The sequence below is a fragment of the Spea bombifrons genome, chromosome 2 (genome assembly GCF_027358695.1).
Source record: "Spea bombifrons isolate aSpeBom1 chromosome 2, aSpeBom1.2.pri, whole genome shotgun sequence".
NCBI lineage: Eukaryota > Metazoa > Chordata > Amphibia > Anura > Pelobatidae > Spea > Spea bombifrons.
Window position 1 is genome coordinate 44,114,914 of NC_071088.1, and position 72,089 is coordinate 44,187,002.

Below are 72,089 nucleotides of genomic sequence, written 5' to 3' on the forward strand. Positions count from 1 at the left end.
AACCTACCCAAAGACACGTGTTCACATACTAACATACCCAGACACCCATTCTAACATACTCAGGCAGACACACATGTATACACAAACAAACCAAAACAGAAACTAACATAGATATCCAGACACACATACCCAGACACGCATACATAGCCAGGCACACATTAACATGCATACCTAGTCAGGCACTCATTAATGTGCTTACCCAGACAGACACTAACATGCATACCCAGGCGGACACATATTAACATGCATACCCAGGCAGACACACTAACATGCATACCAGGCATTCACACACTAACATCCATACCTAGGCAGACACTATAGCTATAAATGAATAATGTACCTTTCAAATATAAGTTGATCTTACTACGGATGTTTATTGAGTAAGAGCTGCACTTTCCTGTGCACCCTTTATATTTTTATACTTTGGAAGTGGAAGTTATATTAGGCTGAAGAGCGTCTCATTAAACTTTGTGTATTTTTGCAGTGCAGTAGTGTGTTTTTATTATTATGACATTAGCGAACGTATTCCATAAACAGACACGGACAATTTATTTATAATGTGTATCACAATGTGTATGTATTTCGACTTCCTGACTTAACTGGGCATGAAGGGCTAACCCCAGCAAGCCTCTTCTACACAAAGAGACAATCTAGGGGTTTACTTTTTATAATGCATTGTAAAGTAATGTAATATATGATCAAGTTGCCTATAAATGCAGAGTTTTGTGAAAATATTTCTTAATTTCCCCCTTTAGACAGTGGGTAATTTGACCTCAACATTTTGGGCGATCAGGCTCCCTGTAGCACCACTGTTCATTGATCCGGTAAAAAGGCAGATCACTGATCTCCCCAATTGGCCTTTTAACACTACAGAGGGCATGTAAAGTCATATCTGGCACTCGGTAGTAAGGACCTCACAATTGTAAGCGCTTCTGTGGCTCAGACCTAGGGCAACCCAGAAGGTAAAGACTTTGTTGCATTTAGCTGTTATAGTCTCTCCGTCTCCAGTCTGTCTGTTTACCCACTCTTCAGACCACATCATATCAAATGAATGTATTTTTCAACACAGGTCACGGTTCATCTTTAATTATGAACTAAAAGCTTTTCCAATGACATGTTTTTCTCTTTAGATGCCCTAATATTGGACAAGTCTCAAGGCTTCTTCAAAGGAAGAAAACAAGGTTTCAGTGTCATAAATTAATTATTCGACCCCTTTTGACATGTTAAGAGCTGCAATTTAGTTCATAATGTTATTGTTGTTTTTGTTAGTTTGGTTGTAAAATCTTTAAATTAGAGCTAGCACTATTCACTTTATGTTTCTTTACTAAATTACTAAAATACTGTCAGCCTTATCTCTGTCTCATCCTATTTCTAGACCAGTGCCTGGCTACTAATGGTGTGTATGTTTGAAATGCTGTTATTTGTAGACCCACCCAGAGCACTTACAATTGTTTCAGCTGACCAGGTGTCACCATATTTTATACTACAAAAGAAGGCATAAATATATCTATAGGATAGCCAGACAACTCTTGTCTTATCATCATCTTCAATGTGGCCAGGTAATAAATATATCTTAGAACAAGAAACAACACAAAATGAATAATAGTGTTTTTATGATGTTACAGGCAATACTTTTGTCACAAATATACATGGTATTAGAGCAAATGAATGTGTGTGTGTATATATATATATACATACATATACATGGTATTAGAGCAAACGAATGTATATATGCTTTAACATACATTCTGTAACTACAAATAACATACCTCCTGTAACTACAAGTAACCAGAGGGCGACTTTTCTTTTAGGTGTGTGGTTAGAGGTGATGCTAGGGGGCAACATTTTATCAAGAAATTACCTATTGATTACTGTTTATATATGACCATGTTTTCTACATATACATCCTATAAAACATGTAGATAACATAGTATATAAAAATAGTACCCTTTATGGTTTTTGCACCGCAGGGACATATCCCCACCGGTACATAGGAGATCAGGGTGTCATTCGACAGCCTGGGGTTTCCCTGGTCAGCAGGAGCCAGCATTGCTTAACTTCCTGCCATCGATCTGGTGTAACAGCACTTGGATTCTTAAGGGCTGGTGCTGGATATCAAATGCGGAGGAGAATAGCAGTTCTAAACTAGTCAGAACCAAGTGACAATGCAAGAGGCAAGGACCAAAGTAAAGAGAACAAATATATAAATAACCATGGGGTACACTTAGGATCTATGTAAATAAATGTTAACAAGAACCAGAAAAAGGGGGGGAGGTCTGAACATGACACAAGTTCCATTGCCAGTTGCCACAGAGAATGTTAGGTGTCCATTCTCCTGGTTAACTGGATTGACAATGTCAGCTAGTAAAAAGAGCCTTTTTGGGTGTATTTTATAGCAATGTGAAGGGGCATGCCAGTTGGCTGGAACCCTTTGCAACAAACGCTTGTGAGCAGCGAGACTAAACGCTCTTTTTTTTTAACTCAGATTCACTTGTCCATTAGCTCAGGCTCATTTACTAAAGACAGAGATTGGAGGAGAAAGGCAGTTTCAACTTCAATGAGTATATATTATAACTTGCCAAACCTTGCAACCTTGCTAGCTCTGCATAATACACAGTAAACGAGGTGACTTTCAACAACTCTCACTGACAGGAACAAACTCAAGGTTGAAATTACCCGTTCGGCTGCCTGCTGGAAGCAAACCGTCGCACTCTACACATGTTGCAAAGGGTATCCGGCAGGCAGCAGCACAACAAAGCACAGCATTGATCACATGAGGTGCAGTAATTATGTACATAGGGAGGTGCCGTCAAGAATGTGCCCAATGGCTACTGTTTTAACTATGATTATATTGGGTCATCCATGTTCCTCTACAAGACAAACTCATTGGAGTTGGCCCTTTGTATTGATAAAGTACTACCAGAAGGACACACTGTACAACTACAGCTTTACTGAATAACCCTTCATATGGTATGAGGGAGCTGAAATGGCCAGTTAACCATCAAATGTTTAGTGTATTGATAAGAAATTAAACAGTGTTTCTCGTTAGAATGGACCTTTTATATAAATGGAACTGGAACAGTAGGGCAGTAATAATGTGTCTGTATTCATTGAAAGACTGAGATTACTTCCACTTTAAAGGTACATCATAAAAACAACTACTGTTTCCCATGTGTTATGCAGTGACACTTTCATTGACGAAACAGGCTGTAATAAATGTTCTGACTAATGCCACACCTTGTGGCATTCTTACAGCATTCCTTAGACAAAATGGTTTACATTGCAATCTAAACAAAAGGTGCCATTGTGACTATTTTTTTTCTTTGTAGTCCAGTTTTACATCATGTATTTATATTATTCAAGTGATTTTATTCCCTTATTTAATAATAACAATATTAGTGCACACACACACACGTAACTGGTTCCTTTCCTTGGACATAAGTGCTAGGCTCAATGTAAGGCCGGACTGGGGATTAAAAGAGTATTTGCCCCTTCCAGATTCTATTCTTCTATTTTTGCATATTTGTCGCACTTAAATGTTTCAGATCATTAAACTAACATCTACAAATGGAGAAAACCTGGATTAAACTAGTGGCTGGTCTACCAAAATTCCTCCAAGAATGAAACGATGACTCATCCAGGAGAACCCAGACTAGCATGTAAAAACTACAGGCCTCACTTGCCTTGCAGTGTTAACGATTCCACAATAAGAACGAGACTGTGAAAAAATGGCATCCATGGAAGAGTTGCAAGGCGAAAACCACTTCTGACCAAAAAGAACATAAAAGCTTGTCTCACATTTGCCAAAAAACATATTGATGATCTAAGATGCTTGGGATCATATTCTGTGAATTGATGAGTCAAAAGTGGAAGTTTTTGGAGGACATGGCTCCCGTTACATCTGGCGTAAAGCTAACACAGCATTTGAGCTTAGGACAAGTTATAACACTAAAATCCAACAGAAAAAGCAGATAAGTGAAATGAATTTAAATGTATTACAACAATTATTCTAGTTTTTATTTATATGCTTATAAAATTCACTGCAAAAGCCGAGTCCAGACCTTTGTCCTATGATACATTCTTAGTAAATGCTATTTTGTACAGGAAGTAATGACATTGTAAAATACCTGACACAAGTGACTTCACTCTGTGAACAATGTCATTGACTTCCTTAAAATGCCTTTGTTAAGGAAACGTTTCTCAATCTTTGGTATGTGCACTTTTTTGTAATCATAGCGATAGTTTATAGTAGACTTGGGCGCCGGCCAACTCTTCGTGTTCGTCTTCGTGGGGGAAAAAATCTTCGTATTCCACGAATATTCGCCCGTCCCTGTCTTCGGTTCAGGTGAAGATTCGTGTGCATTCCTCGTGTTCGTTTTTTTCTGTTTTTTGTAGAAGGGGTTAATATGGGGTTAACGCGGTACGGAGTATGCAGCAGCTTTGGCACCAGGAGTTTTAATGTCCTAATGAGCAACTCTACTGGTCGCCTGCAGGGGCCTCCTCTGCCAGCAGACGAGGCCACTGCTGGCGACCAATAGAGTCACTCGTACAGACTTTTAAAATCCTGGCCCAGCAATTTGACCGGCAGAGACCACTGGTCTCCCTGCTACAACAGTTAAAGGTCTGTACAAGCGACTTTATTGGTTGTTCGTATGGACTTTTCACTGTTGGAGCAGGGAGTCCAGTGGTCTCTGCCGGCCAAGTTAACCCCTGACGGGAACCTACGGATTTCTGCTCCCGTTATCTCCGCAGCATCGCAGGGGTTAACGGAGCAGAAATCCATAGGTTCGCCATCATGAGTTAAAAAGGTTGTGCGAGTGAGCCTATTGGAACCTACGGATTTCCGCTTCCATCAACCCCTGCGATGCTGCGGAGATAAGGTAGGCTAGATGGGGAAGGGACCAGGGAGATCAGTAGACGAAGATGAACACTAAGATAGGGGTATAAGGCATTTCTTGAAAGGTAGAGTGGCATATAGGGGGTTAAAAGGCATAACATGGGGCAGAGTGGCATATAGGAGGGTATAAGGCATGCCTGGGGGCAGATGTGCATAACTGGGGGCAGATGAGCATAACTGGGGCAGATGTGTATAACTGGAGGCAGATGAGCATAACTGGGGGCAGGTTTGTAAATAAAAGGAAATTAAAAAACAAAAAAATAGTTTACATGAATTAATATTTACTGGTTAAACTTTTTTCCTATAGGGTTGTCTTATATTCAGGCTTTTTCTTTTTTTCCTAAATTAATATTCAGATTTTGGGGGGTCGTCTTTTAATCAGGGTCGTCATCGAGCAAATACGGTATTTGTTTTGATGTTCTCCTTTTGCCTTTTCCTCACCAAGCCTTCATTTAATAACTACTCTAACAGTGGGGCAGAGATAAGATAGCAAGATGAATAATCATGCAGATCCTAAATAAACAAAATGCGGGTATTCAGTACAGGCTGATGATCACTGGCTGGAACACGATACCAGTACATATTTTGAATGGCCACCTAGAATTGCACACCTTTTGAGAGGCCCTTAAAGTCCAACCTAACTGTAGGCAGTTAAATGATGGGGCCCCATAACATTTAGTTTTGTAACTCATAATGCAGGAATAGAAGTCTTAATTACCGTATTTGCTCGATTATAAGACGACCCCCCAAATCGGATTATTAATTTAAGAAAAAAAGAAAAAGCCTGAATATAAGATGACCCTATAGGAAAAAAAGTTTTACCAGTAAATGTTAATTCATGTAAACTATGTTTTTTTAATAAAAGCTATGATTGAGAAAAATATATTGGTTTTATTTCCTTCTATTTTCCAACCTGCCCCTCAGTTATGCACATTTTCCCCAGAAATGCCTTATACCCCCTATATGCCACTGTGCCCTCTGATATGCCTTTTGACCCCCTATGTGCCACTCTTTGGTCCATTGCTTTGGTCCATTTGACCCCCCTATGTGCCATTTGTTTTTGGTCCATTGCTTTTTTCGGGTGAAATTCAGAGAGTAAAATTTGTTGTCACCCACTCTCGTTCATCCTCTGCCACTCTCTCACAGTAGCCAGTGCGGGCCCCTGAACAGCTGGATTAAATCAATCCACGGGCATTCCATTTATGGAAACTAACTAATCTTTTAAGATTAAGCCTGTTGCAGGCAAGTACTACAATCGTAGGAGACGGAGTTGCTATACTTGATTATACACTTGATTATATTTATTCTCATTACACAGTCTACAATACGCAACTGAGGGGAAGGTACTAGGGTAGTAAAACCTAAACGTAGACAAGACAGTTAGTCATTCCTAATCCACATATAAATGGAACCAAAAGGATGAAGATGCAAAATATTACAATTTAACTCCTACAAGTCAAGATAAAATTGCAGTCCCTATAATCTTCCTAAAATGAGGGTCCAGCGTCAGTTACACCCATTTTGTTGTAATATCTCCTTTCCCAACCCCAACTTTTTCAGAAGAAGCTAGAAATCACCTTCCACCAATTAAGGACATATTGAGGTGAAGGATGTGCTAATCGTCTAAATAATTTTGAACAATATTTCATGGTGACATCTTCCGGCTGTGTACCCACTGGTGAAAGGAGGAGGATTATTTATTATGCCACTTAAAGATTTCTGGTCAGATGTCGCCTAAAGCATTGTGTACCTTTCTGAAGAACAGAGGGCTGACAAAATGATTTGCAGTAAAAAGACATATCTCGATATGTAAAATGTGGAGAAGAAACAGGAGAATGTGAACCACTAAAATACATAAAGGGATTGAACAGAGAGGGAAATGGATTTCAAAGTAGGAGGTACAAGAGGTAATAATCTAAAACTAGAGGGTTAGATGATTAGGTGCAATACACTTAATTGAGAGGGTGGTATATAATCAGAACAGAAGTGGAAGAGATTAATAAAATCAGGAAATTTAAACATGTACAGTATGATGTAGGAATAAGGAATAATAGTCGTGAGGGTTATTGACATAGGGAAAAATTGGCAGACTGGATGGGTTAAGTGGTTCTTAATTGCCAGATTTTATGTTTGTTGTTTTATCTGTAGACGGCAATGGATTTTTTTGTACTGGACAGCAAAAAGGTTTGTGGGTCATCTCCGCAGTCTAGAAATCTTTAGTACATGTTCATTTGCTGCTTATCTGACCAATCATGCACAGAACTTCAACTCTCGTCTCTTCCTACTTCAACTATCTTTATCTTGCTGATTGTTGTCCTTCCCGCTCATGTCTTCCAGGGTCCTTCTACATGTGGTATGTTAACTTTCCCTTGTCCTAAGGCTGACCTGCCTCCTGAAGAAGACTTTGGTGTCTCTAGCTATGCAATTTGCTGAGTCTTCCCAGTCCTTTATACAGCAGAAACAAGGGTTAGCTCTTCATAATGGATTGTGAAGCTGGTTGGTTAAAATGTGCCACCACAACTCTCACTAGTAATCACCTTGCAAATTCCTGGATTAGTGAATTCTCAATCTTTGCCTGTCCCTCTGCTGCAGCTCCATAAGCCTGTTACAAGAGAGATCTGTGATCCTCCCAACTGGTCCATTTATGCCATGATTTGTGTTTGTCACCAGAATCAGGAATCTGCACACACTCCCCACAGGAACTCAGGCGCTTAGCTGTGCCAGGAAGGGCCAGCTCCCCAGTAAATCAAAATAGAAAAAGGCTCCAGGCACTCAAGGGTTCCATCAGGCAGATTTATTGAAAGAGACGAACAACAACGTTTCGACCTCACGATGAGGTCTTTATCAAGTTATCAACTTGATAAAGACCTCATCGTGAGGTCGAAACGTTGTTGTTTGTCTCTTTCAATAAATCTGCCTGATGGAACCCTTGAGTGCCTGGAGCCTTTTTCTATTATGATTTGTGTTTGTGTGAAACTGACACAACCTCCAAAGCACTTTACCAGGCTCTGTGCAATGTCATATACCACGACTTATCAATGAGGATGTCGATGATTGTACAGAGGACAGCTGGGGCATACTGAATATGCCACTGTGTGTATCTTTCTGTTTCTCTGAACACATTTTTTGGTATCGTTTTTACTTACAGGTGTGAAAGCTATACTTTTTCCTGGAGTGTTCATTCATTTTCAAAGTTCTTACATAATAATGATATGTGATGTCATCAAAATGATGTTAAATCTTCATTCAGTAAAATAGCTAATAGACAGCTTTAATATTTAAGGTTGTCTATAACGATATTGATATGTATTACTATTTTTAAAATTTAACATAAAAATTCCCTTTTAAGTTTAAATCTTAAAAACAATTTACAATAATCAACATAGTATTAAAATGTTCACATGTTAAGCTATGTTGTTATGAAAATGCGGGATCCATTACCCTGTTGTATTAAAATGATTCAACTTTAATATACCAAAATACCTTAAATTATAAAGCAAGTCATATTTTTTTTCTTAATCTAATGTTAGCCTGTTTTGTAGGCTACTAGGTGCTTGCCACTTTAAAAAAATGTATTATTCAGCCCTCAGTTATCTGTTGCCACAATTGCTTAAGCAGGAAGTTTGACACTCCTTGTTCCAAACTAACCAGGGCTTGGTTTCTGCGTCATACAAATGAGATCTCCGTCACAAGATTACCAGCATAGTAAGTCAGTGTGGTTTCATTGGGTAAACATTTATATGAGACCTGCCTCTACATAAAATACATAAAATAAATATATGCTTTATCAGAGAATAGTAGCATCAAAGCATATGTGTGGCTAATACATTGATAACTCACTAAAATAGCGCTATGTGGAATGATCCCACTTATCCTATAGTGAGGGACTCTAACAATCAAGACATGAATCATATAGCCTTACAGTTTATTTGTTATATACATTAAACCTCTTATCAGAAAAAAAGCTCTCTTGAAAAATGTAATGACTGTTACTAAAACAATGTAATAGTACCCATGGAACACATTATGCAAGGAGAATTTGTAGCACACAACTAACCCCTCCTTGATACTGAGAACCAAAAGAATCACAGAAAGTTTAATTGACCCTGATACTTAAAGGCAAAGGGCAGCATCCACCATGTGAATACCCGAGGTATTGCTGATTAAGGCACATAAACTACTTTTTAATTGATGGAAGTTATACTTATTGTAAATGAGAGTTATGAACATCCTGTATACTCCTATGTGCTGTTAGAAATGCTAAACAGGATATTATGTAATAATCTTACAAATGTTAACATTGTGCATTTGGATTTTTTTAAAGAGCCGCATTAACCCGAGATGAGGTTCAGAAAGTCAAATCAAGAGTATGGTTAGGGACCTAGTGGTGAGGACAACAGAATGGAGAATTACATTGGTGGCATCAGCATTTGTGAGACACGGTACAGCCATTTTTGGTTGCTGGTCAACATATGTTGTATAGCACATATTTATTCCCTTCTGTAAGTTTATACATTCCATACAGTGGGACTTTACATGTGCTGGTCAGATAAATGTGAAATGCGTATGTCCTGGAAAAATGAAAGAATGTGTTTACAGAAAGTAGCTTGAGAAACTGAAGAACGAAGGTAAGAGTAGATGGGTAAAAATCTTTGTACTGTGAGAAATTCGACCTGGAACCAATGGTCAATAAAGTGTTATCTGTATTATCAAAAGAGTAGATGTTTTGACATGATGCAGTAACATGATGGGTACCTAAACAACATATATCAGCGGGTTCTTGAATCTCTCCTCTGGCCCGAAGATGGCATTAACATTTATCTGCGATATCCATAATGCAGTCAACTTTAAGGCAGCAAATTTTCTACCTGATTTTGACCACTCAAATCTGACTGCTGTACAAGGTCAGACTGGCCACCGAGACTATCCCCAATTGGTTCATACACCACTACGTAGTGCTAGTTATGAATATATCTAAGAAACTTTTCATGAAAACTGTAGAACCTTAAACGGCATGGAGATCATTAACCACAGCATTCTTAGTTAATGTATAATGTGGACACATATACAGTAACAACAAACAGGTGGTACAAGTTTTGCTTGTATATGGGAAACATGATGCTTGTAGCTAAATGAAATGTAGATAATTTCAAATAAACCCCTATACTTGTTTTTAGATTTTTGACTGATGTATTTCGATTGTAAGAGTTTTAGCTGATTTTTGGACATCTGAAATACTTTGAAGTTTGTGACTTAAAATTGTAGATAGATGCAATTTCAGTGAATATCTTGATTTTGTACTACTACATTTTTACCATGTGGTTGTGAAGGATATACATATATAAAGAAACACAAACAAATTTAATAAAACTAATTACACCAAATTGAATAAAACAGACCTTGGTTTTTTATTTAGTTTAAAAACGATAATACAAACAACAGTTTGAAACAAAAAACAAAAATATATAAAAGCTTTTGGTCCATACTCAAAGCTAAAACAAACTTTAAACTTAACCTTAATTGGAAGGCAACTTTAACCCCAATAAAAGTAACGACAAACGGCCTGTTTTCCAAAGGCTCCTTAGTGCTCATGCAGCTGCTCCCTAGTCTTGTTCTTTCTTATCATTCTCCTTTTCTTGGCACACGGCCATAGTGTGATGGGGATTATGTATGTGCACAGCTGGGTCTTAGACCACTGTCCATTTAGATAAGGATGCACCGCCACTGCCCTGTTCTGAGAGTAATAAAAAGACCTGAAAACCCATCCACTCAATAATTTTCAATGTAAAGTGCCACCTGAGAAGCTCTCATTCCGGGACAATGCATTGTCCCAGATTGAGGCTGCCCAGGACAGTGCCTCGGGACTGTACCAAGCAATATGGGGCATGTGGTCACCCTAGCAATACCTCACATGCTTGGTTAAGCATGTTTGTCAGACATTGTGGGCTCAAAATTAAAAAATGCGCATTCCAGTTTTCAAACCTGGTTTTCAAACCTTGGTAGATCACATTACTAGGCCCATGTCTAATTTGAGAAACTGTAGATTTTAATTTAACCTCATAAACTATATATTCCCTGAAAGTGCACCCCTTGAAGATGTCAAAGACACATCACTTACCTTGCTAGGTGGCCCACCGAAACCACACATCTAATAGGAACACAGAATTTTGAGGTTTTTGTCCTATCTTTTATCTTTCAGTCGTGTTTTGGGGTGAATGCTGCACCCTGGCGTCCTGGAATAAGAAAGACAAGAAAACACACAAATAATTATTTCACGCTTCTCCCGAGCACCATATATAGATATAGATACCATATACCTGTGGCACATCAGCATTACACAGTTGCAAAAGAAGCCCCAAATCATGAGCGTGCAAAAATGTTTCACTTTTTTTTACAAATGAAGAAGGAAAGTGCATCTCATGCTTTTGAGTGTAAAACTACCACTAAACACCAAAATAACTAAAACTAAAAATAAATAAACTATACATTCCCTTAAAAGTACATCATATAAGAATTTCAAAGACAACCCACTTACCTTTCTAGATGGCCTACTGCAAACACAAATCTAAAATGTTGGGATGGATGCCACACACTGGGATACCTAGGACAGTAAACAAAACATATACACACATATAAACAAATACCAGGATTTCCTTTTTTTTGTACACATGACATTTTTTTGTGTCTTTACTTTCTAGGTTTTGATGCATTTTTTATGTTATTTTTTCACCTTCCCTGGGTTTGGGGCTCATTTTTAGTGTCTCTGAACCAACTAGCACGCAAATAACCAACCTAATAGCTAAGCGAACATACCTAACAGTTATCGTAGGGATTAGGGTGATAGCTTAAGGGGTAGTGCCCGTGTCCTGTTAGTAGTTCATGAAAGTGTTAGGTGGGGTTAGATGTTAGGTTACAGTTACCATATAGCCTTAGAGATGAGGATGTTGATCAGAGTAGGTCAGTGGCTATTGATCGGTGGGACTGATCAATAATCAGTGACCTAAAGAGTCATTTCAGTGGTCATATAGCATTTTATTAGGTTAAAACATGTTAAAATTAAATATATATTTATAATTAAATATATATTTAAAAAAAATATATCGCAATCAGATTACTTGTAAGTAACAAGTTTAGGCATTGAAGACCAATCAATAATTAGTGACCTAAAGTGTCAATGATAGGTGATCAGGTAGTAATAATTATGTATTAACAAAAAACAAAATGTTTAATATTTATTAATATAGTTTTTTTTAACCATGGATGACTCCTCTCTCTAAGGCAAGGGTCATGTAATGGCTGTAATAATGATCAGATCATCATCAGCCCACTCCTGTTGGCTCTGCAGCACTTGCAACTGCTATGGAGTGTAACTGACAGCAATTGACCTTGAAGCACCTTTGACTTCAGGTTATTGATGCTAAAGACTTTTTCAACTCCTTCAATGCTGGAGCATAGCATTGACAGTGATTTGATCCCTACAAGCTTGTGGGTATTGAAACACAAAAATTAACCCCTAAAATGCTATGATTGTGGCATTGATGGGGTTACACTGCACTGTCGCTCTCATTGAGTAATCAGGCTGCAGGTGAAGGACGGAGCTGGTCCCCACATTCATGTGGCGTCCGAAGAAACAAACTAACTGGTACCTGAATCCGTCTATGGCAGCTGGGACATGATTGCTGGTAAACCACAGTTAATCCTCAGTGATTGCTCCAGTAGGAGGAGTTGCTGTTGCTGTTGCTTGTCTGCCTTGAACTCTGGGCAAACAGCACCAGCAGCAGTTCCCCCATGATTGCCATGTGGGGATATTTCTTAACTAAGATGTATATATACATCCTACTGTAAGCTCTAAGGGTTAAGAGCTTCTTTTGGTGTTATTTCAGGATCTGAACTAGTTTACTGACGTAAAGTTTTTCCTCCCTCAGCTTACACACCATCTCATTCAACATCACCTGGCCCCATCAAATGCAGCAGATCGGGTCATACAGTGTGCGCTCACTGGTTGGATAGGATAGAACTCTGCAGGTTTTACCTGGAGACTATTGGTCAATGCAAAAATCTCCTGGCCGCTAGAGTGGTGTTAAGACGGTCCCGCTGATGTTGTGGGCGGTTCTGTGGACATCACGGGAAACACCTCCATTTAAAGGGGAAATGGGCAGGGCATGTCAAGACCCCACTCCCGCGACCTGGAGGATTCGAATGTTGACCCGGAAAAGCGGTGCTTCACCCGGAGAGTTCCCAGGTATGCCAGTAGTGTCTTTGCCACCACTTATTCTTATGTAATCAGAAATGTTTCTTTTCCGGGAGAATAATGCAACAATTATCTGCTGTTCTTTACATAGCAGGCAGGCATGCCTATACATAAACACTAAGCCATAATTCTAAAACAATTGTATCAGTACTCAGTAAACCACAATGACATTTGGAAATGGCATCTAGAAATAAATCTAGAAATATATGTGACCACTTTTAATAAAATCACAACTAGACTCAGTTGCTTAATTACCACAAAAATAATAAACAGAAAAAAGAAATACCAAAAAATATATAGTAAAACATATAATAATATAACACTCCTGATCAATATTGGTACACGGTTCAGGCTTAATGAGTATAAAGTTCTATATGAGGAAAACCTATAAAAAATTGTATCCAACTAAAAAAACTTTGTAGCAATTGTCCTGCAACATGAATTTGTATCAACAGTGTTTCAGCACTGAATACTTCAAAACATCAGATGGTGAGCGGTACAGTGTACCATCTTTTTATGATCCGTTAAGAAAAAGAGCATCTGTTTTACCAAATAAGGTGCCGGCCAGTTATTCTATAAAGACATAGTGCTTACTGCCTACCCCAAGGGATCCATACCATACTGAATATTTGAGGACATCTTTCTACAGATATTTTACCATCAGCACGATGTTTTGAAGTATTCAGTGCTGAAACACAGTTGTCCTGCAACAAATTCATGTTGCAGGACAATTGCTACAAAGTTTTTTAGTTGGATACAATTTTTTATAGGTTTTCCTTATATGGGACTTTATACTCATTAAGCCTGAACCGTGTACCAATATTGTCTAGCCACAAGGGCCCTGTGGTTTCTTAGACTGACAGTTGTGATTTTATTAAAAGTGGTTTTTATACTGTCACATATATTTCTAGATTTTTCTTGGGTAGTAGAAGTATTATTAAACACTCATCTACACACACCAGACACACCAGACAAGCCAGAAGCTTTTCCCTCAGAAATCTCATGGTGTTTTCACAACCACAAGGGATTCTGGGTAGGCACATGCAAACAAGGTTAACAATTATCACCTTTGCCTCTATATCCACTTTATACATGGATTCCTTGAAAGTAATTGCCCGCTGTACAAGACAGCCTTTATACAAAACTCGGGAAGAGGTACAATAGCCAGATCACCACTCATGGACAGCTGTTTTGTCCTTCATGGGACTCGTCAGCATGAGGTTGTGATACTGGCTTAATAGTATGAGGCTTGGGGTAGCTAGGGGTAGTAGAAGTATTATTAAACACTCATCTACACACACCAGACTTAAGTGGAAGGGTTTCCATCACCTTTTACCCACCATAACTTATGTAAATAGATTTTTCTTATTTCCCTAAACTGCCACTTCCAAATGTCATTGTGGTTTACTGAGGACTGATACAATTGTTTTAGTATTTTTCCATATGTTGATTCCACTTGATCGTGAGCTGCACTGTGTTGTGTGTTTTTTTTCGTGTGACTAAGCTATAATTGCCAGTGTTTGGGAAATACATTCCCTCCTTCTTGTAATGCAGGCATTTGAAGCTTGATCATTGACAATATTCCGGTTTTTTTGGAACTCCTTTTTTTTTAATCAAGCTTTAATGTGTTTTTTTTCTTTCATACATCAATCAGTCAGTATCAGTCCCCTGGTCACGCCTTTTATCACATTTTCTCTGGCCATTTTAAATATTGGAAGGTGTGCCCAGGTGATGAGCTCTGTGCTGCTTGGGCTGCTAAGTAACTTAAATTAATAGTCACATAAACATTTCCCTGACAGAGCATACACACTAGGTCTTACCCCTTTAAGGATACAAGCTGGAAGTAGTGGAAGAAATTACTCTCGAATCCTTCAACCAGGTAGAATCCATTGAGACTATGTGCCTTGAAATACCTGGGCTGCCAACAGCAGCTGATGCAGTGTTCCTCAGTATGATGTATTTTAAGTTTTACACTGTTCATTCTACAAATTCAATATATGTCCATATAGTCCAATACGTTTATTTCCTAAGCAGTGAGTTACAGGTTTGATTTAGGAAGGTAAAAACATTTTATAAAACATCTTCAACTATATATTTTGCAGAAGGAGTTCAGTTTCTTGCAGTTGAGCAGTACCAAGGTCCATTCATAATATGCACTCAATACATTCTCTGTAGCAACTAACCATCTACTTTGTGTTAAGTGAATATGTCAACAAATGAACAGGTAGTCTAGGTATGTATTGCAAGTATATTGCCATTTGTGTCTGTTAGGTGTGATAATAAGAGTAGGTTTCTTTGTGATGATTGTTACTAGCAGCACATATCTTCAATATTAGTTGATGGGTTACAGTGAAGGACACAGGATGTCTAAATATTACATGCAATGGAGGACCCTAATATAGTATTAAGGATCAAAATCAAAATAAGCCCTAGATTATTCAGTAGTATTACTGAACTGGGAAGCTGTGAAACATTTAATACAGTTTACAGATTTTCCTTTGTACTTGCGTGACCCCTGGTGGCTTAGTAAGTGTACTTCTGTTTATTCTCAATCATTTAAAGGGAATGTTCTTCTATTTATTGATTTGTATATTCTGCAGAACTAAAGGATATAATGAATAATAACACAAACAAAAGATAAGGAGAGTACTGAGCAACTGAGCTTACAATCTAGAAGGAAAAATCTTAATGTCTTAATGAATTTTAATGTAATGTCATACAGACTGCATTTCCATTAAATAATCAGTATTTCTCTCAGTAGGCTATATGGCACATATTCAATAGACTTGTGCATTTGTCTTCAGGCGTACATGAAAACGATCACGAAGAGATGATAGTGGCTGTAAAACGTAGAGGAAGACACACAACACGAAGAATCTTCGTGATCGTCTTCGTCTACTAATCTCCCTGATCCCTTCCCCATCTAGCCTACCTTATCTTCGCGGCATCGCAGGAGTTGACGGAAGTGGAAATCCGTAGGTTCGCCGTCAGGGGTTACAGGGCAGTGCGAGTGAGCCTATTGGTCGCCTGCACGGCCCGTTAACTCCTTAAGGTGCAACCTGACCACTGGTCTCCCTGCTGCAACAGTTAAAAGTCTGTACGAACGACCAATAAAGTCCTTTGTACAGACATTTAACTGATAGAGCAGGGAGACCAGTGGTCTCTCCCGGCCAAGTTATTGCACCAGGTGTTTAAAAGTCTGTACAAGCGACTCTATTGGTCGTCAGCAGGGGGGCTCGTCTGCCATCAACCGAGTGAGAGACAGAATGAGCTGTTTTTTTAAGTATTTGGTTATAAACTGGCATATTCTTTTGAAGTAGGAGCTGCTGCCGCATAGTAACGCTGAACTTCAGTACAGTACCTTACTGAACAGTTTTGGAGTAGATGGAAAAACCACTTCAACATGCTTTATGCCTTCTTCTCTTTTTTTTCAACTGAATGAATGTTTATATCTAAAAATATCTCCCATCTAGAGAAATGTTTAATTTCTCTAAGTGAGTAAGACAGCGACTACCCCCTATCCCCTAAGGTAGACCTCTGTGGAAGAATGGATGAATTCTATTCCATATTTTGTTCTCCTGAAAGTGCACGTCCACACTATTATCCGATAACACCGGTTTTGGCTGGAACTAGGTACAAGGTTCTTTTGGATGCAACAAGTGTCAATTGCCCACCCATTTGCTCTGTTATTTTTTAGATATGCTGCTTATAAGGGCATACTGCTACTTTATGTAAAATTATTGGATTAGAATAAGGTTTTATTTTCAGTCTTTGTGATAAGCATATAAATACAGCCATAATGCTGTAATAAACAGATATCTTATTATACATACACTCCTGTCTGTGTGTCTGATTTCTCTTGGGCCGCTCGATAAAGATATCTACATAATTTGTAGATATTCCGAGTATAGAAGTACTCGGAAATTCTCTGACACCTCCCTGACAGGCATTGTATGTACTTGTGTGTTGTATGATAATATAAGTATTTGAGCATTTTGAGAATATTTCTGATGCTATTTAATCTATGATTATATATGGATTTTTTCTGTAAATATGATAAATTAATAAAAAGTAACTAAATAAAACAAAATATGTCCTACCCTATCCGTATCTTGTACTTGGAGCTCAGAATCTATATGTGAGCTCAAGTTTTGTTACTGCTAAGTGTGCTGTCAAGTATGCAGTAGTAAAAATGTGAAAAGGACACTTTGTCCAGCTAGTGCAAGCTCGCTATTACCACACTCCGTTAGTCCATTAGTGAATTAGTCTAAATCATAGTGACCACACATATGACAGAATTTCATTGACTTGCTCCAAATTGAAAAATAATTCCTACTGATTTGCAAACAGGGATGTATTGTTGAATAGCTTACATGAGGTTAATTAAATTTCTATAAATATCCTGTTCTCCTGTGTGCCGGTGCAAACGTGAGTTATCAGCATTGGGCCGATTGAAAGGCGCCGCTTGAGTAGCAGGACAAGTTGGGGAGATCATGGATCTTCCTCTAAGCAGCCCAAAATAAAGGGAACAGAGGTTTCAACCACATGTCTTCAGAAAGGGGAATTGGGGAGAAAGAGGAGAGACGGTACGAGGTTAGAGAGGGAAAGAGAAAAATATAGTGGGTGCGATAATGATGAGGATAGGAAAAGGGGATAGCTAGAGACATCGGGAGATAATAAAAAAGAGACAAGATGGGAAGAAAAGGGGGAGATAATGAGAAAGACGAGATGGGGAAAGGTGTCAGGGTCCATCCAGGCTGTGGAGCTGCATATCTCTGTTTTTCCCTGCTCTGTCCATATGCTCTGTCCTAAACCTCTGATTCCTTGATTCCAGTCTGCTCTTAGCTTCAGCTCCTGTTTCCTTTATAAGGTGTGTCCCACCCATTTGTTCTGTTTGTCTCAGTCTGCAGTCTAAAGGTATGTCCTTTCTCGGTTCTGTGTTTGGATTCAATGTTTAGTTTATCAGTACTTTCGTATGCAGGGCTTAGCGTTAGGACCCACCGTCATTGAAGTACTTTGGCGTAGTGGTGGGCTAAGCATACTATGGCCATAAGATGTGACGGAATCTCCAATTGTTATCTTTTAGTCCTAGGCTAGTTCCTGTATCCATGTGTGTCTGTCTCTTATGTACCTTTGCCCTCCTTCCCTGAATCATCTGAGGCTTCTGGTTCCTCTCTCCTCCCCATGTCCCAGTTAAGATGTCCTATCCTTGCTTAAAGGAGAAGCGTCCGAGGATTCCGGCTCCTCACTCCTTCCCCTGTGTTCCTTGCCTTGTTCCCTGTCCTTTGTTGTGCCCTGTATCATGTATGTCTTGTCTGGTTATGTTCCTTGCTCGGTCCCCTGTTCCTTGCTCTGTCCTTGCTTGCTACGTTTCTGTTGATGCTCTGCTTAGCTTCCATACTCCCAGCCTGCGGCATCCTGCACATGATTCCAGTGCTATGTTTCATGCCTGCTCCAGGGTACCTGCAGGATATCTCCAAGTTTTGTTCGTTTAGTCAGATCCAAGTTTTGTTCGGATTTCCACATCCAGCCAAGTTTTGTTCTGCTCTGTTCTGGACTACATCCGCTGCTATGTCAGGGCGCTGGTATGTGGCTGCACAACCCTAGGTGCTCAACACCCGGGTGAGTGTGGTCGCCCTGCACCAAGCCCTGTCCTACTCCACTACTGCTCAATACCTCCTGAACTCCATCTATGGGCGCTCTGGGTCTTTACAGTCATCTGTATGGACCCAGTTCCTGACACAAGGGGAGTGATATATTGAAAAAGGTTAGAGATAATAAGAAGGAGAAGAGATGAGGACATAGGGAAGAAATAAAGAGAAAGAAGAGAGATGGAGATAAACAGAGATAATCAGAAAGGGAGAGAAAAAAAGATAAAAAAGAGGAGATATAATGAGAAAGTAAGAGAGAGAAATAGAAGAAGAGATAAAGAAAAAGGGTGGGAAGATAAACAGTACAAAAAGAGATAAAAAGAAAGGCAGAGATAGAAGGAGATTAAGAGAACGAGGAACTGTAGGGAGAAAAGGGGAGCCATAAAGAGAAAGAAGAGAGATAAAGACAATATCTTAGGATAAGATAGGACAAGTCCTTATGTGTGCAACCTGGGTGCTTGGCAAGACCTATGGATGCAATCTGTGTGCTGAGCAAGTCTTGTGGATGCAATCTGGGTGCATAATTTATTTAAACTATATCTTCAATGCTGAGTTTGCATGCCATTTTCAGTTGATCTTTATCTGTAAGGCTGGGTTTGTGTGTTATTCACATCTAAGGCCGGCCCTGATTGCTACTCGTACATCCATTTCAGGTTACTCACCAGACCCACACCATTCATTTACAATGCGATAGGCATAGTATTGTGCTCCTCCCCTGCCCTGCATTTGTGGTGTAAGGAGTAATCATGTGGAGTCGTGCTAAGGTCAGAAGCAGGGAAGACCGTACTGACTCTGACAGTATCGTCCTAATCTGCAGGGTCAGAGCGGCAAGTACTTGAGGTGTAGCTTGCAAATGCTTGCCCAGGTTCCAAAATTACAGATGGTCCTGTACATGTCAAAAACACACACACACATTGCTAGAATAATAACTTAAAATAATAATGTGGCAGATATATCCAAATATTTGGTTTGTGTGCATGAATAAGGACACCATTATGTTAACACATTGCCCGACATACTGATTCATATTCCTTTATTCTCCCAAGGACCATCATGAGATGTGTTGCTTTTAACCAGGCTTTAGTTCAGGTATATTAAAAGTTGGGGAAAAGGATGACTGGTGAAAATATAGCAATATAACATTATTTATGCTCAGGCTTGCATGGACTAAAGACCCAAAAACAATCTAATCCCCACCAAGGGATTTATTTTTTGGTAAGAGATAAGGAAAATGGGGAGAAGATCAAAGCAGATAAGCCCCAATAAAAATTTGAAAGAAAGGTAGGGGAGCAGAGAAAGTGTTGCCTAAAACATTAGGCCAGTTAGTTAGGCAGAAATCTTGACTAATACTCGTGATACTTTAAAACTTGCCTGGGATGCATATGTACAACTTTCCTAAAGTTAAAGAAACTTCTACCTTTCTCTTAAGGCTGGTATTCCAAGTACTGTAGGAATCAAGAGTCTTTGGAAAAAACGTAGATTCACAGCCACAGAAAATGTGCTTTTATAGTACATATTGAGTATGTTTGCCATATCTGTTTTGGGCTTCTTTATAAATGAGCAATCTGGCTGGACTTATCACTTGGGCTGAATGTTTACAGCCCTCCCCTGCCTGTGACAGAGATGCTTAAATTGCTAGACCCATGAATTTTAGTAATCTGAGAACCTCTGCTGTGCAATCGCCTAGCTAAGCACTTGTGGAGTCTAGGCACCACTGTCACGAGACTGGCTATGTCGGCACCTCTTGCATGCAATTAGCCATTTGAGCACTTCTGGTATGCAAAAGGCCAGCTAAGCACATCTGTCATTTGATGACACAACTACCACAATAATCAAGTGTATACAGCACACACATATATATAGCACAATTAGCCATTTCCCCTCCCAGTGTGATGTGACTTGTTAGTGTTACAAGCACTCGGGTGTGAATGGGGAGCAGGTGTGTTAAATTTGGTGTTATCACTCTCACACTCTGTCATACTGGTCACTGGAAGTTCAACATGGCACCTCATGGCAAAGAACTCTCTGAGGATCTGAAAAAAATAATTGTTGCTCTACATAAAGATGGCCTTGGCTATAAGAAGATTGCCAAGACCCTGAAACTGAGCTGCAGCACGGTGGGCAAGACCATACAGTGGCTTCACAGGACAGTTTCCACTCAGGCCATGCCATGGTCGACCAAAGAAGTTGAGTGCACTTGCTCAGCGTCATATCCAGAGGTTGTTCTTGGGAAATAGACGTATGAGTGCTGCCAGCATTGCTGCAGAGGTTGAAGCCCCCACCCACACACACACTGTCAGTGCTCAGACCATACGCCGCACACTGCATCAAATAGGTCTGCATGGCTGTTGTCCCAGAAGGAAGCCTCTTCTAAAGATGATGCACACGGAAGCCTGCAAACAACTTGCTGAAGACAAGCAGACTAACGAAATGGATTACTGGAACCATGTCCTGTGGTCCGATGAGACCAAGATCAACTTATTTGGTTCAGATGGTGTCAAGCATGTGTGGCGGCAACCAGGTGAGGAGTACAAATACAAGTGTGTCTCGCCTACAGTCAAGCATGGTGGCGGGAGTGTCATAGTCTGGGCCTGCATGAGTGCTGCCGGCACTGGGGAGCTACAGTTCATTGAGGGAACCATAAATACCAACATGTACTGTAACATACTGAAGCTGAGCATGAACCCATCCAAGAAAACACACCTCCAAGACGACCACTGCCTTGCTAAAGAAGCTGAGGGTAAAGGTGATGGACTGGCCAAGCATGTCTCCAGACCTAAACCCTATTGAGCATCTGTGGGGCATCCTCAAACGGAAGGTGGGGGAGCGCAAGGTCTCTAACATCCACCAGCTCCGTGATGTCATCATGGAGGAGTGGAAGAGGACTCCAGTGGCAACCTGTGAAGCTCTGGTGAACTCCATGCCCAAGAGGGTTAAGGCAGTGCTGGAAAATAATGGCGGCCACACGAAATATTGACACTTTGGGCCCAATTTGGACATTTCCACTTTGGGGTGTACTCACTTTTGTTGCCAAGGTTTAGACATTAATGGCTGTGTGTTGAGTTATTTTGATGGGAAAACCAAATTTACACTGTTTACAGGCTGTACACGTACTACTTTACATTGTAGCAGAGTGTCATTTCTTCAGTGTTGTCACATGAAAAGATATAATAAAATATTTACAAAAATGTTAGGGGTGTACTCACTTTTGAGAGATACCGTATGTATAATTTAACAGGTATTTTTTTAAACTAAATGATGGATTGTATAGATCGAAATGGTTTGAAATGAAAGCCCTGCTTATCTTGAAAAAACAAATTATAATTTGTGTGGGTACACTAAATGAGAAAGCGGGAAACTATGGTTAAACAAGAATATAGCAGAAATTTTGAGAATGTTGTTTTCCACAAGTGATAAAGGTGTTTAGCAACTGCTGACATTCCGTTTTATGAAAGTCAGTGATGCCCTACAGGCTTGTGCCAATATCACACTTGCATAAACTTTACATACAATTAGCAGAAAGTTTTAAACTAAAGTAACCTCCTATTCCCACATTTGCTACTGCTATATAGACAAAATGTATTGATTAGGTATGATAATAATGGTTTCTAATAGAGCATTAAAATCCTAAGGATGTGTGTTTATTTCATGTATTTTCATTTCTGATTTCAGAGCAGTTAAAAAAAGCTTTATTATTTTCAAGACATGTTAGGCACAAGACACAAAGCTCACATCATCTCAAACAGGTTTCTTGAACATGACAATGTACTCCAATGACCTCCACAGTCACCAGATCTCAAGCACCTTAAGCACCAGGTGGACTCCCATCTTGGCCCCTCAAACTATTCAGCACATGTTCCTACTGCACTGTCCGGGCAAAATATAATTGCAGGTGTTTTGTCACCGGGGACCATTGGTCAAATTATATTTTTGTGTCATTGTTAATCTGCCCCTAGGGGGTTGTATAGCAAACCATGCATTTTCCACCACTGTCAAGCCAAATGAAAAAAAATAAATAAAATGAAATTTATATGAAAATGCATGGAGGCACTTGCTTTCATGGCAAAATAGCCTCCCTGTGGTTGGGCTGAATTGGCCACGAATACTCCCTTACCTGCTTTTTTGTCTTGTCCTTGCAAGAACCAGGCAGGAAAGAGGTAGTCCAGTGGTCACAAATATTGTTTAAAAAGACTCCCCAGATATGCAAGATCAAGATAGCCAAGCATTAGGGTTTATAAACTCGCAATAAAGAAAATTGTTATAGTGAATACAGACTTTTTGTATGACATTCACTTCATCAGACGTCCTTGACTTATCTACCCTGGACAGCTTGATTATTTAATTTCCATTTTAGTTTATCTTTTTGGCAATCCTTGGGTCAACTTCACATGGGCCTAATCAAAGTAGATTAAACACCGAGGAAGGTCACTACTATTAGATCGTGAGGCTGTTTGGTATAGAAAAGGCATGTGGCCATTTCAGTTATTGGATTATCTCATAGTGGCAATAGAAAGAGGTCAGTTGAACGGTCCAAAACCAATATATAAAGCGGTTATCTTAATTTAATTGGTTACATTGTAATCACAATATTACTAAGTAAAGTAAAATAAGAACTTTTTACAAACTTATTATTTTTTTTCTGCAGTGTTACAGTGTCAGCTAGATAATGAGAAAGGGGAGGAGAGTTCTATATAAAAGGCAAGTCTTTTGAGGTGTAATCAGTACAGAGGCAAAAATGGCAAAACTTATCCTCCTCACGGGTAAGTTCAGTCTAATTCATAGGATTTATGAGACACTCATTCCTATAGCAGCAACTGATATTTTCAAACTGGTCTTAAGTCATTGCTTAAAGCAACGCAATGAGATTATTTTCGTTTATTTATTCTCCATTGAGAATGGATCATTTTGTGGTGCCAGGGTTGGACTGGGATTCTGGGAAATTCCCCAGTTGCTGCCTGACCTGGGGCCATACCGAGGGCAGTGGTGCACTTCACCCAGGCTCCACGAGGGCTGGTCTGGGTAGCAGGCACAGAGCGCAAGGTTAGTCACTTTGGACCTCGGTTTCCGGGCTTTGTAGCACTACGCACCGGTGATTGATGCCCATGCTGGTACATGGCGTCATATCCCAGCACTCGGTATCAATCTCCCCACCGCCATAGAGCACCAAAGCATAAGTCTGAAGTGAAAGACCTTGCGCTCTCACAACACTGAAGAACTAGAGAAGAAGAGGAGAAAGGTAAGAGACGGGGTGGTTAGATGATGGGGAGAAAATGTAGGTCGGAGATGGGGAGAAAAAGGTAGGTAGGAGATGGGGAGAAAGGGATGCTGTAAGGGCAAATGTTAGCCAGTAAATTTGTGTGTAAGTGTTAATGTATATGTATGGGCAGACATATATACAGCAGTGTATATATGTGTATACGGGTAAACAGGTGTAAGGGGCTGTGTATATGTGTGGGGGGGCAGGTGTATGTAAGGGCAGTCTATGTTGATATACATATGGGCAGGCATATGTAAGGGCAGTGTAAGTGTGTGTATATATGGGTAGCCTTTTGAGGCACATATCTCCCATTTACTGTGCATCTGCGAGTCAGTGGCGCAACGGATAATACATATCCAGTGACACACTGACGACCAGACACGAAGAGCAAAACCGCAGCGCAGACCTGTAGGCAGACTGACAGACTCAAAGGCTGGGGACAAGAAGGTAACAAAAAATATGGATTAGGGAAAGCTGGAGGGAGGGTATAAAGGGGAAATAATGCTAGGTATGGAGATGGAGGGGGTGGTTTTGGTGCAATATGGGGTGATAATAATTGGGGTGGAAATCATGGTGGTAGATATGAATATGCCGGTTGGGGGATATGACTTATATGAATATTTATGTATGAGGATGGCTAGGAGCAGTTCTACAGTTACATACATAATTACACACAGAATCAAAAACAACTACGGCCACTCTGACATTGATACACTTGGACATTGATACACTTGGACATCCATGCATTTGGACTACAAGTTTATTTGCCTATTTAATATCTACAGTGAAAGTGATTTTTGTGTTTTAAATAACTGTTTTTTCAATAATTTATTTTGGTAACCTTAAAATGCTTAAATTCATACTTAAAATATTATTTAGAATTATTTGGACTATAATGGCGCTCTCCCAGATAGTCCCAACCCATTCTATTCCCTTACAAAATAATAAGTAATACTGCAGTTTTTTGGACATGAAAAAACTGCAATACTGCACTTTTACTGCAGTATTACTGCACATTTACTGCAGTTTTACTGCATTTGTACTTCACTGTACTGCAGTTGTACTGCAGTTATTTTTGTATGGAAGTACAAATGCAATAAAGCTACAGTACTTTGAAGTACAACTGTAGGTTTGCAATATAAAAAAAAAGTGCAGTAAATGTGCAGTAATACTGCAGTAAAAGTGCAGTAAATGTGCAGTAATACTGCAGTAAAAGTGCAGTATTGCAGTTTTTTCATGTCCAAAAAGCTGCAGTATTACTTCAGAAAAAACTGCAGTAATTTTTCGTAAGGGATATGTCATGGGTCACAATGATATTAAGGACTGTGTTTTCATATGAATCTTATTTATTAATAATTTGTTCTTTAAATATACTTTATTAATGCAGGGTTTATCTCTATTCTGAAGTAAAAACAATTTAAGCCAGGATCCCGCACATGTGCCGTATGCCCATGAAATATGGGGCTGGTATTCAGTTATTTCCAGGGCTGGTTTGTATTCCCAGTCTAGCCCTGATGCTCTTTTTTGTTATCTTTTGTGGATACATTTTTGGTCCTTATGATACCATTTTCTATGAGTAAACCAAACGAATGAAAACTATGGAGGCAGGCAAAAGATGATTAGTAGATTCTAGTGAACTGTCAACATTATTGTCATTTGGATCTTTTGCCTCTTACCCTGAATCTTCGTAGCCTGATTTACATAGGAGCAACATATTATCCTCCACCCTATATTTTAATAGCCTTGTTTGATGTTTTCAATGTTTAATGATGATGTAATGGTAAATTATGTAGGCCTTCATAATATCTTTTTATGTTTCTTTAGGGCTAGCACTTCTGCTGAATGCTCAAATAGGTAAGTCTCCATAAAAGATTCAGAAACCATAAACCTTAATCTTACTGTAACTTAGCAGACTATAGCTAAAACTCACCACACCTAAAGGTATGTTAGCCCTATATCAGGCTGGCAACTGCATAAAGTATACAATAAGCATTTGTTCACAAATCTAACATTCTAGAAGTAATAGAAATACGCATGTGTGCTAGAGTTTCTATCCTATGGTCCAAATGTTGCTTGAAGATTAGTAAGGTGTCAAACGACTTTTTGCAGCATTGTAATAAAACTTTATGACACCTTTCATGGTTCTTGTATGACCAGCAGCAAGTCTATATAGCACAGATTATACAAAATGACATACTTGATTAAACAGTATATCAATTTACCGAACAAATTATGAAGTCATTCATATTCATATTACATCTTGCCTTAACTGATTTTAGTTATTGTAGTTTGCTTGAAGGGTATGTATAAAATAGTACTTCACAAGTTAGGTTGGACCAAAAATGTCAATATTCATCTGGAGATGGGGTCTCCAAGTCTGTACACAATACTGTAGGTGAGGTTTGACCAGAGATCCATAAAATGGCAGGACCACTTCCCTCTTCCTGCTACTAATGCCTCTCACACCAAGTTACCTACTTATGCACAGTAATCACCATAAACATTCAGAAACACAGAGCAGTTTTAAGTTCTTAACTTAAGCTACCTCTGTCTCCTTGATCCACACAGGCTCTGCCTATGAGCTGTCATGCTACTTCACCAACTGGGCCCAGTACAGACCTGGTCTTGGGAAATTCAAGCCTGATAACATTGACCCATGCCTTTGTACTCACTTGATCTATGCCTTCGCTGGAATGTCCAATAACCAGATCACCACCATTGAATGGAATGATGTCACCCTTTATAGCTCCTTCCAAAACCTCAAGAACCAGTAAGTGATACATTTGCAACTCTCAGTGTTTAACAGATAGGGACAAACTATTCCAGATGCAAGACATAAACGCATGGAAACTTATATGGGGCAACCACCTGCCCAAATGTTTTTTTTCACTAATATTAGTTTATAATATATTTTTTTTATTCCAGGAATGGTAACTTGAAAACCCTGCTGGCTATCGGAGGTTGGAATTTTGGAACTGCACCGTGAGTACCAAACTATAAAAAGAACAGGATTCAGACATATTTATCTCACTCAATAATAATATAATTTAATTACTTTTCAGGTTCACAGCTATGGTCTCCACTGCACAGAATCGCCAGACATTCATCACCTCTGTTATCAAATTCCTGCGTGAGTACGGGTTTGATGGGCTGGACATTGATTGGGAATATCCTGGATCTAGAGGCAGCACTCCTCAGGACAAAGCACTTTTCACTACTTTGGTTCAGGTGAGAAAATCTATTACAACCGTCTGCCAGGAAAATCCTCAGTGTTTATTTTATTTATTTCCCTGTACAATAGTTTTTGTGTTACGTTCAATCCACTGAAATGTGAATATATATTGTTTAATAGAAAATATGATAGATGGATAAAAGTCTCCTAGGGCATTATGCTAACCTGTGAGTTTTGTTCTTGTGCAGGAAATGAGAGCAGCTTTCGAAACAGAAGCTTCACAAACAAACAAACCCAGGCTCATGGTCACTGCTGCCGTGGCTGCTGGCATCTCTAACATTCAGTCTGGCTACCAGATTCCCCAACTTGCTCAGTAAGTAGGATGATACTCCCTAGCTTGTTTTATTGAAGGGATCAATTGTACTGTAAAAATGAAGTTTCCTTTCCTACAAACATAAGATATTAATGACAGATTTCAATATCCCACAGGGCTCTTGATTACTTCCATGTAATGACCTATGACTTACATGGCTCATGGGAAGGATACACCGGAGAAAACAGCCCATTGTACTCTAATCCTTCTGCCACTGGATACAACTCCTACTTGAATGTTGTTAGTATCTATCTTTTTAGATTATCTTTATTAAAAAAATACTTAAATAGACACTTACTTAATAAAAAAAACTTGTACTTAACTTTGCAATGCAAAGAGCAGCTGAAAGGGATTTAAATGGAACCCAACATAACCAGTTGTACGTAAAAAGCCAAATTCAGTTAATTCTACCAATTTCACATATTATATATGCATATCTAGGTACTTGGTGTGGATGAGCAATGGCAAAGTGACTAACATGTGCTAGTATAAGTTCATACATACCTGTTAAGGACCTGCAAAAGCCATCATACTATGCTGAGTGTCATTGTGCAAAGACAGGCTTTTATTTACTGGCTGTATTTAAGATGCATAGTGACGTGTGTTATAAAAAATGTAATTGCACAATGTAAAATGAATCCATTGCTACCTAATCACATGCTGTCTCATTGTAGGATTACGTCATGAACTACTGGCTTAACAATGGTGCACCAGCTTCTAAACTCATCGTTGGCTTCCCCACCTATGGACACACTTTCATCCTGAGCAACCCATCCAATACTGCCATTGGAGCACCCACTTCTGGTGCTGGCCCTGCTGGACCTTATACAAGACAATCTGGATTCTGGGCATACTATGAGGTATGTTATTGCAGTCCAATGTATCATCCTAATGTTGTGTTACACAAAAGTAATGATGGTAAGCAAGTGCCTTACATTGAATAAGCCTGGTTACATAACCTAGTATTAAATATAATTTGTGCTTCATACACAATCAAGCATATCAATTATTCTGTTCACCTAAGAGCTCAGAACAATCAAAGGTATTTTGAAGTTCCTCAATCGATCAATTACCAACCTACCAGTTGTATTATGTCAACAGAAACATGCTAGCAAACTATCTGTATTTAGCTTAGATGGTCCAGGTACGGAAGCGGATTGCTGGGCTCCCCCATGGTCCTTTAATCTACAGATGTGGAAAATGACATTTAGCTAGTTACAGTTGTGATCATCACTGAAAAAACCTTGGCCTCTTGAAGTTGTCCATGCACATCCCTCTGCAGCTAAGGCTTCTGTTTCTTTAGTAGCATTGCTGAAGTAAAACTTGTTTAATCTATTCTTAACCCTTTTTGTGTAATGCTCTAAATATTTTCATATTGTTCATATGATTTCCACAGCCTCAGTGGGACATATAAATTAATAGTGAACTTATTTTTATTACCCAATCCTTGTTTTGCACAGATCTGCACTTTCTTGAAAAATGGAGCTACTAATCAATGGTCTTCTGCAGAAGATGTCCCTTATGCTTACCAAGGAAATGAGTGGCTGGGATATGACAATCAGAAGAGCTTCCAGATAAAGGTATTTTCAACATTTAAAAATATAAAGATTCAACAATAACATTTAAAGGACTAACAAATTTTGTTTTATTCTGTTCGTAGGCAGAATGGCTGATGAAGAACAACTTTGCAGGTGCCATGGTGTGGGCTATTGATCTGGATGATTTCACTGGCACATTCTGTAACCAGGGCAAGTTCCCATTGATCACCACATTGAAAAACACCCTTGGCATCCAGGCCTCTGGTAAGTGTAATCTTGATAGCAGTAATTTTGTGTAGCTTGTGAAAAAAGGTTTTCAGAATATAACCCAACTGAGCAATATTAAACAGTATGCACAATTCCATAGATTAAATGTAGCTATGTTATTAATATTTGTTGAGTAAGAGTGTGATACATTTGGAGAGAGTTCTTAAAAAAATGTCTTCCAACCACAGGATATAGCAGAGATGTGTTATATACTTTCATCCTGTAGACATATATTTGGGCAACATAAAGTAACAAGATTGTTTTTACTCTCGAATATATTTTATAATACCCTGACATACTTTTTTTGCTTTTTTGCAGGTTGTACTCCCCCAGCTTCTCCGGTTGCTCCAATTACAGCTGCTCCAGCCACAGTTCCTGCTGGAAGTGGATCTGGAGGCAGTGGCTCTGGGAGCAGCTCTGGTGGAAGCTCAGGTGGCAGTGGATTTTGCGCTGGCAAAGCAAGCGGCCTGTACCCAGTGGCTGGAAACAAGAATGCTTTCTGGCACTGCTTAAATGGAATTACCTACCAACAGCATTGCCAGGCTGGTCTTGTCTTTGACCCAAGCTGTGAATGTTGTAACTGGGCATAATCTGGAATTGTTTAAGTGCTCTAAAGTAAATGACCAAGATAACACTGTAACAACCCTGGTTTGTACAATAAAATATCAAGCATAGCAAGTGTCCCTGTTTTTATTCCAAGTCAAGTCCAAATTATTTGTACAAATATGGCAACAATGTAATAATGGATTACATTTGACAAGTGATTACATGTGACAAGGCTACATCAACGTACCACCTTGGTAAGACCAAACCTTTGGGAGGTGTTCTGTTGTGAGCACTAGTGCATGGAAAGACATTTAAAGGTTTTGTGTTTTTTTTTTACTCTGTGTATCAACAGACATGCAACTCAAACATATTATTGCATAAATAGTGAAATATCAATGCAGTTTCTGCGATATGGTATAATTACAGTAGTTTAGGTTAAGAAAAAAGCTCCATCAAGCTCAACCCTTTTCCCATTTCTTGTTAACCGCTGTTGATCCAAAAGAAGGCAAAAAAGCTTTATGTCAGCAATTTTCGAGTTGTGCTTTCAATGGGGAACAAAATTCCTTCTTGTCATTGGATAAACAAGCACTAAATAAATATTAATTATTTAATTCTTATACTATCATACATAGCTATCTATGTTCTGCTTCATTAACCCCTTAACGACAAAGCCTGTACATGTACGGGGTTGCAGTGCAACATGATAACAACAATGCCCGTACATGTGTACAGGCTGCCGTTAAATAGCTGCATCGCGGCGTTTTCGCCGGTCTATCCAGACCCTCTTGAGAACTCTCAAGCTCCTCCTGCAGGTTGAATGCAGGTAATGCATCCAACCATGCGAGGTCAATGGAGCCCAGCTCACTAATCAGGGTAATTAGTATATAAAAAAAATTAAACAATTACAAAAAAATTAATGTTCAAAAATAAATAAATAAAAAATATGGTGTGACAAACCCTATAGCATGAGGGCCATACATGTCACTTTTAGGGGTCCTAAGCACAGTCCTCTAGGGCAATCAGAGTCAGGAACAGCAGCTTTGAACAAAACAGCACTTTATTCTTAATTGCTGAAACCCCAAAAACCAAATCATAAAAATAAAACCTAGCTCCCAATTGGAGCCCTCTCTAACTTAACTATGCTGGTCTAGACTGACCAGCCTAATCACCCACTACCTCAACCTCCCAGCCAGACCCAGCTACGCCAGGCTCTGGAAAACCTCCCCCAGACAGCACACAAAATGTCCAGGCAGGTATTGCCTCACTTGGCTCAGGGATTGTCTTCTTCAGGGCCTCTCCTTGCCCTGGGAGCACAGGGAACTTCCTCTTCCCCCAACAGTCTTCCTGAGTATCAGGCTCCAGGGGTTTTTAATGTCCAGCACCTGTGCCTGATGCCGGCCTCATAGAAATCCCGGACCGGATCCTGCAGACTTCTTGCCTCCTGGAAAACCCGGCATGGAATTTCCACAGCATGGGGAAACGGAGCATTGGCCCACCCTGCTCTCCAATTGCTCCACCCCAGGGGCCCATATGTATAATTTGCATAGCAGCTGTACCCAGATGCCATGCCAATCAACTCCCTGGGGTTCACAGTCTCACATAGGTAACATGGAAAAATCCCCACTGTCACAAAAAAAAGTTTTTAATGAGCAAGTCGTACAATTCTTTATCTTCACAAAAATTTCCGCATGGAGAGAGTTAAAATATTGGCATTATATATGTGTCTAGTTATATGAAATGTATGAAATGAATGATTTGACGGGGTAAATTGAATTGGCCGGGTTCAAAGATGTCTCAAATATGGTAAATGCGGGCAGTAGGATCAGATGTCTAAATGGCAAAAAATACACACCTCACAAAGGTGGCCTTTTACCTCCCAAAATAACCCAATCACTGCACTCAGGAGATGTTGCTGAACACCTATTGGAGTGTTTTTTTTTGTACTTCCTCCCTCCCTTCCAACCCACAAACAAAAAAAAACCAAAAAAAAAACCCCAAAAAACAAACCACAAGCCGGTATTTACATTTTATAATCTCTATAAACTATTTCTAACCAGTCTTTAATATTCGGGGTTGTCGGGGAGATCCAACTCCTAGTAATCATAAGACGACCACAAAACAGTAACCTATGGAGACATTTACTTTGAGCCTTTGTTAAATTTATTTCTGAGTCTTCCCCCAGTATTCCAAGCAAATGGGGACTTTAACATTAAGCCGCTTCTCTGTTTCAAAATAGACTTGCGTCCAAAATTCCTGTATTTTCTCAAAAGTCCACAGCATATGGTGGAAACCTGCCTCCTCTCTTCCACATTTCGGGCAACTACTATTTTGTCTCTTACCGATTTTATAGTAGCAAAGTCGATAAACGATATTAAGCCCTTAAGGACCAGGCTCATTTTTTCTTTTTGTACCCTGTGGGACCGAGGCTGTTTCAGATACCATTATTTTGATCATATCATCTTATTTACTATAAAAAAATTAAAAAAACATGGTGAAAAATTGAAAAAAAACACATTTTATTACTTTTATTTGAAAAATCTTTTACTCACCTAAAAAAAGCAAGTAAAAAAACTAGCTAAATAGATTCTACTACTTGTCCTGAGTTTAGAAATACCCAATGTTTTTATGTTTTTTTTGCTGTTTTTTGTAAGTTATAGGGCAATAAGTACAAGCAGCGTTTTATGATTTCCAAACCTTTTTTAACAAATCTGGTCAGTCTGCCTCCATCTCCTCTTTGGAACATCTTTGAAGCCGGTTAACGCAAATTGTCATTCCTTTTTCCACTGATTTAGTTAATATACTTTTCAGCTTCATATGTTCAGACCATGTGCCTGCACTGATCCCCTCTCTTTCGTTAATTTTTCCCCATTCTATGAATTTGTTATTCTGCCATACATCGCTTATCTTCGTGTATCCCATAAACCACAAAGTTCTTATTTCTGACCTATTTCTTCTTCAAAATTTAAATTGCCACAAAGTGGTGCATTATCCAAAGTGTCCGCCACCCCTTATTCTTTTTTGATTAGTCTCCAGGACTTGACTATACTGTTTACTACAATATTATTTTTCCACCCTTCTCTATTAACTCCTTCAATCCCCTATAGACGTACCTGTGCCTTTACCCCGTGGTAGGCATAAGTACTCCATTTTTATTCTGGTTCTTTTCCTTCCCCAAATCAGTGGGTTGAAAGCTGTAATAATTTTTTTAAAAAGACAATTTTGGCACCATATTGGGGATGCTCCAAATATATAGACCAGCTTGGGTAGTATTATAGATTTGATTAACACAAATTTATCGGCCTTAGATATCTTAAATTCACTCCATACCTTAGTCTTCTTCTCTATTTCTTTAATCAGGGGTTTCAGATTTAAATTATGGTAGTCCCTCAGATTTCCCTATATTTGAATGCCCAAATAGTTGAATTGTTCCCCTTTGTTCAATACCCTAACCTCACTATTTGATGTTACCGCATCCTTTCCTAGGGGGAGCATAATGGATTTTGTCCAATTTATTCTCAATCCAGAGTATTCCCCATAGTCTTTTATAACCTCCATCACTCTGGGGGTATGTCGTCTGGATATAGAGACAGTTTGTCCTCCTCCCCCCTAGCTCCAAACCCTCTATCACCCCTTATCTTGATGGCTAGTGGCTCAACGACCAGGGCAAAGAGCAAGGGGGAGAGAGGGCAACCCTGTCTAGTCCCCCTTGATAATGATAAGCTTCCCTCAATAGAGACTCTTGCGGCCGGGTTGGCATACAGTAATTTGACCATTCTTATAAAATAATCACCAAAGCCGAATCTTCTCAATACCCCCCAAAGGAACTCCCACTCCACCCTGTCGAAGGCTTTGACAGCACCCAAAGACAGGATAGAGTGGGAGCCCCCCTCCTTCATTTGGCCCAGCTCAATATTAGTTAGAACTCTCTAAATATTATGTTTCGCCATACTACCGGGTATAAATCCACACTGGTCCTCGCCCACTAAATTTGTTATTACCCTCTGCAATCTTATGGCCATAGCTTTTGCAAGGATTTTAATATCAGTATTGAGTAAAGATATAGGTCTATATGACCCCATCTCTGTTTTGTCTTTATCAGGTTTTAAAATTAAAGTTATAATTGCCTCACGCATAGATTCGGGGAGTTGACCTTTTTCCATTCCCCATTTAACTACTCTTAGTAGGGCTGGTAGAAGTACTTGACTATATTTACTGTAAACTTCAAATGGGAGGCTATCTCCTCCTGGTGACGTGTTCCCCCTTATTGATTGTAAGGCTCTATTTAATTCTGCCTGGGTAAGCGGGGAGTTTCTCTTTGTGAGTCTGTTATTTCTGGATATTTTATTTGATCCAAGTATTCTTCCAGTTCTACCCTGTTTTTATTCAGCTCAGATCTATATAACAGCGAATAGAATTCCCGAAACTCCCTTATTATCTTTGTTTTACCCGTACACCATATTCCCATATTATCCTTAATTCCTACAATTTTCTGTTTAACCCGTTGATTTTGTACTATTGCCATCGAGTATCTACTGGGTTTTCTGGCCTGAAGAAATCTTTGCTGGCCCAAAAAAAAGATTTATTTCTGCTTTTTTCCATTAAATATTCATTTAACAATCTCTGTCTTTCCTGCCATTTATTTTTCTTATCCTCCGTGTGCTCGTCAACAAATTCTTCCTCTGCTCTCTTTATTTCCTCCCTCAAATCCATTTCTTTCTTTCTAAATTTTTTTTTTTTTTTAATATTAGCTTTAGTGATTTCCCCTCTTAAAAAAGCCTTACCGGTTCCCAGACTACAGAGTCCAAGGCAGATTCCCAGTTCCATGTGAAGAATTCTTCCAAATGTTTATTTATTTTTTCATTGTCTATAAAATTCAGCCAATGGGAATTGGTCTTTCTTATGCTCTTACTCTCTCTATTCTCCTCTAAAGTGTTGATCTTTATTTCTAACGCAGATTGGTCAGAAATACATTGGGGTAACCGTTATCCATAAGGAGGGCAAGGACCCCTGTTTATGCCAAAGCTACAGGCCTATATCCTTGTTAAACACGGATCTCAAGCTTTTTTCTAAGGCCCTGGGGTTGCGACTTGCTGGATTCCTCCCACAGCTGGTGCACCCCGACCAGGCAAGCTTCGTTCCCCGTCGCGAGGCGCGTGACAATACTATCAGACTCCTTAACATTGCCCACAGGGCGGGGGCGGGGACTCGCCGCCTGTTGTTCCTCTCCACCGATGCCGAAAAGGCTTTCGATAGGGTGGACTGGACGTTTTTACGGGCCACCCTGGAGCACCTGGGTCTGGGCCCCTCCATGCTCGCCTGGATTGCTTCCCTTTACTCTACACCTACGGCCCGTATAAGAGTGGTGCTTTATCCCCACCAGTATCGATTGGTAATGGCACTAGGCAGGGTTGTCCGCTGTCCCCCTTATTGTTTGTACTGTGCCTGGAGCCCTTTTTGGAGGCGGTTCGTTCATGCCCTGACATTCTGGGGTTTTCGGATGGTGGGGGGCTTCATAAAGTTACAGCCTACGCGGACGACCTACTCTTTATAGTGGATCGCCCTGAGATTTCTCTGCCGAGCATTCTCGCGGAGTTCCGCACCTATGGCGCCCTATCCACCCTGAAAATAAATTTCTCCAAATAGGAAATTTTAAATATCTCAGTGCCCCCGCAGCAGGTCCCAGCTCTAGCCTCCAGCTTTCCTTTCCGTTGGTGCCCTGGGAAGATGAAATACCTGGGTGTTTGGTTGACGGCTGACGTTGCCCTGTTATACGGCGAAAATTTTGCTCCTTTATTGTCTGCTTTGACGTCTGACCTCCAGAGGTGGACGTCCACATATCTTTCCTGGATCGACCGGGTGAACGTGGTGAAGATGAACCTGCTCTCGCGGGTCTTATATCTGTTTCAGACTCTGCCGATCAGCCTTCCTCGGGACTTTTTTGCCTCCCTACGGTCCGCGGTGCTTAAATTTATTTGGGGAATAAGAGCCCGAGGCAGAAGTTCTCGCAACTTATGCGGCCAAAGTCCGCGGGCTACTCACCTGCTGCGCGTGGTGGAGTGGAACGTGGTGGGTCCGGGTCAGAAACCTTGGGTCGCACTGGAACTGGGTGACTCCCGGGGCGAGGTGTTGCACGCCCTTTGGGGCCCTAGGGTGGGGGGTCGAGCGATGTATCACCCCCTTGTGTCAGCGACTCTGTCGGTGTGGAGGGCTACTGGGCATAAGGCCAAACTCTCCTTGTCACCGTCGCCCCTGTTGCCTCTTTGGGGCAACCCAGACTTTGCGCCGAGTCGTCATTGGGGACCTGAAGGATACATGGGGCTCCCCCCTCCCGTCCGGGCCCGTGAGCTGTTGCAAGATGGGGGGGTGGTGACATTGGAGGCTCTACGACCTGGTGCTGCCTTCTCCTGGTCTGACCGCTTCGCGCACCACCAGGTCACACACTACCTTAACACTCTTCCCAACCGACAGTGCTTGCATAGAGACCTGACCTGCTTTGAGACTTGGTGTTCGGGTGCGCGCCCCCCGCGAGGAGGCGTTTCTATGCTTTACTCCCTCATTCTGTCTTCCGCACACCTCGAGAGGCCTTCCTTCTGCTCGACCTGGGAGTCTCTGGGGGTCGCGGACCTCTCGGCTGGGAACTGGGAGAAGATTTTTATTCTCACACACAAAAGCTCCAGGGCAACTAAGGTACAGGAAACTAACTATAAAATTCTGACCCACTGGTGCCGCACGCCTCAGAGGCTGCGCCTCATGTTCCCTGGCTCCTCGGATAGATGCTGGCGATGTGACGGGGATGTGGGTACGATGCTGCACTTATGGTGGGACTGCCTCCGAATCCAGCCGTTCTGGAAAGAGGTTTACCGTGTTATTTCAGAGCTCTCTGACTCCCCACCCCCTTTTCAAGCATTGCCTATGCTTTTACATCACACTCCCCACTCTATTTCACACTATAAGCGCTCAGTCGTGCGTCATTTATTGGATGCGGCCAAGGGTCTCATTCCCCTGTACTGGAAGCAGGCTTGCTCCCCGCCTCTCAGGGACTGGATGTCGCGGGTGGAGGACGTTAGGAGGATCGAAGATCTCTCCGTGGTCTCTATGAAGCAAAGGGAGAGGTATACGGCCACCTGGTTTCACTGGCTCTCTTATGTGTCTCCGCTTGACTCATGATTTGTTCTGCACCACACACACTCTGGAGATTTCGTTGATGCTGTACTTTTGTTTCTCTTTTTGTTAATTTTCAAAGGGAGTGCCATGTCTCTTCTCATCATTGTTGATACTGTTTCCGTTGTGACCCCTGCACGGGTTATTGCATATTTACTGCTTTACTATGCTGACGATGTGTATGGACTTGTATACCCCTCTTTTCCCCCCTCCCTTCTTTCCTTCTGTACCCCCCCCGTTCTAACCTCCAAAAATTACTACAAAAACTCAATAAACCTTGATTCTGAAAAAAAGAAATACATCGGGGTAAATAACCAACCTTTATAACTCTATCGAGCCCTAATTAATTCCCCAAACAGGGTTATGAATTCTCCACACATCCCTTAATCCTATGTCTTTACATAATTTAGCCAAAGGTGTCTGTCCCGGAATTCTAACTGGTCCTTTTAATCTTATTCTATCCATTTCTTCTTCCATAACACAATTCATATCTCCCTGTACCAAAACTGGACATCCTTCCCTAGACATACAAAATTCAAACAATTCTTTTAAAACCTCGGATGAGTACGGGGGAGGTATGTATACAAAAGCCAAGACACAAACTAAATTCTCCAATCGCCCGTGCAAGAAAACGTATCTACCTTCATTATCTAATAATTTCCCGTATAATTCCCATTTAGTGTTTTGGTGAAATATTACTGTTACTCCTCTTGAGTAGGTGGTGTGATAGGAATGGTAGTAATGTGTCCACCATTTTCTTTTTAACAAGTGAGATTTTTCGTAAATTAAATGCGTTTCAATTAATCCGACTATCCCTGGTGCATAATTTTTCAATACTCCCATTATTGCCATTCGTTTAATATTTTCCCCTAATTCCCTAATATTCCATACTACTATCCGAGTACTCATCCAATATCTTTAACACAAAAAAAACAAAGCACAATAATACAAAAAAAATAAAAATAATAATTCCCTTCCGAACCCCCCTCGAACCCCCATATCAGCCAACTCCTTCTGAAGCAGACCTCAATCCTAGCAAAGTCCTTGCTTGCCCACGCTCCCTCATCCTTTTGCTTCTACATCTTTTAGACCCTGTCCGTCCATCCACTCCGTAACTTCTTCTGGGCTAGCAAAAAACAATATTTTCTCATTATATATCACTCTTATTCTCGCGGGGAATAGCAAGGAAAATCTAATCCCGTTTTGATGTAGCCTTTTTTTTACATTTTTAAACATCATACGTTTTTTTTGTGTCTCAAAGGCATAATCAGGGAAACAACCAATTCTACTGTTATTGAACAATATTTCCTGCTGTTCCCTTGCGGCTCTAAGAATTCTGTCCCGATCTTGAGAATTTATAAATTTTATCAATATCGTTCTAGGGTTGCTTCCAGGTGTTAGTGGTCTCAATGGGACCCGATGGGCCCTTTCAATGCTGCCTTCGCTTAATTTTCAATAAAGTAGAATTTATCCATTCTTTCACAAACTTAATTGGCTCCCTGCCTTCACTACCTTCAGGGAATCCTATCAACCTCAAGTTGTTTCGTCTTGTGTTTGATACAGACATATACCAGGAGCGGTATACTTACCACATACTACATTACATAAAGTTTGACAAAGGCTGGTGGTAGAACTAGTGCAGGGAAATGGTTAAAATACCAGCATTTGAAATACCTTGGGGTGTCTAGTTTTTAAAAATATATGGTTTGATGCGGTAAATTTCAAAGATACCCTAAATAGCACATGGGGCAGAATGACCAGCTTTGGGGAAAAATGGTTTTGAAATAGCAAAACGCTACTGGTACTTATTGACCCATAACATGCAGAAAAAAGCAAAAAAAAAATAAATACATTGGGTATTTCTAAACTCAGGACAAATAGTAGAATCTATTTAGCAGGTTTTTTCATTAGTTTTTGCAGATTATTAAAAGTATTTTGTTTAAAAAGTGAGAAAAAGTAATTTTTTACAAAAAAAATCACCATATTTCATCATTTTTTATAGTAAATTAGATTATATGATAAAATAATGGTATCTAAAGAAAGCCCTGTTTGTCCTTAAAAAAAACAATATATAATATGTGTGGGAGCACGAAATGAGAAAGAAGAAAATCACAGCTAAACAGCAACACTGAAAAATGTTAAAAGAGCCATTGTCCCACAATATACTACGAGTAAGAACAGCCCCGGAGGGAAAGAATTGGACGGAGGGGCCCCATGAATTAAGTTCCGGATGGGGTACCAATAGTGAATTCCTGGTTTAAGGGTTAAGTGATGACTAGGCAAAAATTTGGCACTGAAAGTGTTAAATTAGTGGCACGTGCAGGGCCAGATGGGAGGGGGTAATTGCCCTCCCTGTGGGGGTATATATTAAAGGGTCTTGCACTATAGGGGCAATTATTTTAAAGAGCATTTTACCTTTTCTTTTGCAGGTACTTGATGGCGTCTAGTGTGCAGTCCCTGTTCCAGGAGCTGCAGGATGTTGCCGGTGGCGACGTTGAGTGGCTTCAGAGCGTCTCTCCTAGTCTCTCCTAGTCCTTCTTCTGCCCCTGGGATGTCGCGTTCAAGCCGTTCCAGGGTCTCCCATCCACCTGTCATGCTGAGCCCGGAGGTGTCTGGCCGGAGAGTGGCGCCCGCGTCTCCGGTCCGTCCAGTGTCCCATTCGGGGCCTACGAAGCGCTGGAGTTCCCGTCCGGCGAGGTCTGGAAGGGGCGGCAGGTCTCGCCCGGAGGTGCAGCGGGCTCTGTTGCCGGAAGGTCGGTTGAATTCTGGCGCCCTGGTGCTATCTTCACGGGGGGTGCCGTCTGGGGCCGTGGGACAGGAGGCGCCAGTTCAGGTTCCTGTTCCTACTAGCGCTAGCAGCCTTCCTGCTGAACCGGCTGCTGGGGGTTCACGTGCTGAGGTTGATCCCGTCCGGTTGGCGGACACTGCCCGGGGGGAGATATATGTCTGTTTTGAGGCACCTTTGGGGACTCATTTGAAGCAGGAAGTAAGGGAAAAGATTTGGAAGAGGGAGTATGTGGAGATATTTTCGCTCCTTCCTCTTGATAAATTTAATTTGGATCGGCTGTCTAAGAATGAGGCCACTAAAAAAGAGGATGAGGAGAAATGGCGATACTGTTTGATTCCTTGCACATTTTCTAATTGGCTGCAGGCTTTCGCTATTTTGGCCAGTGTGATTGGTCAAAAGGCGCCCGAGCATTGTTCTGGATTGTTTTGCTACCTTGACTCGATTGGGGAAGCGTACCGGGTTTACGGAGGGTAAGCGTGGTTGCGTTATGATGAGCAGTTCAGGTAGCACATGGCTGTGCGCCCTGGGGTTCGTTGGGACCATAAAGATATAGCCTTGTGGCTGCGTGTTATGACGCCGGGTCGGCCTGGTTCGCAGCCTTTTCAGATGGGATCCGGCACTTCCGGTGCAGGGGTGCCGGCTGGGCAGCAAAAAGGATACTGCTGGAAGTTTAATGAAGGGCAGTGTAGATGGGGCACATTGTGTCGCTTTAAACAAGAATGCTCCGGCTGTAATGTGTCCCACTTGCTTACCAAGTGTCTCAAGCGGCAGAAGGGCAGTAAGTCCAGTGCTGGAAAACGGGGTGACTCCAGTGCGGCTGGAGATGATGCTGCCGTGACTGATTAAATATCCCGATAGGGATGCTGCTCGATTGCTGGAGGAGGGTTTTCGGGATGGTTTTCGCATTCCGTCTAGGATTGAAGGTTTTTCTGCACGGACATGTAATCTGAAATCGGCATTGGTCAATCCGTCTGTTGTTTCTGATAAATTGTACAAGGAGGTTCGGTTAGGTAGAATGGCGGGTCCTTTTCCTTCTTCCCCTCTTCCTGATTTGCGGGTGTCTCCGTTGGGGCTGGTTCCTAAAAAGGAGCCGGGGAAATTTCGGTTGATCCATCATCTGTCATATCCAAAGGGGCAGTCTGTGAACGATGGTATTGACCCAGCGCTGTGTACAGTCTCTTATGCGTCTTTTGACAGGGCGGCTCATTGGGTGAGGGTGTTATTATCAAAGGTTGATATTGAGGCAGCCTTTCGGCTTCTTCCTGTACATCCGGAGAGTTTTCAATTGTTGGGGTGTTTTGGGGATGATGTTTTTTTTTTTGACAGGTGTCTTCCGATGGGTTGCTCAATTTCTTGTGTGTATTTTGAGAAGTTTAGCTCATTCCTTGAGTGGGTTGTTAGGGAAGTGGCAGGTCTCCGTTCCATTATCCATTATTTAGACGTTTTTTGTGCGTTGGCCTGGTGGGTTCTTCCCAGTGTGCAGTTTTGTTCGCTACGGTGCAACAGGTGGCGCACCTCTTTGGTGTCCCGTTGGCGCCCGATAAAACTGAGGGGCTGTGTTCTTGAATTGAAATTGACTCGGTTGATATGTCTTACAGGCTCCCTGAGGCGAAAGTTGTGGAGCTTCATTTTTTGGTTGCGAGTTTTCGGCGCCTGCACAAGGTTACTTTACTTTACTTTAGTTGCAGTCTTTATTGGGTAAATTGAATTTTGCATCTCAGATTATGCCAATGGACAGGGTTTTTTCACTGAGTTTATCGTTGGCAAAGGCAGGTGTGTCAGCCCCACATCATTATGTGCAGCTTACTGGGTCTCTGAAGGCTGATCTTAAGGTGTGGGACTTGTTTTTGCGTGAGTATAATGGTCGGTCTTTGTGGATGGAGGAGCAGGTCACTAATGTGGACCTGGAGTTGTGGACGGATTCCGCTGGTGCGGTGGGGTTTGGTGCTTATTTTCAGGGTAGTTGGTGTGTTGGGACCTGGCCGGATGGCTGGGCCCAGGTGGGTTTGACTAAGAATTTGACTTTCTTGGAATTGTTTCCTATTTTGGTGCCAGTGGAGATTTGGGGTGAGCGGCTTGTTAATCGCCAGGTTCGTTTTTGGTGCGACAACCTCGCAGTGGTTCAGGCGATTTCTAATCTCACTTCTTCCTCGATTTCCGTGTTGCGCTTGTTGCATAGATTGGTGTTGCGTTGTCTTTAGCTCAATATGTGCCTTAAAGCTTCTCATGTTCCTGGTGTTGATAATTGTATAGTGGACTCCCTTTCTCGTTTGCAGTGGGACCGATTCTTCGCTTTGGCGCCCGGAGCGGACAAGGTGGGCATGGATTTTCCGGTTTTGATGTGGAGTCTGGGCGAGCTGGAGTAGAGATCCTTTTGCAGCGTTCCCTGGTCCCTTCCGCGCGTCTCTTTTACGACAAGGTTTGGGGTGAATGGTCTGCGTTTTGGGATGAGGCTGCTACTTTGGAACGGAGTCTCAGTAGGGCTGAGGGCCTGTTGTGGCTGGTGGGCTATTGGTTTAGTAGTGGGGTATCGGTGGCTGGTCTGGATCGCAGGATGGCGGCGTTGGCCTTCCATTTTAAGGCAGGTGGGGAGCCTGATTTCACTAAGCACTTCATGGCGCGTCAGTCCCTACGGGGGGATATCGGAGAGGTGCATTTAGACGGGATTCTAGGAGGCCAGTTTCCTATACCTTATTTTTATATTTATTGGCGTTTTTGGAAAGGGCTTGTGTGTCCCGGGAGGAGTTCTTGTTGTTTAGGCTGGCTTTTGTTTTCGCATTCTTTGGTGCGCTCCGTCTTGGGGAACTTGTGAGCCCCAGCAAGGCCGTCCCCGGGGGCCTCCTGTTTGAGGACGTTTTGTTGATCAGTGGGGGTGTCCGGTTGGCCATTAGGAGGTCCAACATGGACCAGGAGGGCAAGGGCCGTTTTATTGTCTTGCAGGCTCTGCCTGGTTCTGCGGTGTGCCGAATGGGAGGCAGCTGGGTCTTGATCCCGCGCTGTTGAGGGTCTGTTGGCTTGGTTTTCGAGGTATGCGTAGGGATCGTGTGTCCTGGGAGGTGTCTCACCACGTTCAGATTCATGGAGTGCCTCGGATCCTGCTCCTGCATGTCGGTGGGAATGATTTATGTTCGGTTCCTATCAGGGTGCTGATAGCCAATAGACCTGCTTCAGCTTTGGGCCGTTTATCCGGGGACTGTGTTTGTTTGGTCCGAGATCGTTCTCCGTTTACGTTGGCGTGGGGCCAATTCATTGGCTGGTATTGAGCGGGCTCGTAAGCAGGTCAACAGGTCCGTTTTGCGTTTTGTGGCCTTTCGGGGCGGACTTGTGGTTAGGCATAGGGATTTGGAGGGTGATGTGACGGGGTTGTTCCGGGAGGACGGCGTTCATTTGTCCGATATTGGTTTAGATATTTGTCTGCTTGCCGTTCGGTCTGGTTTGGAGAGGGCCGAGGCTGTGTTGGGGAGCCAGTGAAGCGCAAGGGGATCGCGTTCCCTGGCTTTCCCCGGGTACCGTACTAGGTATGGTTACTTGTGGTCAGGCCCGGACTGGGACAAAAAATAGACCCGGGCATTTAAGCCTGAGCAGCCCATATTTATTTATTTATTTATTTATTGTTAAAGCCCACCCTTCATGTACCATCTTTGCATTTAATCATTCAGACAAATCATTAACACATTCATTAATGCAGTCTCACAAATCATTCAAGCAATTCATCCTCACATGAATTCATTAATTGTCATACACATTCACACAATTCATCCACACATTTATTCATTCTCATACGCATTCACACTACCCCCTCTCCCCATCTTATCTGCCCCTTCTCACTATGTTCCCCCTTTTCACTATGTAACCCCCTTCCCCACTTCTCAATATGTACCGCCTCTATCTATCCCCTCTCCCCCTTTCTCACTATCTAACCCCCCTCTGCCCTTTCTCACTGCACCCCCCTCCCTCACCCTACTTACCTTGTTGCCGGGGCAAGCAGCAACTGCGACCGCGCCTGTGGCAGGGCAGGATTGACTTAGGGGCTGATGGAGCTGCAGCTCCAGGCCCCCACCTTAAAATAGGCCCAGTCAGGACCGGACTGACTGGTCCTATATGGCCGCATTAACGCAGAGCCCCTTAAGCCCGCCGCAACTACCCCCTCCTAACTATCTACCCTCTCCCTCTTTGAAGTTCACTTACCTTTCAGGAGTCCTGCAGTGGGGGTGCAAGGCCTCTGCCTCCCAGCTCTGCCACTGTATGGAACAGTATAGAGTGATGGGAGTTATGATGTACTTTTAGAGCATAATTAGATCATGAAAAAGACATTGGAAATGGTACAGCATAACACCCATCACTCTCACACACTTACCAATCCACATGTATACCAATCCACACATATATACCAATCCACACACATATACCAATCCACACACATATATACCAATCCACACACATATATACCAATCCACACATATATATATATACCAATCCACACATATATACTAATCCACACATATACACCAATCCACACATATACCAATCCACACATATACCAATCCACACATATATACCAATCCACACATATACACCAATCCACACATATACACCAAACCACACATATACACCAAACCACACATATATACTAATCCACACATATACCACTCCACGCATATATACTAATCCACACATATATACTAATCCACACACATACCAATCCACTCTCACTTAATGCTTTCCTACCTTTCTTTTCTTCTTTCAGCTTCTTTTCCTCCTCTTCGCTCCTCTTCTTCAGTTCTTCTGTCTTCTCTGTCGTCTTCCGGGTTCAGAGGGCACGGACAGCGGTGGGCGCGGCTTCAGTGCTGCGCGCCGGGATCTGGCAACAAACCCCGGCGCACAGCAGCTGTTGCAGCGCGGATCACAAGGGAGCGGCATCGGAGGTCTGCTAAAGACCTCCGATACCGCTCCCTTGCGAGCCTGCTCCTCCAGCGGCGGACATTACTGTCCGTCTCTGGAGGGGTGCCGGGTGCCGCAAGTTGGCACCCCCTGATGAGCAGCACCCGGTGCGGACCACCCCCCACCGCCGCCCCCTGGAGTGTGGCGCCCTGTGCGGTCGCACACCCCAAAGGTCGGCCCTGCTCTAAGGGGCCGGGAAGCCCCCACCAGGGCCGGCCTGAGGGGTCTGCGGCCGCACAGGGTTTAAATTAAAACATCGGGGGTTTTTTTCAACTTTATTTAACATCCTCCATGTTAAATAAAGTTAAAAAAAACTTTATTTAACATGGAGGATGTTAAATAAAGTTAAAAAAAAACCCGATGTTTTAATTTAAACCCTGTGCGGCCGCAGACCCGTAAGGCCGGCCTTGGTGGGGACTTGCCGGCCCCTTAGAGTGGCGGACCCGGTCGCAGTTGCGGCGGGCTTAAGGGGCACATGCCCCTTATGCCCTGCGTTAATGCGGCCGTAGGTAGGGTAGGGGCCTGGAGCTGCAGCTCCATCAGCCCGTAAGTCAATGCGGCCCTGCTTGTGGTGCACAGAGGTGTAAGTGCAGGACACTCCAGGGGCATTCGCCCCTGTGAATCGTATGGTCGTGTGACAGCCGCGCTAGGGGACGCCGGCAGTTCCAGCAGGGATACAGGTGGAAAAGCCCGTACCAGCAGGTTACTTATTTGGTTATTAATCTGGTTATTAAGCAGGGGCTTATATTAATATATATTGGCAGCAGGGGCTAATATTAAAGAATGAAAAATAACTGCAGGTTCAGCTATTTTGAAATCATATTTCAATCATAGTCTTTACTTCAAAGAAATAAGTACATAAAAATGTCTAACGCATATATACCCTGACTGGGTATGCCCGCCAGTTGTTGCTTCCTCCTGCCTGGACACCAGAGAATAACCCCTTCACCGCCAGACAGAACCAGCGTTGCAGAGAGAAGGGGCTGACAATAAGTGATCATCGTAAAGGACACAGCTCTTCAGGAACCTCGGTGGCACTGTAGTATATGGAAGTATAGCAATACAGCGCTCTACCACCCTGATAAGGGTCTGCCGCTGGGGATGAGGGACGACACCCTCGGCTCCCTCAACTGGAATCTCCCACTGGAAAGGGAGGACAAGTTCCTCCGCTCCCAAATCTGCGCCATCTCCTGTGCACTCACTTGGCTGCTGGGGAGGGATGCTGCCTGCACCCCCTCCCTGGTGCTCCTTCTGCCGCTGGGAAGATGGGCCAGCTGCGCTCTCCCCCAGGTCATCCGACAGCTGCTGGGGAGGAGTGAAGACACCCTCTGCTCCCTCAATTGGGATGGGCCGCTGGGGAGATGGGCCAGCTGCGCCGTCTCCCAGGTCAGCCGCTGGGGAAGAGGAAAGACACCCTCAGCTCAGCTAGAAACATCATGGCCAGGTCTTGACCCCCTTTGAGTGTCACCAAAACATCAGCGCTCTACTTCATGGGAACCAACTGCCGGGAGTGGAGTGTGTGTGCCAGAGACAAGTGTGTTGGCCAGAGACAAGCTTTACTCTATTGGACAGGAGGAGGCACCAGTTGAATGCCACATGCAGACAATGATGGGCACAACTTGTCAACCAGCCATCCCAAAACCATCTCTGACACCGGCTAGGCCACTCGCTGGCCCCAAAGTAAAACCAGCATCTCAGCAACATCCAGAGATCATGGCCAGGACTGGACCATCACTGGAAGACACCAAAACTCCGGCCAGGCTTCTCGCTTCCCCCATGCTGATCTCGCTTGTAAGACTATGGAATTTCCAGCCAGGCCAGTTAAAAAAAATCCTCTACTAAATCTTCACAGAACTCTGCCAGCTCAAAAGAGAAAATGGCTGAACCACAACATTCCCTAATTCTTTTGCAGCCAGAACCAGAGCCCCCATCATCGCCTCCACCTTCCCATGCAGTTAAAATGGCTTCCGAGGTTGCAAAAGCTCTCACTTCCAAGAACAGTAGAATAGAATGGACACCACCCTTACTCAGATCTCGGCACTGGAACAAAGACAAAGCACCACGGAAGACAACCTACACCAAATGTAATCTGACACACATTCTCACGTATCCTTTATTCACTCGCGTTGTGACAAAATTGATGATCTGAAGAATAGGAGTCGTCGCAACAATCTTCGTCTCATTAGCATTCATGAAACAGTCAGGCCTCAAGACCCGGCCTCTACCTTACAAGAGAGGTTGGTTGACGCCCTACAATTTCCTCATGATGGGAATCATCCGCTTATAACTGAAAGAGCACACAGAGAAGGTGTAGACCGTGAAGACTGAAACTTTAAGCCAAGACCAGTCATTCTGCACCAATATACCACTGTTAACACGCTGCCAAGTATGGGTATTGGCTATATCACCATCTTACTCCTACCCTGTAATGCCACGATGACCAACCATGGCATTTGTTTGTGGGAAATTGATAGCCTTCATATGCCAATCAAGCGAAAGTTAGTTACTAACTGTGATGGACTGACCTGGGACCTCAGGTTGTGCCTCTCTGCCAAGAGCGACTTCTCCCTTCAGGACAATAATTCTGCGCAATCCGTAGTCAATATCCCCAAGCAAAGTAACCAAAGTACCCAAATAACCAGGCAACACTAGTCTTTAGGTACAACAAGAAGAGAACTGACTTATTTTAGACACAGACGGCTGGATATATCCAGCAAAACACACATTAACATAAAAGAAGATATTGGGATACAAACCACCCCCTTAATCTGCATCCCAGAGACAACAGGGGTAGTAAAGGGATTAACAATAAAAAAGGATACAGACACCACTAACATAAGGAATACACATTGTCTTGATTAGATTATTTCCCAGACCTTAGTGTGCTGTGTAAACATTTAGGAAATAAGGCGATAAAATACATTTCTATTAATAACAAACAAAAAGGATAACATGGCACTCTCTACCAGGGCCCATAGTCTGTAGTATGGAGGCTGGCACTCAGTCCCCTCCAGGAGCCCATGGCATGGAGGCTTCCGTGACACTAACCACCTTAAATCTCTTAGGTCACATATTATATGCCTTCAGGAGACTCACTGGAGGGAACCAGACCTGTCCACTTTAATGCCAACTGCATTGCAGAGTGCGTCAAGGGGCGTAGCGATTTAGGTGGGGACTTTAATACGATTTTGGACCTTAGACTTGACAGACCATGTTTTTAGGGCTCACGACACTTTATCTTGATTGGACCTATTTCCCCACTAGATCAACTACATCATATCACCATCCATAACAATGTCAATTCGGATCACGTCCCACTGGAAATTCAATTAGACCTTCGCTCCACCTCGGAAATTCCCACAATACCTAACTACTACTGAGGACCTTACATTTCTCCTGGAAACCAATTTCCAGCAATTGCTCCCTCGGCCCAGCCCACCCCTGGCCAGTGTTGACGCATGGCGCCGCCCAATGGCCATGCCTCGGCTCTTCGTCCCATGCCTTTTAAGATGTAGGACGAAGTACTGAGGCACTGCCATTGGGCGGCGTGGTGTGTCAACACCGGCCCCTTTAACGTCATATTAGGCGCCGGTGGCGGGAGGAGGCAGCCTGGGGGCCGATTAAAATCCCGCTCACAGCCGCTCAGTGGCTGTTTCGAAGGTTGATCTGCCGGCCGTGCCTATCACTATGTCTTATTTTCGGGGTATGGCTTATATTGCGCAAATGCTTAGAAATCCTGCTAAGGCTTATTTTATGGGTATGTCTTATTTTCAGGGAAACACGGTAGACAGCAATGTTGTCTCATTTACATATGTATATCATGACCTAATATACATATATATATCCCATTACCTTATATACTAATATATATCCCATTACCTCAAACACTAATATATACCTCATTTTCTTATATAAGAATATATATATATATATATATATATCCCATTACCTTATATGCTAATATATATATCATTACCTTATATATTAATACATATCCCATTACTTTATATACTAATATATATGTAAGCTATTACCTTATATACTAATATATATTGTATTACCATATATATATATATATATATATATATATATATATATCATTACCTTATACACTAATATATATATATATATGTAACCTATTACCTTTTATACTAATATATATATATATATATATATATATATAATATATATATATATATATATATATATATATAACGTTACCTTCTATACCAATATATATCTCATTACCTTACAAAATAATATATATATGTAACCTATTACATTACATACTAATATATATCCCATTACCTTAGATGCTAATATATATGCCCTTACCTTATATACTAATATATAAACTGTAAGGACTTACCTGCCTCTCCGGTCCCGCGTCATGGCCGGTCCCGCGACGCTTCCTCCTCGGTCGGCTTCCCGGGCAGCGAGTACCACCGCTACCCGGTCGGTGTCTTCAACATAATAATACACGTTACAGATGTGTTCTTATAACCTCGGGTGACCTCCTTAATGCAGGACACACCTCCACCTGTCCCTATTTAAACCTGGACTTCCTCTTCTGGGTCACCCTTGGTTGGTGTATTTCTGCTATTTGCTTGCGCATTAGATTGTTACTGACTGCTCCGGTTTGACTTGGCTTGTTGACCTCGTTCCTGTCTCCTGATTCGGCTCCTGATTCCTGCTCGTCTGGTATTGATTCGGCTTGTTGACCTCGTTTCTGGATTCTGATTTGGCTTATCCTGATTACCTGTCTGACCCGGTTGGTTCTCTGACTTTCTGGTTCCAGTTTGGCCTGGCCCAATCCGCCATCTGGGGTCCTACCTCATCATACCATTACATAAACATTTATACTAATAGAGAATGACAGACAACCCCCACAGCCAATTACAGCTCTCCTTGCCACCACCATCCCCCCTCCGCTTTCCACCCATTTCACCTCTTATTCCTGACATCATCGGCCACACCCTCCAAGAGCTGCCGGCTCTCCGTACTGACCGATGGTGTTGGCTTTGCAGTGCAGGAAAGCCCCTCCCACTCAATGCTTTTTAAATATTATAATAAATGCATTTCAAAAGCACCAATCAGGCATTGCAATGGTTACAAATTATCCATTTGCCCCGGGGGGGGGGACATGGGGAGCAGGACATTAACCTATTCACCACCTCCTGGGACATGAAGGGCATGGCATTAACCCTTTCAGCACCTCTTGGGACATGGGGAGCAGGGCATTAACCCTTTCACCATTTCTTGGGGAATGGGGAGCAGCGCATTAACCCTTTCACCACCTCCTGGGCCATGAGGGGCAAGGCATTAACACTTCCAGCACCTCCTGGGGCATCAGGGGCAGGACTTTAACCCTTTCACCACCGCTTGGGGAGTAGGGCATTATCCCTTTATTTACCCCCCCAGGGTGTCTGCTGCTGTTATCAGTGAGATGAGACATTTTTATTATCGACGGAGAAATGATGGAAATAGCGCCAACATATTCCACGGTGCTGCAGAAGGTAGAACGTCTGAGGAGTTATCCCTGGTTGAATTAGGGGAAAATATTGCTTCTTCTTAGTCTTGCTGCTTGCTAGGCCACGCCCACTTCTGCTTACCTGCCTAGCAACCTTCGTGATGTTAGAGCCCACATGATGTCATAATGCACTGAAGCTGTGGATGCGGTTACTTGCAGCAAGCTCCAGCATTGCGTATTGGGAGTTGACGAGTGTAAGTTTTAGTGGGAAATCTTATATTATAAATTACATTATATTATATTACATTGTATTATATAGTATATTATATTATATATGTTTTATTCTATGTTACATTATATGATATATTGCATTATTCTAAAGTACATTATCTATTAAATTGTGTTACATTGTAATGTAATATTATTTTATGTTACATTATTATTGTTATTATTATTTTATATTTTATTCTGTTACATAATATGATATATTGCATTATATTAGAGTACATTATGTATTAAATTGTGTTACAGTGTAATGTAATAAATATAATGTCACTTGAAGTGTACAATAATACATTATATGATATATTATATTACATCATATTATATATTATATTACATTATATGAATTTATATTACATTATATTATTTTATATGTCTTTTTATTACATTATATTATTTTATAGGATATTATATGACTTTATATCATATATTATTTTATTTTGTATTTTTGATTACATTAAATCTTTCCCTTTTTCCTTTCAGATCGCGCTCTCAGTGATTAGAGAAGTAAACCGACTCACCCATCGACCGGCAGCAAGTTCTGCCACTGACATAAAATGCTGGGATCCAGCAAACCCAATTGTTCCCCCAAAAAGGCCTACATCAGATCAAGGCAGAAAAGCGCCTTCCGTTCTCTGAAGGCAAAAGCGAGTTACATTACCATCATGACCAGGGTCAACCCGGAAAACAAACTCGCCAAGACCAACACGGCATCCAACATCTGCCAAGCAGAAAGTCCAAGCTGCGCTCGGTGTCGCCCTTCAGAGAAGAAGACAGCCAGAAACATCATGGCCACGGCTCGACCTTCTATGAGTGACACCAAAGCTCACACCAGCGCTCCGAATGCGAGTTACATTACCAACATGACCAGGGCCAATCCGAAAAAAAAACTCGCCAAGACCAACACGGCATCCAACATCTGCCAAGCAGCAAGTGCAGGCTGCGCTCGGTGTCGTCCATCAGAGAAGAAGTCAGCCAGAAACATCATGGCCACGGAGGAGGCACCAGCTGAATTCTGCACCCTGCAGAGAACAATGATGGACGCCATACAAATGTACTACCCGCTGGGCACAACTTTCCAACAAGCCATCCCAAAACCACCTTTGGCGCCCGCTAGGCCGCTCACTGCCCCCAAAGTTAATTTTGTTGCTCCACAACGTCCGAACACCAACTGGGATAACGTGAAGTGGCCGGTGGTGCAGCAAGTCCTGCCGGTGGAGAAGCTCAGAGCACCAGTACTGAGTCCCGAAGCTGAGATGGCCAAGAAGAGACAAGCCCTGAAGAGACGGGCCCAGCAGGAGAGGGAAGAGGCTGCCAAGCGCACGCGTTTTGGCGTCTTCAACTTTGTGGTTCAGCGGGAGCTTGACTTAGAGAATGACAGGCTCTTTGGATACCCTCCTTTCCTTGGTTAATCCTTATCCTCACCCCAACCCCACTTTAATAAATGATTAAATTTACTCCACAGACGTCGTGGTTATTTGTGGAAGTTGTATTGGTGATAAAAGTGGTGGCTCTGTATGCTTGGCTTTGCTCTGACACCAGACCAGAGCCGGTGTTTTAGGCGAGCTGAGCTTTGCCGTGAATTGCCATCCCAGGGAACTCTGAGCATTTGCCTCAGCACCGTCCAATGAGAGGAATTAATTTACCTCCAGCAGGTTTGCACAGGGCAAAGTTACCCCAGGCATGCACTGAAAGCTTGCATGGATAGAAAGGAGGGAAAGAGATGAGAGAATGAGGGCTGCCACAGAAGGAGGCAAACAGTGAGAATAAGGGCTGCAAGAGCTGGAGAAACATATGAATTAGGTAGAGCTGAGGGATAGAGAAAGCTGTAAGGGGAAAGGGACAGTGAGTGTATCTGTATGAGTGGTATTAGCATGTGTGGTTTATGATTTTAGGACATAATAACAATCATCTGTTCCTTAGGTCTAAAAAACAGGTAAATACAACCTCACAGAATAGCAACAAATGACATATTACACAGTGTCACGATTTATTCAACAAAAATAAAGCCATAATGAAGTAGCCATGTGTGAAAAACCAAGTACATCTTACCATCCAATTGCTTGTAGAGACACCTTTAGCAGCAATGGGTTGAAGTAATGGTTTTCTGTATGACTTTATCAGTCTGCTACATCATTGTATAGGAATTATGGGCCACTCTTCTTTACAGAATTGCTTCAGTTCATTGAGGTTTGCAGTATTTGTTTATACACAGCTGTCTTAAGATCCCGCCACAGCATTTCAGTCGGATAGAGGACTAGGCTTTGACTGGGCCATTGCAGGAGGTTGATCCTTTTCAGCCATTGACGATGTGACGTGCCGTTCAAGAGGGCAGAGTCAAACGGAGCAGGACACTGGGCGGCACTGTGCCGGCATGCTGGCCGCTTAATGATTTTAAAGCGGCCAGCATTTCTTACCGCCGCCTTAAGACACACAGCCACATCGACTGCAATGGCATCTCGGTGTGCCGTCCAGTTCTGCGGGCATTAAAGAAGACCCTGGCGTGGGTGAATTGGCCACTTAAATGGGCGGCCGCGCGGCCGTTTAATGTAGATTCCAGGCGGCCTGGGGGGCAATTGCCCCCCTGGCCCAGCCCTCATCTGGCCAGTGTTCACACACGGCGCCGCCCAATGGACGTGTCTCAGCTCAACAAAATCACACAAAAATTCTCAATGGAAATCAAATTTATCAACCCATGGAGGTCTGGATATGGAGTCACACATTACCTTATATTACATAGTTACATAGTTACATAGTTACATAGGCTGAAAAAAGACATGCTTCCATCAAGTTCAGCCTTTCCTATATCTGTTAATTTATTGCTGTTTGATCCAAAAGAAGGCAAAAACCCCCGTCTTCGCTCTTTCCAATTTTGCACTAACCAGGGAAAAAAATTCCTTCTTGACCCCAAAATGGCAGTCAGATTTCTCCTTGGATCAATAAGCTGTTTCTCCATAATTAAAGATTATATCCCCGAATATTATCTTTTTCCAGGTATCCATCCAGTTGCAGTTTAAACGTCTGTACAGACTCTGAGAAAACTACCTCTGCAGGCAGAGAATTCCACATCCTTATTGTCCTTACTGTAAAAAACCCTTTCCTCTGCTTTAGTCTAAATCTCCTTTCTTCCAGTCTAAATGCATGACCACGTGTCCTATGCATAGTCCTGGTTATGAACAGATTTCCACACAATGGTTTGTATTGGCCCCGAATATATTTATATAACGTTATCATATCCCCTCTGAGGCGACGTTTTTCTAAACTAAACAGATTTAAATTAGTTAACCTTTCTTCATAACTATAGTGCTCTATTCCTTTTATTAATTTTGTAGCCCGCCTCTGCACCCTTTCTAGTGCTATGATATCCTGCTTTAGAAAAGGTGCCCAAAATTGCACAGCATACTCAAGGTGCGGCCTTACCATTGATTTATACAGAGGCAAAATTATATCTTTATTCCGCGACTTGATGCCCCTTTTTATACACGACAATACCTTACTGGCCTTAGCAACCGCAGACTGACACTGCACATTGTTGCCTAGTTTGTCGTCTATAACAATTCCCAAATCCTTCTCATTTGTCATTACCCCTAATTCACTACCGTTTAGGGTGTAGGTTGCTTGTGCATTCGCTACCCCGAAGTGCATAACTTTACATTTATCTACATTGAATTTCATCTGCCATTTGAGTGCCCAGTCCCCCAGTCTATCTAGATCCCTCTGCAGCACAGTAACATCCTGCTCGCCCTGTATAACTTTACCTAGTTTTGTGTCATCTGCAAACACAGAAACATGACTTTCAATGCCTCCTGCCAGGTCATTTATAAATATGTTGAATAAAATTGGTCCCAGAACAGAACCCTGAGGGACACCACTTACCACTTTTGACCAGCTTGAAAATTTACCATTTATAACAACTCTCTGTTCTCTACCTCTAAGCCAATGTTCTACCCAAGAACAAGAATTTGCATCTAACCTATTGTGTGGAACCGTGTCAAACGCCTTGGCAAAATCCAAGTAGATTACATCCACTGCAACACCCTGATCTACACTTCTACTTACTTCTTCGTAGAATGCAATTAAATTAGTTTGACATGACCTATGTTTTATAAAACCATGCTGATTTATGCTAATAATACTATTCTTCCCAAGGAATTCTTGAATATTATCCCTAAACAGCCCTTCAAATACTTTCCCAGCAACGGAAGTTAGGCTCACAGGTCTATAATTTCCGGGCACAGAGTTGGAACCCTTTTTGAAAATAGGAACCACATCTGCCTTCCTCCAATCCTCTGGTACAATTCCTGAAAGAAAAGAATCCCGAAAGATTAGAAAAAGAGGTTCACTTATTTCCTGACACAGCTCCTTAAGTACTCGTGGGTGAATAACGTCAGGCCCTGGAGCCTTGTTAACATTAATTTTCTTTAGTTGCTGCAGCACCTTGTCCTGGGCCATCCACTCACAGTTTGACTGAAAATTTTTCTCAGTGGTCCTATGTATCTCCATTGCCATAGGTCCCTCCTTAACATATACTGAGGAAAAATACTTATTTAAAGTTTCTGCTTTTTCCTGGTCCTCCTTAACCAACACTCCCCTCTCTGTTATTAATGAACCTACGTTTTCATTCTTCGTTTTTTTAGAATTTATGTACTTAAAGAATTTTTTGGGGTTAGATTTGCTCTCTTTGGCAATCACCCTCTCATTTTCTAGTTTAGCCCATCTAATCACTTTTTTGCATGCTTTATTGGCTTCCTTATATCTTATATAGGATGCCTCTGATTCGTCTGATTTAAATGCTGTAAAAGCCATTTTCTTATTTTTAATTTCCTGCTTAACGACCCCACTAAGCCACATCGGTTTCAATTTGTTTCTTTTATATTTGTTTCCTAGTGGTACATACTGAGAAGTGTACCCTGCTAATATTTGTTTGAAAATACTCCATTTTTCCTCAGTATTTTTATCCCTGAAGAGTTTTTGCCAGTCAATAAGTTGTAAAGCTGCTCTTATCTTATTGAAATTGGCCTTCTTAAAATTATACGTTTTAGTATTCCCCATGGGCAATTTCTTTTTTGAGTTTATTTCAAAAGAGACCATATTGTGATAACTATTACCCAAGTGCTCCCCCACTTGAATGTTAGACACAAGATCAACATTGTTTGTTATCACCAGATCCAAACAAGAATCCTTTCTAGTTGGTGCTTGTACCAGTTGTGACATGAAGGTGTCATTTAACAGGTTCAAAAACCTGGATCCCCTTGCAGAACTACTAGTCTCCCTATCCCAATTTATGTCCGGGTAATTAAAATCTCCAATAATTAACGCGTTACCCAGATGTGCAGCTTTCTCAATTTGTTCTAACAGCTGCTCTTCCTCATCATTATTAACATTAGGTGGTTTATAACATATCCCAACCAGTAGTTCTTTTCCTTTTTTATGCCCCAAGTTGATATCTACCCATAAAGCTTCCACAAATCCCTTGTCGCCTTCAAGATGCTTAATATTTGACTTTAGCTCGTTGCTAACATACAAGCATACTCCTCCTCCCTTCCTGTTTTTTTCTGTCCTTCCTATATAATGTATAACCTTTTAAGTTAACTGCCCAGTCATGGCTCTCATCCCACCATGTTTCTGTTATGCCTATTATATCATATTGGTTAGTGTATGCTATTGCCTCTAGTTCTCCCATTTTGTTATTTAGGCTCCTTGCATTAGCAAGCATACATTTAATATTACCCTGAGTCTCTTGAATTTTATGAGAATTTTTATTAATACATACCTCCTCTGTTCTGATCTTGCCCCTCCCCCCATCTCCACCCCCCTTGTTCTGATCTGAAGCCCCACTCCTTTCTGCACTCCTTTCTCCATTTTCAAGATCTCTGTGTCCCTCCCCGCCTACCACTAGTTTAAAAACTCATCCAGCCTTCTAGCCATCCTCTCCCTTAGCACAACAGACCCTCTTCCGTTTAGGTACAATCCATCACCGCTATAAAGATTGTACCCAAGCGCAAAATCAGCCCAGTGCTCTAGAAAGCCAAAACCCTCCTTCCTACACCATGACTTTAGCCACGCATTTACCTCCCTGATCTCCCGCGGCCTTTCTACTGTTGCACGAGGCACAGGTAATATTTCTGAAAATACTACCTTGGAGGTCCTTTTCTTCAATTTATCTCCTAATTCCCTGAAATCATTCTTTAGGACCTTCCATTTTCCACTGACTTTGTCATTGGTACCAATATGGACCATGACAGCCGGGTCTTCCCCAGCCCCTCCCAATAATCCATCCACTCAACATGCTGGACCCGAGCACCCGGGAGACAGCAAACTGTCCGGTTGAGCTTATCAGAGCGGCAGATTACCCTATCTACTCTCTTAATAATAGAGTCCCCTACCACCACAACCTGTCTAGCCTTTCCTACGCTCTCAACCCCACTCATACTAGAGGGGCTGTTCCCTCGGCTGTTAGAAGGAACAGCTTCCTCCAGTATAGCTACTCCTGAGCTAATGCACCCAACATCTTCACTCAAGCGGGCAAATCTGTTAGGCTGCACAAGGTCAGGACTAGCTAAACCTTTCCTCTTTCCACCCCCTCTACCACCACGTGTAACTGTGACCCAGCTACATGCCTGTTCCCCAGCTGACTTATCTCCTCCCTCTTCACTGCCTGCACCCACTAAACTCTGTTCAGTGAGCAGCAGACTCCTTTCAAGATTGTCTATCTCTCTCAAAGTTGCAATTTGCTTCTCCAGATCTCTAATATGAGATTCCAGAGAAGCCACTTGCTCACACCTGCCACAGAGGTATGGACCCTGGACGGATTCATCCAGGAATGCATACATGAAACAAGATGTGCATTGAGTCAGATCATCAATCTTGCTAACTCCCATAACCATACTCATAATCAAGTATAAGAAAAAAAAATAAAATAAATGAGAACCTACAAAATAACAGTTAAACAGGAACACCCGTCAAAATAAACAGTTAAAAGTAAAAATATAAAGCAGTATAAATACAGTACCTTGTGGAACCCCTGTTTCTCTTTCCAACTCCTGTTTCTTTTTAACTCCTACTTAAAACAGCCTACTTGAAAAAGAGACTATCTCAATGCAGAAGCAACTCAAGTGAGCAAGCTCTGTGAGTTACTTGGGGCTTTATATAGATAACCCCACACAGGTGAAGCTAGGTAACCACTCCCCTCAATTAACTGAGCTGCAGCACACAAGAAAAAAAACACCAAAAATAAAGCACCCAAAACAGATGACTGAGTAATTGAATGCAACCAAATAAAGCTTTTTCCACCAGTTGTACTCCTCCAAGGGAACTCCTGTTTCTTTTTAACTCCTACTTAAAATAGCCTACTTGAAAAAGAGACTATCTCCATGCAGAAGCAACTCAAGTGAGCCAATATATATATAGATATATATATATATCCCAGTACCTTATATGCTAATATATATCTCATTACCTTATATATTAATACATATCCCATTACCTTATATACTGATATATATATATATATATATATATATATATATATATGTAACCTATTACTTTATATACTAATATTTATTGTATTACCTTATATACTAATATATATATATATATATATATATATATATATATATATTCCATTACCTTATATACTAATATATATGCAACCTATTACCTTTTATACTAATATATATATATATATATATATATATATATATATATATAACATTACCTTCTATACCAATATATATCTCATTACCTTACAAACTAATATATATGTAACCTATTACATTACATACTAATATATATCCCATTACTTTAGATGCTAATATATATGCCATTACCTTATAAACTAATATATAAACATTTATACTAATAAAGAATGACAGACAACGCCCACAGCCAATTACAGCTCTCCTTGCCACCACCATCCCCCCTCCGCTTTCCGCCCATTTCCCCTCGTATTCCTGACATCATCGGCCACACCCTCCAAGAGCTGCCGGCACTCCGTACTGACCGATGGTGTTGGCTTTGCAGTGCAGGAAAGCCCCTCCCACTCAATGCTTTTTAAATATTATAATAAATGCATTTCAAAAGCACCAACCAGGCATTGCAATGGTTACAGATTATCCATTTGCCCCAGGGGGGGTGGGACATGGGGAGCAGGACATTAACCCTTTCACCATTTCTTGGGGAATAGGGAGCAGCGCATTAACCCTTTCACCACCTCCTGGGGCATGAGGGGCAAGGCATTAACACTTCCAGCACCTCCTGGGGCATCAGGGGCAGGACTTTAACCCTTTCACCACCACTTGGGGAGTAGGGCATTATCCCTTTATTTACCCCCCAGGGTGTCTGCTGCTGTTATCAGTGAGATGAGACATTTTTATTATCGATGGAGAAATAATGGAAATAGCGCCAACATATTCCACGGTGCTGCAGAAGGTAGAACGTCTGAGGAGTTATCCCTGGCTGAATTAGGGGAAAATATTGCTTCTTCTTAGTCTTGCTGCTTGCTAGGCCACGCCCACTTCTGCTTACCTGCCTAGCAACCTTCGTGATGTTAGAGCCCACATGATGTCATAATGCACTGAAGCTGTGGATGCGGTTACTTGCAGCAAGCTCCAGCATTGCGTATTGGGAGTTGACGAGTGTAAGTTTTAGTGGGAAATCTTATATTATAACTTACATTATATTATATTACATTGTATTATATAGTATATTATATTATATATGTTTTATTCTATGTTACATTATATGATACATTGCATTATTCTAAAGTACATTATCTATTAAATTGTGTTACATTGTAATGTAATATTATTTTATGTTACATTATTATTGTTATTATTATTTTATATTTTATTCTGTTACATAATATGATATATTGCATTATATTAGAGTACATTATATATTAAATTGTGTTACAGTGTAATGTAATAAATATAATGTCACTTGAAGTGTACAATAATACATTATATGATATATTATATTACATCATATTATATATTATATTACATTATATGAATTTATATTACATTATATTATTTTATATGTCTTTTTATTACATTATATTATTTTATAGGATATTATATGACTTTATATCATATATTATTTTATTTTGTATTTTTGATTACATTAAATCTTTCCCTTTTTCCTTTCAGATCGCGCTCTCAGTGATTAGAGAAGTAAACCGACTCACCCATCGACCGGCAGCAAGTTCTGCCACTGACATAAAATGCTGGGATCCAGCAAACCCAATTGTTCCCCCAAAAATGCCTACATCAGATCAAGGCAGAAAAGCGTCTTCCGTTCTCTGAAGGCAAAAGCGAGTTACATTACCATCATGACCAGGGTCAACCCGGAAAAAAAACTCGCCAAGACCAACACGGCATCCAACATCTGCCAAGCAGAAAGTCCAAGCTGCGCTCGGTGTCGCCCTTCAGAGAAGAAGACAGCCAGAAACATCATGGCCACGGCTCGACCTTCTATGAGTGACACCAAAGCTCACACCAGCGCTCCGAATGCGAGTTACATTACCAACATGACCAGGGCCAATCCGAAAAAAAAACTCGCCAAGACCAACACGGCATCCAACATCTGCCGAGCAGAAAGTGCAGGCTGCGCTCGGTGTCGCCCATCAGACAAGAAGACAGCCAGAAACATCATGGCCACGGCTCGACCTTCTATGAGTGACACCAAAGCTCACACCAGCGCTCCGAATGCGAGTTACATTACCAACATGACCAGGGCCAATCCGAAAAAAAAACTCGCCAAGACCAACACGGCATCCAACATCTGCCAAGCAGCAAGTGCAGGCTGCGCTCGGTGTCGTCCATCAGAGAAGAAGTCAGCCAGAAACATCATGGCCACGGAGGAGGCACCAGCTGAATTCTGCACCCTGCAGAGGACAATGATGGACGCCATACAAATGTACTACCCGCTGGGCACAACTTTCCAACAAGCCATCCCAAAACCACCTTTGGCGCCCGCTAGGCCGCTCGCTGCCCCCAAAGTTAATTTTGTTGCTCCACAACGTCCGAACACCAACTGGGATAACGTGAAGTGGCCGGTGGTGCAGCAAGTCCTGCCGGTGGAGAAGCTCAGAGCACCAGTACTGAGTCCCGAAGCTGAGATGGCCAAGAAGAGACAAGCCCTGAAGAGACGGGCCCAGCAGGAGAGGGAAGAGGCTGCCAAGCGCACGCGTTTTGGCGTCTTCAACTTTGTGGTTCAGCGGGAGCTTGACTTAGAGAATGACAGGCTCTTTGGATACCCTCCTTTCCTTGGTTAATCCTTATCCTCACCCCAACCCCACTTTAATAAATGATTAAATTTACTCCACAGACGTTGTGGTTATTTGTGGAAGTTGTATTGGTGATAAAAGTGGTGGCTCTGTATGCTTGGCTTTGCTCTGACACCAGACCAGAGCCGGTGTTTTAGGCGAGCTGAGCTTTGCCGTGAATTACCATCCCAGGGAACTCTGAGCATTTGCCTCAGCACCGTCCAATGAGAGGAATTAATTTACCTCCAGCAGGTTTGCACAGGGCAAAGTTACCCCAGGCATGCACTGAAAGCTTGCATGGATAGAAAGGAGGGAAAGAGATGAGAGAATGAGGGCTGCCACAGAAGGAGGCAAACAGTGAGAATAAGGGCTGCAAGAGCTGGAGAAACATATGAATTAGGTAGAGCTGAGGGATAGAGAAAGCTGTAAGGGGAAAGGGACAGTGAGTGTATCTGTATGAGTGGTATTAGCATGTGTGGTTTATGATTTTAGGACATAATAACAATCATCTGTTCCTTAGGTCTAAAAAACAGGTAAATACAACCTCACAGAATAGCAACAAATGACATATTACACAGTGTCACGATTTATTCAACAAAAATAAAGCCATAATGAAGTAGCCATGTGTGAAAAACCAAGTACATCTTACCATCCAATTGCTTGTAGAGACACCTTTAGCAGCAATGGGTTGAAGTAATGGTTTTCTGTATGACTTTATCAGTCTGCTACATCATTGTATAGGAATTATGGGCCACTCTTCTTTACAGAATTGCTTCAGTTCATTGAGGTTTGCAGTATTTGTTTATACACAGCTGTCTTAAGATCCCGCCACAGCATTTCAGTCGGATAGAGGACTAGGCTTTGACTGGGCCATTGCAGGAGGTTGATCCTTTTCAGCCATTGACGATGTGACGTGCCGTTCAAGAGGGCAGAGTCAAACGGAACAGGACACTGGGCGGCACTGTGCCGGCATGCTGGCCGCTTAATGATTTTAAAGCGGCCAGCATTTCTTACCGCCGCTTTAAGACACACAGCCACATCGACTGCAATGGCATCTCGGTGTGCCGTCCAGTTCTGCGGGCATTAAAGAAGACCCTGGCGTGGGTGAATCGGCCACTTAAATGGGCGGCCGCGCGGCCGTTTAATGTAGATTCCAGGCGGCCTGGGGGGCAATTGCCCCCCTGGCCCAGCCCTCATCTGGCCAGTGTTCACACACGGCGCCGCCCAATGGCCGTGTCTCAGCTCAACAAAATCACACAAAAATTCTCAATGGAAATCAAATTTATCAACCCATGGAGGTCTGGATATGGAGTCACACATTACCTTATATTACATAGTTACATAGTTACATAGTTACATAGTTACATAGTTACATAGTTACATAGGCTGAAAAAAGACATGCTTAGATCAAGTTCAGCCTTTCCTATATCTGTTAATTTATTGCTGTTTGATCCAAAAGAAGGCAAAAACCCCCGGCTTCGCTCTTTCCAATTTTGCACTAACCAGGGAAAAAAATTCCTTCTTGACCCCAAAATGGCAGTCAGATTTCTCCTTGGATCAATAAGCTGTTTCTCCATAATTAAAGATTATATCCCCGAATATTATGTTTTTCCAGGTATCCATCCAGTTGCAGTTTAAACGTCTGTACAGACTCTGATAAAACTACCTCTGCAGGCAGAGAATTCCACATCCTTATTGTCCTTACTGTAAAAAACCCTTTCCTCTGCTTTAGTCTAAATCTCCTTTCTTCCAGTCTAAATGCATGACCACGTGTCCTATGCATAGTCCTGTTTATGAACAGATTTCCACACAATGGTTTGTATTGGCCCCGAATATATTTATATAACGTTATCATATCCCCTCTGAGGCGACGTTTTTCTAAACTAAACAGATTTAAATTAGTTAACCTTTCTTCATAACTATAGTGCTCTATTCCTTTTATTAATTTTGTAGCCCGCCTCTGCACCCTTTCTAGTGCTATGATATCCTGCTTTAGAAAAGGTGCCCAAAATTGCACAGCATACTCAAGGTGCGGCCTTACCATTGATTTATACAGAGGCAAAATTATATCTTTATTCCGCGACTTGATGCCCCTTTTTATACACGACAATACCTTACTGGCCTTAGCAACCGCAGACTGACACTGCACATTGTTGCCTAGTTTGTCGTCTATAACAATTCCCAAATCCTTCTCATTTGTCATTACCCCTAATTCACTACCGTTTAGGGTGTAGGTTGCTTGTGCATTCGCTACCCCGAAGTGCATAACTTTACATTTATCTACATTGAATTTCATCTGCCATTTGAGTGCCCAGTCCCCCAGTCTATCTAGATCCCTCTGCAGCACAGTAATATCCTGCTCGCCCTGTATAACTTTACCTAGTTTTGTGTCATCTGCAAACACAGAAACATGACTTTCAATGCCTCCTGCCAGGTCATTTATAAATATGTTGAATAAAATTGGTCCCAGAACAGAACCCTGAGGGACACCACTTACCACTTTTGACCAGCTTGAAAATTTACCATTTATAACAACTCTCTGTTCTCTACCTCTAAGCCAATGTTCTACCCAAGAACAAGAATTTGCATCTAGGCCAATTTCTTTCAGTTTGAATACTAACCTATTGTGTGGAACCGTGTCAAACGCCTTGGCAAAATCCAAGTAGATTACATCCACTGCAACACCCTGATCTACACTTCTACTTACTTCTTCGTAGAATGCAATTAAATTAGTTTGACAGGACCTATGTTTTATAAAACCATGCTGATTTATGCTAATAATACTATTCTTCCCAAGGAATTCTTGAATATTATCCCTAAACAGCCCTTCAAATACTTTCCCAGCAACGGAAGTTAGGCTCACAGGTCTATAATTTCCGGGCACAGAGTTGGAACCCTTTTTGAAAATAGGAACCACATCTGCCTTCCTCCAATCCTCTGGTACAATTCCTGAAAGAAAAGAATCCCGAAAGATTAGAAACAGAGGTTCACTTATTTCCTGACACAGCTCCTTAAGTACTCGTGGGTGAATAACGTCAGGCCCTGGAGCCTTGTTAACATTAATTTTCTTTAGTTGCTGCAGCACCTTGTCCTGGGCCATCCACTCACAGTTTGACTGAAAATTTTTCTCAGTGGTCCTATGTATCTCCATTGCCATAGGTCCCTCCTTAACATATACTGAGGAAAAATACTTATTTCAAGTTTCTGCTTTTTCCTGGTCCTCCTTAACCAACACTCCCCTCTCTGTTATTAATGAACCTACGTTTTCATTCTTCGTTTTTTTAGAATTTATGTACTTAAAGAATTTTTTGGGGTTAGTTTTGCTCTCTTTGGCAATCACCCTCTCATTTTCTAGTTTAGCCCATCTAATCACTTTTTTGCATGCTTTATTGGCTTCCTTATATCTTATATAGGATGCCTCTGATTCGTCTGATTTAAATGCTGTAAAAGCCATTTTCTTATTTTTAATTTCCTGCTTAACGACCCCACTAAGCCACATCGGTTTCAATTTGTTTCTTTTATATTTGTTTCCTAGTGGTACATACTGAGAAGTGTACCCTGCTAATATTTGTTTGAAAATACTCCATTTTTCCTCAGTATTTTTATCCCTGAAGAGTTTTTGCCAGTCAATAAGTTGTAAAGCTGCTCTTATCTTATTGAAATTGGCCTTCTTAAAATTATACGTTTTAGTATTCCCCATAGGCAATTTCTTTTTTGAGTTTATTTCAAAAGAGACCATATTGTGATAACTATTACCCAAGTGCTCCCCCACTTGAATGTTAGACACAAGATCAACATTGTTTGTTATCACCAGATCCAAACAAGAATCCTTTCTAGTTGGTGCTTGTACCAGTTGTGACATGAAGGTGTCATTTAACAGGTTCAAAAACCTGGATCCCCTTGCAGAACTACTAGTCTCTCTATCCCAATTTATGTCCGGGTAATTAAAATCTCCAATAATTAACGCGTTACCCAGATGTGCAGCTTTCTCAATTTGTTCTAACAGCTGCTCTTCCTCATCATTATTAACATTAGGTGGTTTATAACATATCCCAACCAGTAGTTCTTTTCCTTTTTTATGCCCCAAGTTGATATCTACCCATAAAGCTTCCACAAATCCCTTGTCGCCTTCAAGATGCTTAATATTTGACTTTAGCTCGTTGCTAACATACAAGCATACTCCTCCTCCCTTCCTGTTTTTTCTGTCCTTCCTATATAATGTATAACCTTTTAAGTTAACTGCCCAGTCATGGCTCTCATCCCACCATGTTTCTGTTATGCCTATTATATCATATTGGTTAGTGTATGCTATTGCCTCTAGTTCTCCCATTTTGTTATTTAGGCTCCTTGCATTAGCAAGCATACATTTAATATTACCCTGAGTCTCTTGAATTTTATGAGAATTTTTATTAATACATACCTCCTCTGTTCTGATCTTGCCCCTCCCCCCATCTCCACCCCCCTTGTTCTGATCTGAAGCCCCACTCCTTTCTGCACTCCTTTCTCCATTTTCAAGATCTCTGTGTCCCTCCCCCCCTACCACTAGTTTAAAAACTCATCCAGCCTTCTAGCCATCCTCTCCCTTAGCACAACAGACCCTCTTCCGTTTAGGTACAATCCATCACCGCTATAAAGATTGTACCCAAGCGCAAAATCAGCCCAGTGCTCTAGAAAGCCAAAACCCTCCTTCCTACACCATGACTTTAGCCACGCATTTACCTCCCTGATCTCCCACGGCCTTTCTACTGTTGCGCGAGGCACAGGTAATATTTCTGAAAATACTACCTTGGAGGTCCTTTTCTTCAATTTATCTCCTAATTCCCTGAAATCATTCTTTAGGACCTTCCATTTTCCACTGACTTTGTCATTGGTACCAATATGGACCATGACAGCCGGGTCTTCCCCAGCCCCTCCCAATAATCCATCCACTCTGTCAGCAACATGCCGGACCCGAGCACCCGGGAGACAGCAAACTGTCCGGTTGAGCTTATCAGAGCGGCAGATTACCCTATCTACTCTCTTAATAATAGAGTCCCCTACCACCACAACCTGTCTAGCCTTTCCTACGCTCTCAACCCCACTCATACTAGAGGGGCTGTTCCCTCAGCTGTTAGAAGGAACTGCTTCCTCCAGTATAGCTACTCCTGAGCTAATGCACCCAACATCTTCACTCAAGCGGGCAAATCTGTTAGGCTGCACAAGGTCAGGACTAGCTAAACCTTTCCTCTTTCCACCCCCTCTACCACCACGTGTAACTGTGACCCAGCTACATGCCTGTTCCCCAGCTGACTTATCTCCTCCCTCTTCACTGCCTGCACCCACTAAACTCTGCTCAGTGAGCAGCAGACTCCTTTCAAGATTGTCTATCTCTCTCAAAGTTGCAATTTGCTTCTCCAGATCTCTAATATGAGATTCCAGAGAAGCCACTTGCTCACACCTGCCACAGAGGTATGGACCCTGGACGGATTCATCCAGGAATGCATACATGAAACAAGATGTGCATTGGGTCAGATCATCAATCTTGCTAACTCCCATAACCATACTCATAATCAAGTATAAGAAAAAAAAATAAAATAAATGAGAACCTACAAAATAACAGTTAAACAGGAACACCCGTCAAAATAAACAGTTAAAAGTAAAAATATAAAGCAGTATAAATACAGTACCTTGTGGAACCCCTGTTTCTCTTTCCAACTCCTGTTTCTTTTTAACTCCTACTTAAAACAGCCTACTTGAAAAAGAGACTATCTCAATGCAGAAGCAACTCAAGTGAGCAAGCTCTGTGAGTTACTTGGGGCTTTATATAGATAACCCCACACAGGTGAAGCTAGGTAACCACTCCCCTCAATTAACTGAGCTGCAGCACACAAGAAAAAAAACACCAAAAATAAAGCACCCAAAACAGATGACTGAGTAATTGAATGCAACCAAATAAAGCTTTTTCCACCAGTTGTACTCCTCCAAGGGAACTCCTGTTTCTTTTTAACTCCTACTTAAAATAGCCTACTTGAAAAAGAGACTATCTCAATGCAGAAGCAACTCAAGTGAGCCAATATATATATATAGATATATATATATATCCCAGTACCTTATATGCTAATATATATCTCATTACCTTATATATTAATGCATATCCCATTACCTTATATACTGATATATATATATATATATATATATATATATATATATGTAACCTATTACTTTATATACTAATATATATTGTATTACCTTATATACTAATATATATATATATATATATATATATATATATATATATTCCATTACCTTATATACTAATATATATGCAACCTATTACCTTTTATACTAATATATATATATATATATATATATAACATTACCTTCTATACCAATATATATCTCATTACCTTACAAACTAATATGTATGTAACCTATTACATTACATACTAATATATATCCCATTACTTTAGATGCTAATATATATGCCATTACCTTATAAACTAATATATAAACATTTATACTAATAAAGAATGACAGACAACGCCCACAGCCAATTACAGCTCTCCTTGCCACCACCATCCCCCCTCCGCTTTCCGCCCATTTCCCCTCGTATTCCTGACATCATCGGCCACACCCTCCAAGAGCTGCCGGCACTCCGTACTGACCGATGGTGTTGGCTTTGCAGTGCAGGAAAGCCCCTCCCACTCAATGCTTTTTAAATATTATAATAAATGCATTTCAAAAGCACCAACCAGGCATTGCAATGGTTACAGATTATCCATTTGCCCCAGGGGGGGGTGGGACATGGGGAGCAGGACATTAACCCTTTCACCATTTCTTGGGGAATAGGGAGCAGCGCATTAACCCTTTCACCACCTCCTGGGGCATGAGGGGCAAGGCATTAACACTTCCAGCACCTCCTGGGGCATCAGGGGCAGGACTTTAACCCTTTCACCACCACTTGGGGAGTAGGGCATTATCCCTTTATTTACCCCCCAGGGTGTCTGCTGCTGTTATCAGTGAGATGAGACATTTTTATTATCGATGGAGAAATAATGGAAATAGCGCCAACATATTCCACGGTGCTGCAGAAGGTAGAACGTCTGAGGAGTTATCCCTGGCTGAATTAGGGGAAAATATTGCTTCTTCTTAGTCTTGCTGCTTGCTAGGCCACGCCCACTTCTGCTTACCTGCCTAGCAACCTTCGTGATGTTAGAGCCCACATGATGTCATAATGCACTGAAGCTGTGGATGCGGTTACTTGCAGCAAGCTCCAGCATTGCGTATTGGGAGTTGACGAGTGTAAGTTTTAGTGGGAAATCTTATATTATAACTTACATTATATTATATTACATTGTATTATATAGTATATTATATTATATATGTTTTATGCTATGTTACATTATATGATACATTGCATTATTCTAAAGTACATTATCTATTAAATTGTGTTACATTGTAATGTAATATTATTTTATGTTACATTATTATTGTTATTATTATTTTATATTTTATTCTGTTACATAATATGATATATTGCATTATATTAGAGTACATTATATATTAAATTGTGTTACAGTGTAATGTAATAAATATAATGTCACTTGAAGTGTACAATAATACATTATATGATATATTATATTACATCATATTATATATTATATTACATTATATGAATTTATATTACATTATATTATTTTATATGTCTTTTTATTACATTATATTATTTTATAGGATATTATATGACTTTATATCATATATTATTTTATTTTGTATTTTTGATTACATTAAATCTTTCCCTTTTTCCTTTCAGATCGCGCTCTCAGTGATTAGAGAAGTAAACCGACTCACCCATCGACCGGCAGCAAGTTCTGCCACTGACATAAAATGCTGGGATCCAGCAAACCCAATTGTTCCCCCAAAAATGCCTACATCAGATCAAGGCAGAAAAGCGTCTTCCGTTCTCTGAAGGCAAAAGCGAGTTACATTACCATCATGACCAGGGTCAACCCGGAAAAAAAACTCGCCAAGACCAACACGGCATCCAACATCTGCCAAGCAGAAAGTCCAAGCTGCGCTCGGTGTCGCCCTTCAGAGAAGAAGACAGCCAGAAACATCATGGCCACGGCTCGACCTTCTATGAGTGACACCAAAGCTCACACCAGCGCTCCGAATGCGAGTTACATTACCAACATGACCAGGGCCAATCCGAAAAAAAAACTCGCCAAGACCAACACGGCATCCAACATCTGCCAAGCAGCAAGTGCAGGCTGCGCTCGGTGTCGTCCATCAGAGAAGAAGTCAGCCAGAAACATCATGGCCACGGAGGAGGCACCAGCTGAATTCTGCACCCTGCAGAGGACAATGATGGACGCCATACAAATGTACTACCCGCTGGGCACAACTTTCCAACAAGCCATCCCAAAACCACCTTTGGCGCCCGCTAGGCCGCTCGCTGCCCCCAAAGTTAATTTTGTTGCTCCACAACGTCCGAACACCAACCGGGATAACGTGAAGTGGCCGGTGGTGCAGCAAGTCCTGCCGGTGGAGAAGCTCAGAGCACCAGTACTGAGTCCCGAAGCTGAGATGGCCAAGAAGAGACAAGCCCTGAAGAGACGGGCCCAGCAGGAGAGGGAAGAGGCTGCCAAGCGCACGCGTTTTGGCGTCTTCAACTTTGTGGTTCAGCGGGAGCTTGACTTAGAGAATGACAGGCTCTTTGGATACCCTCCTTTCCTTGGTTAATCCTTATCCTCACCCCAACCCCACTTTAATAAATGATTAAATTTACTCCACAGACGTCGTGGTTATTTGTGGAAGTTGTATTGGTGATAAAAGTGGTGGCTCTGTATGCTTGGCTTTGCTCTGACACCAGACCAGAGCCGGTGTTTTAGGCGAGCTGAGCTTTGCCGTGAATTACCATCCCAGGGAACTCTGAGCATTTGCCTCAGCACCGTCCAATGAGAGGAATTAATTTACCTCCAGCAGGTTTGCACAGGGCAAAGTTACCCCAGGCATGCACTGAAAGCTTGCATGGATAGAAAGGAGGGAAAGAGATGAGAGAATGAGGGCTGCCACAGAAGGAGGCAAACAGTGAGAATAAGGGCTGCAAGAGCTGGAGAAACATATGAATTAGGTAGAGCTGAGGGATAGAGAAAGCTGTAAGGGGAAAGGGACAGTGAGTGTATCTGTATGAGTGGTATTAGCATGTGTGGTTTATGATTTTAGGACATAATAACAATCATCTGTTCCTTAGGTCTAAAAAACAGGTAAATACAACCTCACAGAATAGCAACAAATGACATATTACACAGTGTCACGATTTATTCAACAAAAATAAAGCCATAATGAAGTAGCCATGTGTGAAAAACCAAGTACATCTTACCATCCAATTGCTTGTAGAGACACCTTTAGCAGCAATGGGTTGAAGTAATGGTTTTCTGTATGACTTTATCAGTCTGCTACATCATTGTATAGGAATTATGGGCCACTCTTCTTTACAGAATTGCTTCAGTTCATTGAGGTTTGCAGTATTTGTTTATACACAGCTGTCTTAAGATCCCGCCACAGCATTTCAGTCGGATAGAGGACTAGGCTTTGACTGGGCCATTGCAGGAGGTTGATCCTTTTCAGCCATTGACGATGTGACGTGCCGTTCAAGAGGGCAGAGTCAAACGGAACAGGACACTGGGCGGCACTGTGCCGGCATGCTGGCCACTTAATGATTTTAAAGCGGCCAGCATTTCTTACCGCCGCTTTAAGACACACAGCCACATCGACTGCAATGGCATCTCGGTGTGCCGTCCAGTTCTGCGGGCATTAAAGAAGACCCTGGCGTGGGTGAATCGGCCACTTAAATGGGCGGCCGCGCGGCCGTTTAATGTAGATTCCAGGCGGCCTGGGGGGCAATTGCCCCCCTGGCCCAGCCCTCATCTGGCCAGTGTTCACACACGGCGCCGCCCAATGGCCGTGTCTCAGCTCAACAAAATCACACAAAAATTCTCAATGGAAATCAAATTTATCAACCCATGGAGGTCTGGATATGGAGTCACACATTACCTTATATGCTAATATATATAGAGATATATATATATCCCAGTACCTTATATGCTAATATATATCTCATTACCTTATATATTAATGCATATCCCATTACCTTATATACTGATATATATATATATATATATATATATATGTAACCTATTACTTTATATACTAATATATATTGTATTACCTTATATACTAATATATATATATATATATATATATATATATATATATATATATATATATATTCCATTACCTTATATACTAATATATATGCAACCTATTACCTTTTATACTAATATATATATATATATATAACATTACCTTCTATACCAATATATATCTCATTACCTTACAAACTAATATGTATGTAACCTATTACATTACATACTAATATATATCCCATTACTTTAGATGCTAATATATATGCCATTACCTTATAAACTAATATATAAACATTTATACTAATAAAGAATGACAGACAACCCCCACAGCCAATTACAACTCTCCTTGCCACCACCATCCCCCCTCCGCTTTCCGCCCATTTCCCCTCTTATTCCTGACATCATCGGCCACACCCTCCAAGAGCTGCCGGCACTCCGTACTGACCGATGGTGTTGGCTTTGCAGTGCAGGAAAGCCCCTCCCACTCAATGCTTTTTAAATATTATAATAAAAAGCACCAATCAGGCATTGCAATGGTTACAAATTATCCATTTGCCCCAGGGGGGGGTGGGACATGGGGAGCAGGACATTAACCTACTCACCACCTCCTGGGACATGAAGGGCATGGCATTAACCCTTTCAGCACCTCTTGGGACATGGGGAGCAGGGCATTAACCCTTTCACCATTTCTTGGGGAATGGGGAGCAGCACATTAACCCTTTCACCACCTCCTGGGGCATGAGGGGCAAGGCATTAACACTTCCAGCACCTCCTGGGGCATCAGGGGCAGGACTTTAACCCTTTCACCACCGCTTGGGGAGTAGGGCATTATCCCTTTATTTACCCCCCAGGGTGTCTGCTGCTGTTATCAGTGAGATGAGACATTTTTATTATCGATGGAGAAATGATGGAAATAGCGCCAACATATTCCACGGTGCTGCAGAAGGTAGAACGTCTGAGGAGTTATCCCTGGCTGAATTAGGGGAAAATATTGCTTCTTCTTAGTCTTGCTGCTTGCTAGGCCACGCCCACTTCTGCTTA

General features: G+C 41.7%; 1 protein-coding gene across 1 annotated transcript; it reads left to right on the forward strand.

The window, feature by feature from the left end:
- Positions 1–23,470: 23,470 nt before the first annotated feature.
- Positions 23,471–30,080, forward strand: LOC128474519 (acidic mammalian chitinase-like). The gene is made up of 11 exons (XM_053456871.1): positions 23,471–23,559; positions 25,881–25,910; positions 26,625–26,826; positions 26,982–27,038; positions 27,119–27,284; positions 27,477–27,601; positions 27,718–27,841; positions 28,276–28,461; positions 29,062–29,181; positions 29,262–29,403; positions 29,725–30,080. The coding sequence occupies exons 1-11, from the start codon at positions 23,535–23,537 to the stop codon at positions 29,994–29,996; spliced, it is 1,449 nt and encodes a 482-aa protein (XP_053312846.1). The 5' UTR covers positions 23,471–23,534; the 3' UTR covers positions 29,997–30,080.
- The last annotated feature ends 42,009 nt before the right edge of the window (positions 30,081–72,089 follow it).

Coding starts and splice junctions, on each gene's coding strand:
- LOC128474519 (XM_053456871.1), top strand. CDS start 23,535: ATGGCAAAACTTATCCTCCTCACGG. Junction 27,602..27,717: donor CAGATTCCCCAACTTGCTCA/GTAAGTAGGATG, acceptor AATATCCCACAG/GGCTCTTGATTACTTCCATG. Junction 28,462..29,061: donor GATTCTGGGCATACTATGAG/GTATGTTATTGC, acceptor TGTTTTGCACAG/ATCTGCACTTTCTTGAAAAA.